Genomic DNA, 71638 nt, shown 5'->3' with positions numbered 1-71638 from the left:
ATTAATCGCCTCGAGGTAACGCAGCAGAGCCTCCCGGCACTGAACAGCAACAGGAGGAGCTGTGAGGGGTCTGCTGAGAGCGGCTGCACCTCGGCACCCAGCGGTTCCTGGGGGGAGTTTGAAGGCTTCAGGGAACCCTTGGGTAGATGGGAGAGGTTCCATCACAGTCCTGATGTTTGGCTGACGTCGAAAAACACTTCTGAAGGTGGTACAGACTGGAGCGGAGGGCACTGCAGTGCTGCTGCTGCTGCTCACTTCTGTTCTGAGCCATCTCGACACAGTGTGATACAGGAGGCTTCCAGCTCTGTGAGTGAGGTAAGTGGTAACAGTAAAACAAAGACCAGAAGGGTTTGTGTTACTGCTTCCTACGTCTTAGGATTTGTATCTGAATGTCTTCTGTACAGGGAGAGAAACTGTCAGGCTGCTTTTTAGTTAACGAGTGCAGCAAAAACAACCTCTTTCCAGTGGTTGACAAATACTTACATTATCCATCTGGAGAACTTTAAAGAATGTAATGCACTGCTTTTCTTCTAGACACCAGGAACATGTTAGCCGTTCAGATGAACACTGAAGCACATGCAAGTTAAAAGCCAGGCAAAATGAGCATAGGAAGCAAAGAGCTGGGAAGGCAGGTAATAAAAATAGAATGGGCAAAAGGCTTGAGTTACCTACAAGTTTATTGAAGTAAACCAACATAAAACAGAGGTAGAAACTGACAAAAAATTTAGCTTCTGTTGTGTGATACACTGCCTGAATAATCCAGCAGTCTTTCAGGCACTTTGGACTGATCGTGGGTACAAGTTAATGTGATAGAAAAAAATGAATTACAAATAACTTAATACCATTCATCTTCTCTCATGGGATGATACATTCTCTTATACGATGTCAGAACTAAAATCTGAATGCTTACCGAGTTGTTTGTTCAGCTTAAGGGTTCTACCTTGCTGAAACTGATGAGTTTCAATGTTTACCAGGCTAAGGGAAACAAAAATGAAATGAAATGCCAACAAAATGAGAAGACTCCATTATTACTACTTTTATGCTGAATTAAAACACTTGGGGGAAAAAAAAGAGAGCGGTCAACTCAGGCTTTCACAGAGTTAATAGCACTTAATAGCGCACAGCTTGTAATCTGTCAGATCAGCTTTAACGTGTAGGGGACAGAGTTTTCTGGAGCCAGGCTTCCCTGTCTGTGGCTGGGAGCTTTGCCTTTTGCAGTCTTTACTCAGGAGAGAGCAGTGCTGCGCATGGGGTGAGCTGTCTGACATTGGTAGGATGGAGATCACAACATACGTGGTGATGAGTTACTGGTATGCATAAACAGAAGTGAAATTGTAGGGCTGGAATTTCAGATATGCAGTCTTATGCTGAAAAAGCAGAGTGCGTAGCAAATAGAGCAGAAATATAACAGATTGTATGGTTTCTTTATTAGAAGTTGTACGTATTAATCTAATTGAAGCCTTTGCTTTAATTTTGTGTGTGTGTGTTTATTGAAGTCAAAAGGAAATATCCAGCAAGAGCTGAAACTTTAGGCAGGGTTAACATACTTACGGTGTCTTCTTTTTACTTTGGGTAGAGAAGCAGCTGCAGAGCTGCTGGATTGTACTTTGGGTGTAGAACATACATGTAGTTTGTTATTCATTCCCGTGCTTCTTGTATTGTGTGTTTGAGATCATAAACTCCTTGGGCTAGGGCACAGTCCTTCTGTACAGTTGACACAGGAAGGTTGGAAGGGACAAAGAAATCATCTGAGGTCAGAGTTCTGACCTCCAGTGTCTAATGCATCAATTAATTAAATTATCATAGTCAGGAGCAGAGTTCTGGACTTTAAAATGAAAACAGTCACAGATTTCCTTGCAGTAGCAATATACGTTGCCTACAGTCATAGAACCACCAAGGTTGGAAAGACCTCCAAGATAACGTAGTCCAATCGTCCACCTACCACCAATATTCCCCACTAAACCGTGTCCCTCAGTGCAACATCTAAATGTTTCTTGAACATCTCCAGGGACGGTGACTCCACCACCTCTCTGGGCTGGCTGTGACAAACAGGGCAGACCTGCGCTTTCCTCTGTTCAGTTTTTTGCAAGTGTTCTTTCACAGATGTATGCTTTTCAAGGATTTTTCTCCTCCATGTAGTTTTAAGTTCACTAAAGGAATTTACAAATCATTTTAAAGTATTGTGAAATTTTGGGCAAAATTTGGAGGGTCACACCCAGGAGTCTCTGAGTGTCTCTGCAGTCACTCATCAGGAAAGGCAGTGCAGCAAGGGCTGAACCTCAGGGATGGCAGTGTAGGGCACGCTGTACTTCTGGAAGCATGTTCAGAAGCACAGAGCCCTCTGCCAGCTCTGCTGGTTGTGCATGCTCTCAGTACTTCCACTGTTTGCTGCATTTGTCTGAGTTCAGTATAATGAAACTGGAAATGTCTCCATTTATTTCCATCGTTTGAATTGCAGTTAAACCAACCTGTCAAAATGTGAAGTATCCACATTTATGTTTTTCAGATTAGATTGTCGATTGCTAGGCAGTGAAAACAAGCTGACTGGGTTCTTTCTCCAGTTTTCACACAGCATCAGTGCTCCTGGACTGCAGTCACACTGCAGGGCATTAAATGCAATTAACTGCTTTGATTCAGAAAACTTGAATATCTCTTTATTTGAAGGAATAGAGCTTCTGGGTGAGATGGCACAACAACATCCCTTTAGGATAGGATGCAAATTATGCACGTTTTCCCTTGTTTGTGTATTTCCTGCTCCTTGGATAACCCTGCTACTTCCACTTGTACAGTTTGCATGAGTTTGGATCACCTGTGGCCGTGTCCGTCCTGAAAACCCCTTTACCACTGCTGGAACAAGTTTATAAATCAGACCAAACTTCTTAACATAAACTGGAAAAAATCTGGTGCAAATACATAGAGATACATTGTGACTTCAGCTTTTATGTGGGCTTGCACAGTATTTATTGGTAACTATAAGTTATGTTACACTTGGTTGCATTAGGTGTGCTAGAAATACTGTTAAGCAAAATAAGCTTTGAGCTGATGTGGGATCGTACATTGATTTTGGCCTGGACTGAATTTCTTGAGCAGAAGGAGGAGTTTTGGCTGCTCGTAGGCAAAGCAGTCTGTAATGTAGTAGCTGTGAAGTTACAGTGAGGTTCTTTGGAAACTCTTGGATTCTTGCTTCTCCTCCTCTAATCCTATGTAAATACTCAAAACACTGAACTACGGGCTCAGTTCCCCCATCATTAATACTAATGCAGATTTTAAATGCAGTTAATAATACAGTTTGTGGACATGTTGCTCTGCTGTGAACTGTGGGGTTGGCCTATATAACACAGAAGGAAACTCTTTTTCTCTTCTAGGCAAACCACTGTTATGAGGGAATATTTAAGTTGGGCTTTCCAGAAGTCTTTGTGTCACAGTCCAGCGAGAGCGTAAGAAGCCTGGATCAAGTACTTGATGTGAATAATGAAGATGTTGGGATTCCTGAACTTACCAATACTCAACTTTGGTAATGAGTTTAGTCAGAAAAATAAATAAGTAAATAAATTCCTCAGTAATTAATCAATTTCACTGTTAATTTCATAATTTAAACATCTGTGGTACTGGCAACAAACTTAAGAACTGCTGTCATCACTGTGCTCCTTCAGCGTGTCCATCTTACCAGTTATGTATTGTGTTGGTAAAGGAAATGGATGATGTTTTAGCCATGGGAAAGCAAGTTAGAGAATATATCAAAAGTACAAATTTCTGCTCAGAGTTTTTCCTGTTGTCGGAGCTCCTGATGACTAAGCTTCTGGAATGCCAGAGCAGCCAGCACGCAGCCTGTTCTTCCTGTTTGCAGCACATCTGACTCAACTCTCCATCACCAGAAGCAGGAGCATTGCTGCTCCTTCTGCTGACAAGCCCACACTTTTTTTTCCCCTTCCCACTTCTCCCGGGGGGTGACTGCTTTTCATGTTAAACTAGATTTTCTTCAGAATCTGTGGTGCATTTGACTTCTTTCCTGGGGTTATGTTAATAGCAATTAGCATCACTTAGCTTAGTCTTAAGGTGGCTGGAATGGTCTCTGTTTTGTAGTATTTATGTGTCCAGAACAGGTACCAGCAAGTTAAATAGTAGCAAGCTGCAGCAGTGAAGTATGACTGACATGGAGGAGAAAGGTCTGAGAGATGGATTATGCAAAGCAGAAAATTGATAGGGCTGAACTCTGTACCCACATTGCAAAAGTGATTGATTAGTATGAATTGTGGGCATGTAACAAACTGACATACATTTCTAAAGCACTTCTTCTCCGAGAAGCCTCAACATGCACTTCTGTTGGTTGTTTCCATTAGTTATCATGCAAATTTATTAGTATGCTGCACTGATACTTTGAATGACTGTAGAAATCATTTTAAGATAAACTGTTTTAAAGCAAGGTAGGCTAGTACACGTGTACAGAAAATAAATGAGTGTTATATATGTCTACGGAAACCTCGTACGCCTTCTAACCTCAACTTGTGTTTCTTTCCTAGCATTGATTCTGGAAACATATGGAGAACTCTTAGAGACTTAGATAATACCCCCAGATTAAGACATCCCTGGAGTAAATCTCATTGCCAAGAAAACCTCCTGAGTGTTCTTGGAATAGATGCAAATCGAACGGTAATTGAACAAAGGTCTTCCAACACAAACCTTTGGTTACAGGTTGGATTTTATGTAAGCTATACATGCAGACGTGTGAGGAACTAGATCTGGATGAGTCATAAGTTTCTTTAAGAAGAGCCTTTTAAAATGATAGTCTCACGTTTTCTCATCATTGTGTGTCAGTAAGAATGAAATTGTGTAGGGATCCAATTCCAATTGTCATTACACTGAGGCCTCCATTATGCAGCACCCAGCTGCATTACATGGTATGTTCAGCTTTAGGTAGAAATAGTTTTCAGATGCGTGTGGTAGATGGCTTTCCTTTCTTTCTTCAGAGCATGAAAACAATGTTGGTCTCTAATATCTTTCTGATAAGTGAATGTTGGATTCAAATCAGTGAGGCTGTTAAAGTAATCACTGGATGTTTTTATTGCATATGAACTGGAAGTGTGTTTCACTTCCCTTTTCCTCAGAAGATTCCATCTGTTTTTGCAAGACTTGAGAGGAATATGTTTTAAATTGAATGGAGAACAAACTATCAATATTGAAAATCTCAAATGTCTCTGTTTAATCTCTTGTTTTGAGAAGATGAAGGCACTGGGGATGGTTCAGTATCCAACCTGGTTATTTAGCTGGCATGAATCAGTTGTTTGTGCTTCTCAGAAGTAACTATTCCAGTTGATGATTTCATTGCTGTGATATGGTGCTGCGTGCAGTTCTGAACTGCAGTTGTCATTTACAGGAGGAAATGGGAGACCCTGCTCCAACATTGTAACTTCCCCTTCTGTCCTTTCTTTGCCCATCGATGTGCTTGCATTGTGTTGCTTTTCACAATACTGGTTTCTCAGATATTTTCTAGTTTAGGCTAGGGCTGATTTCATTCAGGAATAGCTTAATTTGGAAATTGCAGATTTTAAAATTTTAAGTCAGAATTTGGTTCGTATATTTGGGTCTCATTTTGTCAAAGAACTGTTTCAGTGCCGGAGGAGTATGATAAAGATAAATACAGCTTTTCAAAGTAGAATTCAATATTTATTGTTATTTGAGAGTAAACTAAGATCAGGTAGTCATTAGTAAAGAAAATGTAAATTTTGCTTTATTAGGACTTTCTGGAGAGCCAGGATGATGTTTCTGAGGAATCGAATGCTAAAGATAATGAAGACTTCAGATTTGATGGAGTCAGTATTAATAACAGCAAAGCACTGATCCAGACCAAGGTAAGAACTGCTCTATACATAAGTACTTATGAGAAGCACACAGTGTATAGTACGTGATCATCTGTGCTGTAGTCAGCTGTTAGAACATATGTGCTGCCTTAGCAGCTCGGTCCTGATAGGATTGTATGTAGGTAGGGCTGTATTTCACTCATCAAAACCCATTTGACAACTTCAGAAGAGGTAAAACATAATAATCCAAATGTAAAGCAATGTAATACAGAGGATGCTGAAACGTGAGGTTATTTGCTGAGCAATTTGGACTGCTGGTCAAATATTTCATGGTTGGGAGACAGCAACAATGAACAATACCTAAGATACTGTTAGGATGTATGTCAGAAGACGACAGAAGAAAATCAGTGTATTAAAGGATCAACATGTTGAATGCTGAGAGATGATTGAGACTCACTTCTAACATACACTGTAAGGGAGATATAAGAAGCAAGATTCATAGTAAAGAAACTGCACTCAAGCTTGCATTTCAGATTCAGATTTGGTTCCTTCACTCTAGGAGAAAACAGGAAATATCTACAGAGGTAGAACTGATGTTACAGTTACAAGGATATTTTTAAGTTCTGTTACAGAACATACAGAGAATCAAAAGTGGGAATCATTTGTGCATTTGCCTTTGGTCAAACAGCCACATGACAACTGTGTCATTCTGCCTTTCTTTAAATAAATCAGTTGCTTTGTTTTTACCGAAGTGTTTTGGATCAGCATCCTTACACAAATTTCCATCTTCAACAGAGAATAAGCAACTGCTGTTGCTGTGGGATTGTGTAGTTTGAAGCACATTTTCATTGCAATGTTTTATTCCATTTAGAGCATTTAGTGCTGTTCTGGGAACCTTGTATTTAGGAGGTGTTAGGCTGGAGGATTCAGAAAGAAAATCAGGAGAAGCTGTTGAGTGTGTTCCTTCCTAATTCAGTTCTGAGGGGATGCATGCTTGGAACTTTGTTAAATGTACGGGCAGAGTTTAGGAAAAGGAGAAATGGTTCAAGGTGAATTTGGGAGGAGTAAAAGTGGAAAGATTCATGATATAATGTTATGGCTAAATAGTCTAATTATTCTGGAGTGGCTTCTGAAGAGAGAATGAGCTTTGCTGCTTGGTATCTCACTGAAGCTTTTTAGATAATGTAAGCTGCTAGCCCTAATTTGGAAGCAAGTTAATTCATACAGTGAGATCTTTTTTATTTATCTTCCTAGTTGTGTCGTTTTTAAAAATGCTTTTTTTTTTCCTTTATGCTGATTTCATGAAGACTGTCTTAAAATTGAACTGAAATATGCTAAGCGATTAAGTCAATGTCGCATAGAAAACATTAATTTGCTTTTGATTTTTCACTCACCCTTCTGCATTGCCAGATTCCAGACAGGATCAGCTTCTCACCTGTAACCTCTTTTTGAAAACCACATCAAGTGGGAACGTGTGATATATAACAATCCCAAGGAAGAAGCATATTTTCACCACACCCAACCTAAACGTGAAATTTTACAACAGTGATGGTTGTTGAACTTTGGTTGCACTTTTTGTTCTCCTTCTTTTTGAATTGAATGCATTTTCTTACTGGCTTAGTACTAGTGACTGCAGATGTTCATTAAGAAAGTGACTGTATAGGAGGTACCTAAAGCCACATTATTAGAAGGGATGTATCCCATCTAGTTGTGAAGTCAAAAGTCTGCTTTTGTCCTGCAAGGTTTTGCTGCTGATCCGTCTTTCTTACAGTAAATCCAGCTGCAACCACACTCTGAAGATCCTCTGATGTGCTGCTTCTTGCAACTACTGACCTTCCTGGCCTAATGCCTCTGATATAAAAACCTGGTTTCCCTGTCAAAACCTGAACACACCTCAAATGAGCTGTGAAGTGAAGAGCACCATCTCTTCTATTTGGTCCAGTCTGAATCAGCTGAGAACTGCTACTTCACCGCTGCTTAGTAGGGTGAAATGAGCCTTCCACAAACTGTGGCTTTCGTTGGGGTTCAGGAGGGTGGAAGTTCTGTGTGAGAGCCTGCTGAGGTTATTTGGGTAGAGTCTGGTGCGACCAGATTCAGAATGTTTTGTCCTGGCATTGGTTTCTAACTGAAATAAATCATATCTCTGAAGCTGATTGTGTCAGGACTTCTTGGATTCATTCAGCTACCAAACACATACTGTGCATAGTCTGGTTTGTTAGAGCTTAGCAACAGGACCTGTACTGCACAGTGCCCTAAACCTGCTAAATCTTGCTGGCAGTTACCAGCTGTTGCCCACCTTCCTGCATGCTTGTCCACAAGGGAAGGACAATCCTTCTTTTTGAAGGGAATGCTGAAGCACCGCAACATGGAGCAAACTCTGATACTCCTGAACTATGTTGGTTAATTAACAATATGCCTCTTGGAATTAGGAACGCCACAAAGCACTGCTGGACTCCAAACTGTTCAGCATGGCAATTACAGCTGCTCTAACTTAGCAATGCATATGACACCTTAATGCCATTAGCATGAAACGAACTGTACAGTGGTACTCAGTAAATGTTAACACACCCTTTAGAAAAGTTCTGCAGGGCTGGGCTGAAGGCTCTGTGTGGATTCAGGAGCAGGGTTAACTTTTTCATCTAACACTGGATTTGAATTTCCCCTCTAAGGTGAATTCAATGGGCTATAGTGACAAACTCAGTACAAAGCGAATCGCCAATAAGCTAAGAATGTAAATTTGAGGCTGGTATTGAAATCAATTAGAAGAATCAAATCCCATTTTCATTATTTCAGAGGAGCACGGCCCTGCAAAGAGAGGCATTGAGATGGCAGTTTGTAGCACGGAATAATGTTATCTTCCTTCAGGATTAAAATATAAAGATGGCTTTTGCTTTCACTGACACAAGAAGAAATTTTGCACCGTTCCCCCAGGGGAATAGCGAACACTTAATGCCTCAGCCACAGCAGCAAGTCTTGCAGCCCTGTCTGAGGTACTGGGAGAGGGAGGTTTCAGCCCTGTGTAATTCCATTCTGTGTGGAAAAAAACTACTGGGCTTCCAAAACTGATGGGCTCTGTGTCTCAGCTATTTCTTTGTTTGGACTGGTGCTCTGGGCCACCTGAGTACGGCTGCACATGGCAGCTGAGAGGTCTGTGACTCCTGTCTTCAGTCTGAGCTCATCTGTTCAAAAAGGACTCACAGATAGATAGGTCTTCAAGCTGAATTGAATTGCTTTACCATGGTAAAGCAATTCAATTCAGCTTGAAGACTGTGGAGTCCTCGCTGCCTGCATAAGAACTGGGCCACAGTCTATTTTGGGGGGATACTCACACAGAAAGGGAGACAGGCCTCTCCCAACTTCTCAGCAGATCATTTTCAGGCCAACGGCATCTGTAGGCCAGCCTTGCTTTCTATTCCTATCTTTGGAAACAAGGGGTGACGGAAAACCCTGTGATGCGTTTTGCACAAATACTCACTGTTCATTTCCTTTTGTCATTTCCTTGTGGCCTTCCTGGGCATCAAGCCAAGCCCGCTAACAATCGCCACTCACCCACTCTTGAAATACACAATTGTATGAAGTAGTAGCAGGTGCTTATCCTGTGAAAATGGAACAGGGAGGAAAAGCCTCTCAACGTTAACATGTTTTAAGCGATGCATTTCATCACTTCCAACCTTACTTTTGAGCTCTCAACTGTGAAATACTGAAGTTTTGACGAACTAAACTTGTTACTGTACTCTTTGTGGAAGGTAAGTGCTACAGAACTTGGCATTTGCTCACGCTGCAGCATCTGTTGAAAAGATGAAAACTAAAGGTGGGAGTTTTACAGGGCAGAGTGGGATGGAAATGCTTTTTTCCTCCTGTTTGAAACTAGAGGGAAAACAGATCCATAGATCAAAGTTCTACAGTGCTCAAATTGGAGATGGAGTTACAGAAATGGTTCCTTTACAGAACGAACGTTGTCTATGGTTTTGAGTAAAATAGAACAAAAAACTCCAATTAAGACTGAATACACTGTTCAGAAAATTGTTCAAAACCATAATCTCTTAGGGACATCATTTCAACAAACAGATCTTAAAGCTGAACAGAGCAGGGAGGCATGGCTTCAAGAGGTTCTGTTGTTAAAGCATCATACTCCCAGTTGTAGACCTCATTATTAGAGGTGCAAATTTAACTATATATAATTTGATAAAACAAACAGCAATCCTGATCCAGTATGAGTATACCTGTGAGCAAACTGTGTATTTCTGAGCGTACTGCAGACCCTCCATTATATGAATTTGAGTTTTACAGTTCCTTCAGATGCTGACCTTGATCACAAGAGATCTGTCTTCACATGAGAGGTGCTCCAGCCCACTGACCATCCTCAGGGCCCTACTCTGAACTCACTCCAACATGCTGCAGTGGGTCAGAGGTGAACACGTTAAGAGTGTTTATAATACATGGCATTTATTCACTGATCTTAAAAGTGGACATGGGAGTACCCCACAACTAACTTCAGTCAAAATAGCAGAGAAAATCTGACTGAGAACAAGCTGCTTTCAAATTAAATGCCAAAACCCCAAAGTCGCTGTGGATTTGAGTTTACCTTGATAAGGGGAAAGGGAAGAAAAAATGAAAAAAAAAAAGAACCATCCAGCTCAGGTTGAGTGCCAAAGCACAGCCCGTCCAGCACAGTGCTCCCTGGGTCCTAATGAGGGAAAAATGCATGGAATGAAGGTTAAAGATTTTTTTTTCCCTTTTCAATAAAGGGAAGATGCCGGTTAATACTAGGTAAATACCTGAAAGCCAGACATCCTCCCACTTCTGTGAATGCCTGGTTTAATAATACAGGCTTCATTGACACACTGCTGCATTCTAATAGCCAAACTTTCCTGATAGTGCTTTTTAATAGCCCCAAATTAGTTTGTCCACTCATTATAATTAATTTTCCTCGCAGAACTCAAGCACAGGTTCTCTTCTTGTGTGTCCTTCCCTCTTGTTTGAGCTGAAAAGTTACCTTTTTTACATCTGCCAGTATGCAGAATATTGATCCAGTCAGAGCTCTCCAAGTCCTGCCTACACCTCCTCTGGCAGCCGTGCTATCCCAGTGCTGCGCACTGTGCTGAAGCCAGATCCTTCACAGTGACTAAAATGGAGGGAAGCAAACTGAGAAATCTTACACTACGTTTAAAGTCTCAACACAATCCGACTGCCTGATTTCCTTAGGAAGCTGCACTACTGTACCTCCAGGAAGGCAGCTTTCCTATTAGTGAGTTTCAGGGCCCACCACGTGAGCGGGTCTGTACTGCTGCAATGCCCTGACAGCAGCTGCCTCACAGCCAAAAGGACACTGCTGGGAAGCTGCCTCCAGACCCACGCTGCTCAGGCTGTGCTCAGGCAGGAGGAGAGATCCCAACTCTTCCCAGTTAGTCGAAGTCATCGGTGTAATCTGCAGTAGAGATCTATGGAAAAACGTCACATCTTTGTAAGGAGAGGAACGACCGAAGCGTGGCAAGGTGATTTGTTTTTAGAAGGAATACTGAAGGCTTCAAAATGTAAATGGTTAAACTGCAAAACTGTGGCTTTTATTTCCAAACATACAATAAATAGGTCCACCACGACTAGCCTCTAACTTCATTTTACATGGAAGGATTTTAAAATTAGTTTGTGCATATTTAAAAAATAATAATAAATCAAAAAAATCAAACTTCCCTTTGCACATAATTCCATACATAACCCAACTGCATTACATACCAGCTCTCGGTCTTGGCACTGTGATGCAAGCAACCAATTAGAAACAGAGCTCTGTGGCAAGCGATTGAACAGAAATCACGTTTTGTATTGTTGATGAAACGTACCAACAATTTCATCTATTTCTGAGGTGTACAAAATAAAATGTTAGCAGGTGAATGCTGAAAAGCAAGTCCCCCCGTGGGGGCTGCAAGGTAAGCGGATTTATTAACTGATCACTATTTGCTACATGATATAATTTTCATAACAAAATATCTTTACTGCATAGTAACATTCCATATTTTCAAATGCAAGAAGAAATTCAATGCAGTCTTTTTGTTTTATCCCTCGTCACTGAATTCGAAGACATTTTTAACCATAACTCTGCTTCATCACAGTGCAGAAGGCCCTTAATATTTCAAGGATTTATTCAGGCATATCTTTAATACAAAAGTAGAGGCTGAGGAAAAGCCAGAGTAGTCTATACACAATGCACAATCTGTGTACATTCTGAAGCTGTACCCCTTCAAGAACTACTTATACACTCTTCAAACAAATCCCTTTATCCAGCAATTCAAAATACTTTAGATCAGAAGTTTTATATTAGAATCAATACATTATATGCATATAAATACATTTATACCCTTCGGTTGCTGAACAACCCAGATGGCTGTGAGGATGTGACCTGAACTGGTTCTCCACTGGTCTGGGATACCAAACTGTATTGGCAGGTAACTGTTAACCCAAAGAGTCACAGTATAAATGGACATCTTTGCACAAAGTCGGTGTGCTACAGCATCAGTTAAGACTAGAAATAGTTAGGTGACACCCCGGCCCCTTCAGCAGGGCCAGGGCTCCAACTTTTGAGATGCAACACACGGGCAGCGTTTTCTTTCTCTGCATATGTCCCATTCATTTAGAGTCCCAGCAGAACAAAAACAAAACAAAAAATAAAACCAAAGCAAAGCTTTTACCTACTACAAATTTTCTTGAGACAGGTGCTGCAGCTTTCAAGACCAAAGTAAAAGCTCTATTGTTAAAAACAAACAAGCAAAACTCCCTAAAAAAAACCAAGCTAGTGTGCAAGTGTGTACTTCAGAAGACAACAGCAAGGATCAATACAGACCTCAGCTCAAGCTAAAACACAGTAGCCAAACTGTCTTACAGAAAAATAGCTCTCACTGCAAATCTCATCTTCAGTTAATGAGTGTGCTTATATATACTTATATACACACCTGCCACACGCACACAGGCCCCTCCTTCCCCCATCCTTCAGTACAATCTGCAGCATAATCATCACTAGCGACCCCCAGAACGCTTGCGAAGCACACAGGCAGCCCCTGAGCTCTCACAGACACCATGGCACCGCGTCCCAGCTGGTGCTCCAGGAGCATTCACAACAGTAAGCACCGCTGCAGCACGAGGAGTTCTCGACTTTGTCCCTCAAAGGATACAGAAACGCTGACTCTTGGAGGATCCTCCAAAGGTGCTAGAAGTTTTGAGTTTGAAGCGTTTCTTTCTACAATGCCGGGCATACAAACGTGGATCTCTTTTAAATAATATTGCACATAAAAATCATCTTAAACTTTGTAGTGAAAGCAAGGTTGGAGGACAGTGTTTCCCAAAAGAGATTAAAAAGCTACCTGTACATATTACGCTTTAATTTAAAGAACGCCAAGATTATTCAAAATCTAAGCACATAATACTGACAGAAAAATGTTAAATTGCACGATCTACATATAAATTACATTTGTAAATACTTAAAAAGTTTTTAAACATCGAATACCCTTGATTTCACAAATCAGCTAGGTCACTGTCAGAGGATCAGCTTGATGAGTTAGAAGTACTTTCCCCCAGAAAAAAAAAATAGAAACAAAAAGATCTGCAGTCTTAGACGAAGCACTGGAAAGAGTTAAAGCATTTCAGCTCAGAGGTAGTGCTAAACACATCCAACTAGAAGTCCATTATATCTGAACTATGATGAAATAACGTAGTAAAATGTAGAAAGACTATAAAATTTACAAAAATAAATAGTTCTGAACGCTTTAGAAAATGCAAGAGACTTTGTTGACAAGTGTCTTGTCCTGCTTTTCCGACCAAAAGAAAGCAAAGCGTTGTCTCATTTTTAAAATATACCCATCTCTGCATCCATGCAATCCAACTATGCAGCTCGACGTATGCCAACCTGGCATAGACTCTGATATTAAAAATAAAGTGGAGGCTTTGTAAAAGATCATCTCATATGAAATTTGTTTTGCATGTAAATTCTTCTGACAAATTAAAAATTGCACATAAAAAAGTTTATTGAAAGAGGCATGAGGGGTGATAAGGGTATGTGCCTATTGTTCCACATGTACCCTGGAGGGAGAAAAGATGATTGCACAGTTCTGATAAATAAATATTTCTTTAAAAAAACAAACAAACAAACCAACCAAAACCAAAAAAGACCGCCACCTTCCAGGTTTATAAGTTTTGGAATTATTTAGGAAACCTCACTACGAATTATTTTTAGTTTTGTTTTAAATAGTTCTTTACGTTTCCAGTGGCTTTTATCCTGAAACCAAACGAAAGCGGCGGTCAAAAAGTATCTTTGGGTAAAACAAATATCAGGATCCAACCAGAATTTCCATGATGTGGTCCAACTCACTCAGATCTGTTCTACAGATCTGGATGTTGTTTGCTGAAGATGAATTACAAGATGGAAAGGTTTTCAACGGCTCTTCCGTGGCGAGAGGCGGTGGTCGGGGAGGCATCAGCGGAGGGCAACAGAAGTCTGAATCGTACATTGAAGTATCGATATCTTCAAAAATGTCATCTATTGCCAAATCCTTCAAGTAGCTAGTTGAATTGGAAATCTCAAAGGAACCAAACACACACTCGGCTCCCTTCAAATCCTGTCTATCATCTTCTAGTTTTAGACTGGTATTTTCTGGAAACTTTGGCTGGTCGTCTCCAGTAGGAACGAGACAAGTAGGTGGGCTTATATCTTCTACAAAGTCTAAATCCTTCAGAATAGATGAAATAGCAGACGACATATCATCATCTGAAACTATCAGTAGGCTATTTTCTATCGGGTCCTCCGCAGACCTCAAGTCACAGCAGTTAGACTCCTGCTGACTAATACCTGAAGGCAGTTGTAGGGAAATCCCAGATGACTCCATCCCTGTGTAGCTGGGAGAACCAGGAGTAATGCCAGCGCAGACATTAATTGCCTGCTGATTACTCTCTTGTCTCATTTCCTCCTGAATTTGCCGCACTGTGTTGGCTATGAGGACAGAGCGGTGCAAGTTCGGTTCCACCAGCATTTTGTATGTCTGTAGCTTGGTGAGGCACATGTTAAGCACCAGCTGCCTCTTAACTGGATATGGCAGATTTCGACTGGAATCGAAGGCACTAGAGAGACCAGCCATGTTCTCCTCATAGTCACTCAGTTTGCGTTTTAGGCCTCTCCCCAACATGAACCTGAAAGAGAAGAACTCTGAATTAACCTTGGGACCCGACGGTCACCTCTATAAGATCTCAACAGGCACTTTCAAAAGTCCACAGCAATCCACTTACTAGTTAAGATTCTAATGCCATAAAACACTGAAAGTGTTTTTGTACTAAAAGACAGTACAAAATCCTATACGAAATAATAATTTAATTCAGAAGATGCCCCTTCCAACTGCATCGTTTCACAATATTTTTTCAAATGAGAAAGCGTTAGTAACTGCTGTCCAAAAAAGCAGCCTAAGATCTTCTAATTCCTGTTTAAGGTTCACTTTCAACTCTACCAAGATAATATGAACTTTATAGGTTATCTGTGCTTTTTAACCTCAACCATTAAAATTATATGGCATGTGAAATTCATTAATAAATTTGAAAGCCTTATGTCCATATGGAATCAAATAGTTGCTTAGCAGTTTAACAAAAGGGTGAGAGGAAACCTGGCTGGGTCTCAGAGCTCAAAGATTATTACCAGTGCTCACAGCCACTGGTTCACAAACTTGCTACCAACTTAATGCTATGGATATCCAGCAGGAATCTCACACAGAATTTTAGCAGTTCACTACGAGCAGTTAACACTGGTAAAATATTGATTACACACGTCTTGAGGTGCTCAAGGAATATAGGGACCTCACTGCGAAATAATTAATAAAATTAAGCAATTACAAAGTAGACACTCAGTGGCAGATTAAGGCCAGATCCTGAACACACAAAGATCCAGACACTGCAGAGGGCCTCCCAACTTCCTTTTCATGTGAGCACTGGGCACTGCCAGCAGCAGCTCAGCTGATCGCCGCAGCTGCCAGCTGCTAGACTTTTGGGGACAAGGAGATGGCAGCAGGATAAAGCCTCTTTTACTTTTGGGATTTTTCCAGATTTGAAGGAAGCATTGCAGGGCTCCATGGCTACGTTCATGTGCTTGGATGAGGCTGCTGGAGAACTCAGCTCCTCTGGAGGAACAAAAAGTAAGCAGGCAGTGTGTGTTTCTCAGTAAGAAACACAGGAAAAACAGACAGCTGGTAGAGCAGTTTATGTTTATGACTTCTAAATCATACCCACAGTTTTGGGGACACACCTAGATAAGTAAAGTTTGTCATATGAACACATTTTTGCTTAATGGGTAAGGAGTTTGAAAAACAAACACAATTCACTATCACTTTTGCTATAAAACAGGTTAAACGAACCTTTTATTTCTCACAATTCTACCAAAGCTGCAAACTTTTGAAGCTTAAAACCTATGTTTAAACCTCATAAGCTTAAAAATATGTTCTACTCTGGATTTTTCTGCCAAACTGCCAGAGCAGCAGCTGAACCTCTTGACAAAAATGAGGTGTCTGAATGTGGTGTGCCTATTCATGTGCCCACACTCCCCACACTGCCCCCCAGCCCTACACCCCATCTGAAACAGAGCCAGGCAGTACCGAGGAATTAATGTAACAGTTACAACAAAATCAGCACCAATCCAGGTACAAAGTTCAAGCCCCAAGTATTAAAAGGGGATGTACACGTACATGTGATAGGCATTGCCAGTAAAACTATCAACAGCACTGTCTGCAACTGGTAACATCACACACGAACTAAGGAAAACTACAAGTTACACAGGCCCTTACAATAAAATTGTCACTAGATATACCGATTCATGACATATTGTGAAGAGATAGCACCCACCTATCACCAAAAATCATAAGGAAATCACTAACTCTCCATTTTAAATAGCACTTAATGTTCCGCAAGCTAAGGCATGCCCACATACCCTTCCTGTAAAAGAATAAAAACATACAAAAACCAGCTACGTGTCTGCTGAGCACCATCCTTCCCACGCACCACATACTAGCTGTGTTGGGGTTTTTCCCCCCCTACTTTCTTCTCAAGCAGACCAAAACTCACATTCGCAAAGGAACAAAATTAAGAGCACACATGGAACAGCAATTCTGATGTTTCATACGTTCAGAGTACTTGGTTTTGCCACATTACAGCTGTTAGTAATCTTCATCTCTAACATCTCAAACGTGCTAGTGTTTCAATTTTGTAAGCAAGCTTGAGGAGCAAGCAAACGTGCACAAGGACATGTCATTTCACAAGAACAGCTTAAAACCAAATGTTTAACATTTGAAGTCATACAGTAATCTAGACTAAATATTTTATGCTCTTACATGGGAGGCCCTCCCCATCCTTCACAAAAAACTTTTTTTTTTTGGGGGGGGTGGGGGGTGAAGTGGGTTCTGTTTATTATTATGTAAGCCTGATCAGTTTGATTTTTGCCTAATTGCAAGGATGCTTAAGTCCCCCTCAAGCATGGAGGTGCTTTCAGAAGTAGTATCAAAATTTAAGAAAGGCAAATAAAACCCAGAGTGCCACAACACAAAGGATTTAAAAGTGACTAGTGGCATGGTTGCTACAGGAGACACGAAATTTCTTGTCAAACACACTCAGCTGCTGACCTACAAAAGATACAAAGTCCCTTTGTTACCAGCTAATCCACATTTTATCAGGCCTTTCACTTTACTTTTTAGCATAAGAATTTCTGACAGGGTCATATTCTTATCAAACTACTCCGTACTCATGCAATTTGTCCTCTTATAGTACTGTGTGTTAAAACATACACCCCCAAACCAAGAATCACAACCAAACGCCCTTTTCTGATAGCACTGTGTGTCACTCTTTCCCTCAACATTAAGAAAAAGTTCAGTGATCCAACTTCTAGAATCTTTTGTTATGGGGAAAAAAAACCTAAAACAAAACAGAAGTACAATAAGGAACATACCATCTCAACAACTTTTTCTTGTATTTTCTCATCTTCTCTCATTACAGTAAGGCAAACAGAGCCACAGCCCATTTAAGGCAAAAAACTCTCTAATTAAAGATATTTTGTGGAAAAGGAAACAAAGTGAATTCAATGCTTAGGAGTGCCACTCTCCATCATGTCATCCATAGAAATTATGCCCCTGACAGTATGCTCCCCATTTACTTCCAGTTCCACAGAGTCCATTTAATAGAAACTCCTCCCTGCTAAGATGAGCAGAAGCTTCCATGCTCTGTAATCCTACACTGTACCCGAGCTGGAAAAAAACTTGGAGGGAAGAGGCACATCACGGGTTGGCAGATCTGTAGAGAACAGCCAACACACAGGCCTGCTCAGAGCTCACAGCTACTCAGAAGAAACATTCCAGGCTACCAAGGAAAATTCACATTGCAACGTGTCGCGGACAATGCAGGACTCGTGCCACCATTTCAGATGAAAAACACAGCTCCATCTGTCACGGGGTCGGATAGTGCAGTGCAGCTGCCACTGACACATGGTTAGGAAGTGCAGCTGGAAACAGCCACAAAGAACACAGCACGTGAAAAATCTCAAATACTTCTATGTAAGCAAACTACTACTACGTTTTTTCTTCCTCACCTTCCCAAAACATTTTAAGAGCAAGCTGAGCAACGTGTAGAATATGGAACTGCTCAGAGCTTTCATTTTTAGACAAGAAAAGCTTCAAAAAATGAGTAAAAATGAGTACATAAAACCTGGCTGGTACGTCACAATTGCCTGAACACATACTTGTCCTGCACAAAAGCAGCACTGCAGTTAACTACACAAGAATTACTGTTACCATTAAATACGTTTAAATGCCTAAATCACCAATAGAATACATGGCCTGCACCATGCAGGATGTCCAAATTATCTCCTCATCACTGGTCCCTTCTTGCTTCTCTTCTGAGGTTATCATTAAATTCAAGCTTCCTTAATTCTACTCATATAGACAATGTTGCATTTTTTAGCCTTAATCCATCTCAAATTATAAATGACTGTTTCTCATGAGAGAAGTATCAGATTTGAACAGATGTAAGCACCTCCAAAGTGAAAGCTGCCTGCCTAGCTTCCAGTAAGACAACCGTACTAATTTTTATTTACATCAAAATTAGAGAGTCCTTGCTATTTATAACTTAGGTAGCTCTCTTTCAAAGTCTCCTTCGGCTCATAACCACCCAAAACACCAAACGTACAGCCAGCCTGAAATCTCTGTGGATTGCAGACTTCTGACAGTGACTGACAACCTGACTTCCTGCCCTCCTTCCATAGGCACAGTCCACGAGCACGCATCCATCTACAGGAAACATAAAGGAAGACAAACATCCCCACAGCTAATGGAAATCTCCCAGAATTATCCAATGTATGCAGCATACTGGTTTTAATGATACCTTTTCCCTACCACATTATGTTTGAATGCAGGCAACATAACTTCATTGCGTTTTAATTAAGTGGTGGGCACAGTCTTGGCTAGTATTGCATCTATCAGAAGCTGCATAGGAAAAAGGTAAGACTGAAGGTACAGTTAACAGACACAGCGTAAATCCTTTTCCCCCATCTGGACTTAAGACTGATCACTTCAACAGGACTTATGTAACACAGTAAGCTGTCAACACACTACACAGGGCAGCCAATCCGAGCTGCCGTCCTCAGCAAGTGCGGGTGATCCCCACACTGCCACATCCTGGCTGCTACCAAAAATTAAGAGGAAGCAGGAGCAGGAGGATTAAAAGCTTTGGAAGACTTGAGAGTAAGAAAGTAACCGACATGTGAATACACCTTAAAACATACAAAGATGTTTTTAAGTCCCCTCCTCCCCGCCCTGCCCTGTTTTAGCAAAGATGAGTAACTGCTGGAGGTGGCTAAAAATGTACATATAGGGAGGAGCACGGTCCTACCAGCTCACTCCCATACCTAAACTCCTATGTAACAACCTCTTTAGAGGAGTTAGAAATGACCAGAAAAAAGCTGCTCAAAGAAGGGAGAACTGAGGTCAACTTTCAGTCATGAAATCCTCATCTATAACACACCAAACTTTCTGTTACTACCCCAGTAACTAGAGCACAGAACCAAGACATGCCACTGTTCAGACTTAAACAAACAACAAAAATAGAACACCCCACACAGCTATGGAAACACCTAGCACCCTTTCCTGTATTTTGAAAATAAAAATAGGCTAAAAGTATTCATTGATTAAGAATAGAAAAGAAGTGAGAGGAAGACTGAACTAAGCACAGAATTACTGTGTGGAAATCATAACCTTCCCAATGTCTCTTCATTATTTGTAGAAAGAAAACAAATATCTATCACACAGTAATATTTTCAGGGACTGACATTATGTTTACAAAGCACTTAAGAGTAAGTTTTACCCTGATTTAGAATTTAGAGGAGGCAACGTGCCACCTATTTATATTATGTCTAGTAAGATCTGTACTGTTCCTACATTTGGAGGACATCTTCCTAAGCTCCTTACTCCCTTTTTATTTCATAAGAACTTTCTTTTAAAAGCTACACCTCCGGACAAGAAGATCCTCTGTTACAATGTACCTTTTCCACAAGCTACAGACAAGCGGTTCTGGGCTATTTACAACAGTTAACAGAACATACTCTCAGCAACTGCTGTCTATCAGTACAGGCTGATAATATAGATGTATTTGGGCAATACTAGCACTAGGCAGAGTATATTAATACTTAAAAGAAAAAACCAACATCTTAAAGAAAACCCACCAGCATTACTCTCCTCTTTACTTGTGACTGTAGCCCTGTGCACGAGCAACGCTTACAGGTGTGTATTTTTAATGAGAGTGTATCTAGCAGATATGTTTCAGGAGTGTGGGCTTTTTTCCTTTGGTTGGCTTTTTAGGTTTCTGGGTTTTTTTTTAAGCAGGAAGAAAGGCCTGCAATCATTTAAACTAGAGATTAATAGAGGATGGTAAGAGTTGACACCTGATCAAGAGTTACTAAATCAATGAGCTCCCATCATAAAACTCAAACATAATTAAATGAGAACATGCACAAAATCAAATACGAGACAAACAACCACTGTTCCACCTAAGGAAAAAGGACTGAGGAGACAAATGATCCTTAAAACTTCAATGTGATGACAAACCTTCTGTAATCAAGTGAATAATTGTCAATCCTCTTTTCTTACATGATCTATTTACTTCAAATACTTCAAGTACTGAATGCACTCACTTAATACTGACATATTCTAGAGTTATAGTGATCTGAACATAGATTAATAATAAAGTAACACTGATATCAAAAGTTACAGCTTATTGCCTATGTCAAATCTGCATGTCTAAATAAAGCCAAAAGCACTTCGCTGAAACTTTATTATACAGTCTACCAGTCTAGCCCACAAAAATAACACTTACAGCTGGTTATCAGAACATGGGATATGCTCAGATATCATGATTTAAAAATATGCAACGTAGATACCCTTAGAAAAGAGAGAGGAGTCCAGGCAGGAAGATTCTGGATTTTGCATAAAGTGTGGTCATCCAAGAGCCTCCAGCTATTCAGGGGTCCAGGCCATCCACAGAGGTAGGATGATGTGACTTAAGGGGAAAAACATGAAAGAAAATAAATAAATAAATGCTATGATATTTTTAAACCAGAAATATTAAGCACAGAAATCAATAGAGCTATTTAAAGGTTTGTGATAAATCCTTCTGAAGCAGTTGAACTGAAATCTAAAAAACTAGAGTTCATAAATGCACTGCAGTGTGAGGACCTGGCAGTTTCACTTACAAACACGTGAAACATGAAAATCATGTTTCATAGAAGAATAAAGAGAGTACTGACCCTACAGATGTTGGATTTATAGGTAAGAATTTGTACTGCCACTTCTTCAGGTTACTGAACACTGACTTCAAATTGCAATAACATCAGAAACCACACATCAGGAGAACTGTGAAGAAGTACATTTCAGAATCAGCCCCTAACTTTTACAGGTTGCAAAATGAGATCAACTGTTATGTTTGGCAGGGGTTGGACTTGATGATCTCTAGAGGTCCCTTCCAACCCCTACAGTTCTGTGCTTCTGTGGAGCGCCCTGATTTTCCTCATTTTCAGCACTGATAGAACCACTGCAAGAAGATAACAGGCAGGATGCCCCAGGACTGCGTGTAATCAGCAAAGCATCATTTTCATTACAACCCTGATAAGGCAACATCTGCAGTTTGCCAGCAGAGCACGCATATTAAATCATGGATTAGACCAAGGACTGAAAACTTGGGGAAGACGTGAAAAGGCTGAAGTGACAGTAATCCAGGGAAGAGGCTGCGACATGCAGAAGGAACTCTACAATCAGTGTTCTTGTGGTCTCAGTTCCAGCTGGAGAACCCAAGTTCCTTAGTTTCAAGATGTAATGCCCTTACAAAGGCTGGCAGCCTACCCTCTGGCACTGTATTTAATGTGTTTGTGTGTGTGTGCATACACACACATACCTACAGATGCCCACCTACAGCATTCCAACTACTTTACAAAGCTACCACATTTTATCCATATGATCATGGAGGACTGCATTTAAAGAACAGCAGTTTACGTGTTACTTCACACTGCTTAACATAACACACTGTGAAAGCTGGTATTGTATTTAGCCAGACAAAGTAGTAAATATATATGATTTTAGAAAGCAGTTCCTAGCCTGATGATACCAAAGGGCTCTTCCACTCACAGGTTCTTGGGACTAAAAAGATGCAGTGAAAAAGCAGAGACGTGCATGTGGCTTGATAACGCTACATCTAACATCAGTATAAGTACAGCAATACTGCCCTCCTCCTTCTAGAAGGTGACTTTCCTTCTTAAGAAAGGTTTAGGTTGGAAGGGACCTTTAAGATCATCTTGTTCCTCCTCCCTGCTATAGGCAGGGACACCTCCCACTAGAGCAGGTTGCTCACAGCCCCATCAAGCCTGGCCTTGAGTGCTTCCAAGGACAGGGCATCCACAACCTCTCTGGGCAACCTGTTCCAGTGAATCATAAGAAGACCAACGTTACAAGTAAAGAGGCAAATAAGTCATAGTCTTCTTGTTTCGCTGCAAGACCAACAGCTTAAAAGGTCAACATGGTGATCTATTGAGGTGTACTTGCTAAGTCATCAGGGGCGGGGGGAGTACAGTCACTGACTGTTTTCTACACACCAAGTATGAAAGGACAAATGTTTCAGAGTGTGGAATCTTTACAGTACTAAATAACCCTTTAGAAAGCTAACAAGTATGCTGCAATATTTAAAAGTTTTGCATTCAGCACCTCAGTTGAAAAAGGAAAAAAAAAGGCCCAGAGCTCTGCCCGCTGTATTTTAGAAAGCCAACCTTTTGCTGGATGGACGTAGAGTCCGAGGAGTTATCGAATTTAACTCTTTTATTACTTCAAATAATCCCTTTCGCGTTAACCGTCGAGGTTACAGCGTTTCCACCGCAGGATCTCAGGCGGAGCGGCGGCGGGGAAGGAACCTCGGTTCAGATTTCACAACCCGTCTCGGCAGTCAATCAGCGGCACTCCGGGCTCACGGAAGGCGCTCGGAGCGCGGCGGCCCCGGCAGCGGGGAGCAGAACCGCCCCCATTTGGCCTTTGTGACGGCAGGCAGAGCCGCGCCGCTACTTCCTGCACCTCCCCCAGGCCGTAACCGGAGCCGCCCCCGGGCTCTCCGAGCTGCGAAAAGTTGCACTCCTCCCCCTTCCTGCCGCCGGCGGACCCCGCAAAGCTAATTATAACTGCGCGGCCAACTTCCAGCCCCGGGCCCGGCAGCGGCCCGCTCCGAGCCCCGAGCCCGCCCGGCTCCCCTCGGTGCCCGCCGTGCCGCCGCCGCGCTCCGCTCTAAGGGCTCGGACCGAGCACCCTGGCCGCCCCCTCCCCCCCGCGCGGCCGTTCCGCCCCCTCACGGCGCCTCCCTCAGCCCCTCGGGCCGCCGCCCGGCCCTGCCCTACCCGGCACCTCACCTGGCAGCGGAGCGGCCCTCCCCGTTCGCCGCTTGCCTGCCGCGTCCTCCCGCGCCTGCCGGCCGGGCTCCCTTCGGCGGGGCTGGGACTCCGACCGGGAGGAGGTGCCACCCCCGCCGGGCCCCGGCAGCCTCCGCTCCGCCCTTCCCTCCGCCCGCGGCACCCACAGCGGCGGCGGCGGGGCGGGGTGTGTGTGTGTGGGGAGGGGGGGGGGGGTGGGGGACGGGGACGGGGACGCAGCGCGCACGGCGCCCGCCAGCTGGCCGCCTTCCCATTGGCCGGTGGCCGTCCCAATCTGCCCAGCAACCATTTTCTTACTGGCCCGCGAGCCCGCGGGGGTTGGGCTCCGGCTGGCCCCGCGGCACCGCCCAATGAGAAAACCGGAAGAGATGAAGTGGGCGGGGCTCGCCGCGGGCTTCGTCCAATCGCGATGCGGGCGCCGCTCAGTCCCCCCCACCCACCCGTCTTCCCGGCGCGGCGCTCCGGGTGCCGCGGGTGGAGGGCGGGCGGGCACGGGGCGGCACGAGGCACGGCCGCGCGCATCGCTCCCGTGGGCAGCGCCCGGCCCCGCCCGCAGCGCTGGGAGCTGCCGGGATCCCGCACCTCTGCCTCCTTTTATTAAAGCTGAATAAAGTCAAATTAAATAAAGTTGCTGCCCGGAATTGCCCTGTTTAAAGGAGGGCCTCCGCAGGGAGGGGCTCCCGCTACTCCCTCCTGCCGTGTGGGAGCACACGCCTCGGCCCGGCGCTGACGCTACGTCAAACGCTGCAAAATGCTTCTACGGATATTCAGTTCAGTTTCTTTTTCCCTTTACGAACGAGAGCTTTCTGGCCGCACTCACGCCCCTCTTCTATTTGCTCTCTGTGAGCATTTGCGTAATCAAGTGACAGCAGCACGGTGCTTGTGCAAGGCCGATTTCAACACCTGACTTCCACGTAGTGATGGGTTGCGGCCGACATCAGCCCCAGCAGAACTACCTGAAATCCCAAAGGCCCGGCCCCATCCCTCAGCAGGGCCCTGGCCAACCCCACAGGGGCCCCACTACCCGTTTCCAAGCTCTGCATTCACGACCTAACACAGACAGAAGCCCACATTTCCTCTGGGGATAGCGTGTTCTACAAGTCCTTTGCGCTCTCCCATTTTGCTTGAAACCTAGCGGCAAACAGAAGACCTAACAACATGAATTTTTTATGATTCAAACACGGCCTTTCAGTCTGACTCCCCGCCCCAGCACACGGCAGGACAGCACTCTCACAAGCTGCGTTGTGGCTTTCGCATTGCATTTTGCAGGAGGAAGAAAAACCACACCCCAAACCCGGGGTCTCTATCTGACACGTCTGAGAGGAGCACTGGGCTCTGCTCCCCCTAACCTCAGCACTAGGCTGCTAGTTGAAAACAGCCCCAGGAAGGCAGGAACTGATGCAGACTGCTTTCCTATGGATTTACGTCTGCAATTAATCGACTCTGCGTCTAAGGCTCTAATTGAAGTTGGTCTTCTGCCTGGAAACTGAAAAATGTCTCTATCTTATCCCAGTTACTGGATGCCAGCACAATACAGAGGTTTCTTCTGGTCTCTCTCCTGCACACTTCTCAAAAATAATTTTCTAATCATAAAGCAACTACAAGACTTGGTTGCAATTAATTAGCTAACTGAAGCAGAACTGCAGACCAAACATGGTATGCCATACTTCCATGGCAAAGTGAGGAAGAAGAGTGCACCAAGCCTTGTGAGTTTCACCGTCTCTTTTCGGTTGGTTAAGACTCTGTGAGCTGCTAATTAACCCTACATCTAATGTCTGTCAAAAACAAACAAAACAAACACAACAACAACAACCCAAAAACAGAATGGTAGAAAGTTTTGTTTGAAAACACATTATTGAAAATTTTAAGGAAACCATTATTCTGTTTTGCCACAAAGAACAGCCAGAAGTGCCTTCTCCCTTTCAAGCACAGCAGAGGCACGGAAGCAAACATTACCGGGCACAAAAGTGAATTTGCTCTAAGTGCTGTTTTTCTCCTGTGAGTATTAAACTCTTCTGGTGTTTTTTAAACAATATAAGTCACTCTTCCTTAGAGTCTTGTTTTGGGAGCTTGCACAATCAGAGACTGAAATTACATTTTCTTGATCTCCAAAACTTGTCTGTAAGGGGCACATGAGAATTGCAATACACTGTTTGTTGTAACACTTACTGTTGCGGTACTTACTTGCTACTTCCCACATGCTCCTAGGGGACTTTCAAGTACAGCGTACATGTTCTTACAATTTCTTTTTAATTCTGTTTTTGCAGGAAATCATGTAATCACCTGTATCTTCAATTATTCTACCCTAAAAAGATGACAGCTGGAATTACTGCCTGTTTTCCCTGCAGTGGAAAGTTGCCCCTAGCTATATATTTTCCTGTTGACAAGTTGGTCGTGCATCAACATTTACCACAATAATTTTTCAGGTCATAAAACACTCATTTTTTAGCAGAATCTTAGTTAAGCAAAGGAATTGTTGTATTGAAAAAGAAAAAAAAAAAAGCTACAATTCAGACATAAAACATTACTTATGTTTCACTGACTATATAAAGAAGGCAAGTCACTACAGGCAACCAAAGTATATCTTCCTTGATGACTTGAATTATTCAGGGATTTCAGCTCTTCGTGGAACTTTCTTGAAAAAAAAATAGAAAAAAAAATGTAACTGTCAGTTTTGCAAGAGACACCTACAGGAGTTGAAATAAACTTTGTGAGGCCTCACAGTTGAACACAGTTGAATTTTTAAAGATGTGTATTTCATTGCTGTGGAGTCACAGAGATAAATCATTATTTTGGTACTTTTACTATTAATCACGTTTCTTATACTGTGAAATCACACTCATTCAGGAATTGATGAGCAATCAAAATTTGTCATGATCAATTGTGGGCTTTTTTGCATAAGGGACTATACATCCTAGGCCTGAGACATAAGCATACTTTCACTCTGAACACATCTCTTTTGAAAGTGTTTTCGTCTTGTGCTTGGTGTCAGCATAAGAGGTTGTTTTTTTCACCCTGCCTTCTGACAAAGTTTGTCTGGCTACATGGGAACATGGATTGAGTTGCAAAACTGTCAAGCAGTCATACACTCACATCAATATCCTGAGACATGAGACATCTGTAATGGACTGATAATTACAGTATAAAACTGTACTATCAAGCAGTTCAGAGTAATGCTTTTTAAAATGCCTGCTAAACCAGTCTAGACCTGAGACTTCAAAAATGACCAAAGGCCAGCCTCCAGCACAAGTGAGTGCACAGACTGCTGTCTGAATCCCTAACCTGCTAAAGGATGAAAGCCATAGGTATTGCTATACCTTTCAGACAATCTGGAACGGCACTTTTCATTCACAGAATCAATCCCCTCTTTATTTACCAGATTTGTCCTTTATGCAAACATGGCTATGTTCAGAGAGCTATGCGAAATCTTTTCCTAAATAAATCAGCTGTGGAAGAGAAAGGGGTTAAGAAATAAAAATCAAAAGTGGTACGCAAGCCATCTCAGCCTCCATTTTCATACATTTTGCCAAATGCACAGGCTCCAGAAGCTCCACGTGCCCTGGATTTTCTTGAAAGAGAGGAGAAACAACAAAAACACAGGTAAAGAGGCAGAGGGGACAGGTATTCAACCTGAGAAGGAAGCAGATGGGTGTTAGCTAGAAACTACTTTCTTTTGTGCAAGTCTAAAGCAGTTATGCCATTCAGATGAGCAGCTTACTTCGAGACAGCACAGACTGTCATGCAAGTTTTGTAATGCTTTTCCCCAGGAAGACATAAAAGAAAAGAGGCCACAAGAAATGGTAGAAATTTAGAGAAATCTTAACAGAGATTAAATTAATTTCCACCTATGCATATAAATTTTAAAAAATTGTCATCAGCAAATATCATATCCCTCACTGGAATAATTCACAAAAAAAAAAAAAAAAAAAAGCAAAGCAATTTAAAGTTCACCATCTTAAAGGCACTCTATCGTTCCTCCTCTCTTTATCAGAGAGAAATACAGAGCAAAACATTTTATTAACCTTTCAGTGAGGCGTATTTAACTATGACCTCTTCGGACTAACAAAGAAATGACAATATGAGCACAAAAATAAAGCTAGGTTTGTTCTGGTTTGTAAAAGAATTGAAGCTACAGAACAAGCAGCAGTTAGTCTGAGGCACACCAAAAAGCAGTGGGCTGACTGTACGCTGACTTGCAAAGTCAGAGCAGCTCTACGTATGCATCTGCAGAGTGACTGTGCAAGTTTCAGCAACACGAATTCTTGGACCTGCTCAACACTTGAGCCAAGACATCAGACATGTAAGAGCACATAGGATTTGGCGTGAGTTTTAAGAACATAATAAAACAGAATACATATTTCTGTTTAAATACTTAACGACATGACCGTGTGCCTACCTAACACCCTTCCTGTTAAGCCAAGTAGTCTCTGCAAATTAATCTTCACTGAGTATGGCCTCCCCAGGAAAGGAATGCAACTGACTAGATGTTTGGTGCAACCATACATATATATACATATATATGTGGGCACACACGTGTGCATTTGACTTTTGTTGTGTAAGAGTCATAACACTCAGACTAACTCCCACCTCGAACAGAGACTGAAACGTACTGAAAAGGGGAAAATATCTCTTTAAATATCTAAACTTGAAATTTCCAATTTAACGAATAACAGAAGGGGGAACAGAACAGAGGGGAACACCCATAGCTGTTCAAAGCCCGGGGTTTTGAACCACCACAGTTCAGAGCAGTTTGGGGGAACCTTTGGAAGTAGAGAAGGTATTTATGTATTCAACTCATCACTACCATTCTATTTATACAACTTTGAAGCAGCCTGAATACTTTATTCTAAAGCATCTGCTGTCTATCCACACATCAAGCACGTTTTCTTGAGGATTTATCATTTTGGAAGTAATTTCTCATACTGCAACTAACTGAGAGAACGGACTATTCTTCCACTGGGAGATATGACAGTTAACATCAGTGTTTGTATCCTCTTGGATTATGATACTGTGCTACCATACCTTTCAGTTATCAGAGATGCTTCTATTGTTTAAGGTGTCCAGTAGTATTTTGTGTTTCTTTGGTCCAGCTGTATTACACAGATTGAAATTGCAAATGTCTATATGGCATTTCATATTCAATATTGCTATTAACAAACATTTAATTGAGGAAGCAGTGTTTGACCACTACAGCAAGCAAAGATTAATATGAATTCCACTATCAAGTTTGAATAATTTAGCAAGTGATGTCATTTTTTTCCCCAAACCAATGCTTCTGAATCACTTGCTGAAAACTTAAGCCCAGTGGTGTATTTTTGCAGAGGTGACACCGGAATACCCTTAACATCCTCCTGCCCTCACCCCTCTCTGCTTTTATCTTTAACAACAAAATCACGCAGCGTATATTATCTTCCCCATCACTTCCTCCCTCTCCCCTCTCAAAAGTCTCACAACAACCTGCTTAATTGTATACACTCACGTGAATGTGAGTGTTTGAAGAAAAGAACACCATCTCATGTTGTATTATCTTTTGTTATTAAAAAAAAAAGCAAGAGGAAACTCATTGTAAGAGCAGAGCATACTAATAAGGACAAGACATGGAGACACACCAGTTGAGATTTAAAGGCCGCTAGTAACACTTTTTGTAGCAATTAGTGCAAGATAGTTAAACCCATATCAACAAATATTTGATGGTAGACTTTGACAAACAATTCACTTGATGACATTTACATATAAATACACATAAATAAAATCCTATGTAATTTAGGTTTGTAGTTAAGAAAAATACGGTCCGAAATGAATTAAATGTAATTGTCTCTAGTTGGATCAGAGCTCTTCCTCTAATAACAAACAAGTATATGGGGCATAAAAAGCATAATAGTACAATTCTCGATTTAGTAAAGTACTACTCTATAAAACAGAATCATGAAAACAGTTCTTACATTTTAATGTAAAGTATAAAATTGCATATTTACATTTACATACACTTTACTGAACTACATTGGGTAGCTCACAGTAAAAAAACATCCCTTTTTGAAAACCTTTCAAAAAATACATCAACTGCAGATATGATCAAAAGTTGCTAAGTTAGCAGCTGACATAACATCTGTAGTAAAAATATATTTTAGGAAAATACCTGGAAAATTCTAAACACCAATAAACACTTTATAACTATTTTTAAAGTAAAAAAAACGTAGCAAAAACCAGAAGAAGCTAGCTAGAAGAATGGGAACTATTGCATACTGCTCTTTAAGAGCCATGTAGCGACTTAGAAGCAGCAAATATGACAGGAGTTACATGGTGTAACAAAGTGGAAACTGGAGGAAAATGTGAAGCCAGTTATCCAACTTCTCACTGTGTTTATTACCATTTTCACTAGGAGAAGGATAAGAAACAAGGATGATGAGATAATCCCTCTCACTAAGCATATCCTCTGTCAAAGGCTAGAACAAATTTGTAGAAGTAACCCAAATTTGAAAGCCTTGGACCACGTACTTGAAAACAGATACCGGATGTACTTACAGTTCACTGGACAGGAGATTGGATCATTACACTACAAGTTGCAGGTTAACTTCAGGAGTTAACACTATTTTGCAATATGAAGTGCTTTTTTTTTTAATATATATATCTATATAATATATAGATATTTATAAAATACATGTGCAGATTTATTTGATAGAACAAACTGTGGAAATAGCTTTCTTGAGTCTTTTTTTCCATTAACAGATTCGTTTTATCTCCTACACCAGGAGTTTCAGGATTCAACAAGGATTTCTACAATATGATCAAGCTCATTAAGATCAGATTTACAATTAGAGCTAGAAGTTGTAGTTGTTGGAGAAGGAAATGGTTCTAGCCCATCACAGTGTCCCATTTTTGTGTTGCTCATCATGCCTGTTAACATAGTATCAAGATCATAGTAAGAATTGTCAACTTCTGAAAACAGGTCTTCAACTGAATTCGAACTTTTGTTCTCCAGTGTCTCAAATATTTGATCTAATGATTTTTGAAAATTTCCTTTATTTTCTTGTGGATTCTCCATTTCCCACACATTACTTTGCAGGTTTCTTAGAGCTTGCACTGAAGATGCTGTTGACATAGTTTCTGAACTATCTTGTGCCTGGTCACCCTCAAAGTCTTTACTGAAAGTACTGTAACCTGGAACATGCTTTCCCTCAGCTTGCTCCCTAGATGAGCGACAGAGGATATCTGTTGAAACAAGACGATCCACAGATGCCTGGCCTGTACTCTGCATATTTATCATCTGCCAAGTCCCATCTTGGGTCATTTCCTCTTGGATCTGGCGTACTGTGTTGGCTATAAGTACCGAACGACAAAGGTTAGGTTCGACCAGCATGTGACACAGCTGAAGTTTAACCAAGGACATATCTAAAAGTGACTGACGCTGAAGATTATAAGAGGGAATAGCCTTAATACCAGCCAGAGTTCCTTCAATATCTTCTTCTCCATCAAAACATTTTCTTTTCAGACCTCGCACAAACATTGTGTCCTGTTTAAAAAAAAAAAAGAAAGAAAAAATATTATACAACGTAAGCAGCTCAACAGACATAAAAAAAAAGACTAACAAAACAAAACAGAAAAACTAAACAGCAAATTCTTGGAAGATAAAAACATCAGAATTATCATACCAGGTTATAGAATGGCCATTGTGGTACAACAGGGGTCAGGAACATATGGACTGGGTCCCAAAGACGACACTCGGGAACCAGGAGTGAGCAGGTCCATGAGTCATGGCTTCGCAGAGACACCTGAGGGAGGCAGGGGCTCCCAGCTCCTGGTTCCCATTAAATTCCAAACTTGATGGAAGTCAGGAGCCGCTGCTTCGCACAGAAGCGACCATCTCAACAGTTGTATTTCACCTACTGGAGAGGCAGTTTCTCCTCGCTCCTCCTGAGTTTCTACTGGCATGCTTAACTTCTGATTTTGGAAATAAAAATACAACCTGGCACACCTTCTTTTAAAGATATAACCCCTGCAGAAAACTAATATGCCTAACGTAGTAATAAAAAAGAAACCAAACAAAACAAGATATGTCTCATACAGTGTACTAGAAAAGGTTAGGTTACTTTGGTTACCTGGGGTGTAACACAGTTTTGGTTCATATAACTCAAGCAGTCCTTCAGGTGCCCTTACTCAAGTGAGTAAATGAACAGCTCAATTCCAATATGAATTGTGCAATTCTAGCAAGGATGGAGTCATCCTCTGTGCGTGCTTCTGTACTTCTTTCCCAGCTGACTATTAAAAACCAAATTCTTGTATTTCTACCTAGCTAAAATGTCTGGAGTACATGCAGGCTTCTGATTATTTCCATCTAAAAAATCACTTACAGAATTAGCCAAGCTATGAATTTCAAGCAGTAGCCTCCAGACAGTCACCTGAATTGCACTGGTTTTTATAGTAGCACTCCACGCAAGCAAAGTACTACAGCTCACTGCTTCACATACAAAGCAATTGTAAGTGCAACAGAGGTCATTTCACTTAGTCTTAAAAAAGTTAGGATGCAAAAGAAAGCCAGGACCTAATCTTTACATTTATGCACCTGTATTATGTCCCTTTCAAGTCCTCTGCCCCTAGAGTTTATAACCTAACATTTTGGGAATTTTTTACACAGTGATTCAAACAGAACAACGTTTTTCAGCTCAAAGTTGTCAAGACCAAACTGCTATTGTTGCGGTGTGTTTTATTCTCCTTTTTTTGGAAAACGTTGATCTCTGCCTGGCTGTTTGGTTGCTACTGAATGGTCCACATGTTTTCAGAGAGAGACCTCTTTCAGCTTTTTCAGCATTAGTAAAAATGCACCCAAGTGTGACTACACTGTTCCTTTTATCGTACATTACACTCTTATCTACTCTGAAAATGTGAGGCTAGAACAGTAGCTACATAAACATTTGGTCTGCCTCGGTACAACACTTCTTACGTTGCTGCCTGAAACTATGAATTAATGTTTTATTGAACTGCTGTTTCTTAAAGACTTCTTTCCAGAGAAAGCACAGAACTTTTTAGAAATCATAATACACACAGACTACAGTAGAGAACATACGAACTCTTAAGGTCACATTTAACTGACTTCTTAAAAGCTATGTTCAGACTATCAGTATATTAAACGCTTCTGAAGTTTTGTTCTAAAGTTTTCTCCTGTAACTCAACATACTCATATTTCAATTAAGAAAAACAACCCAAGTTTCTACTTGACAGTGCCTTTTCCAGACCTTTACGCATGAAAACACTGTTACTTGGGGTATTTTTTATGTAGCTTGTATTTACAACATTTACACATACACACACACCCTATGTCAAACTACCTCTGGGAATCATCTTTTGTGTCTACTGATCATACTGGGTTCACTGTCATCATACTATCAATGTTCCATGCAGAGTTTCAAATTTCTGTTTATTTCAACTTCTTTTCTTGTGAAGAATAATAAACCTGCAATTGAACATTAACCTGATTTTTAACTATCTACTGTTTGACAATTAAACACTTCAAGGCACACAAATGGAATAACTGAACGTAGCACAGAACTTGAAAACATCAATACATCACACGCAAATTGGAAGAGCAAGAAAAAAATCATTCATAAGCGTTTCACAGAATTCACAGAAATTTTCAATTACTTTTCCCATTATAATACTTCCTTCCAATCAGTATCTTGCATCATAAACAAGCAGTTCTTCATCACCTTGTTTCTGAGTCTGCACAAAATACCAGAAGATTACTGTTTCATGTAAGGAAATAAAGCTACATACCAGTAACTGTGCTTGATGTAGTCCTTCCTCTTCTCCCATGCTACTGAGCAAGAGTCCATACAGTAATATTAAGGCAGCACCTACCAAGTACCAGGAAGCAAGGCATCAGGCAAATACAGGAGATGGACAGCAAAACCATTTTCCATTTCAGAAACACATACACCTCTACTTTTTGAACTGCTTTAGCATCTCTATCCACACAGTACTCCAGTGACACTATTAAGCTCAATCTACAATTGAAACACAAAGGTGATCTGCCTAACAATACACACAGAATCCCTGACAGGAGAAGGACACTGCCAATTTAAGTCCAAGTCCTGGGCTATTACACTGACCTTTGGACCAACCTCCCCCTTATCCCTGTATCTCTGCCATTTAAAGAGCAAACAAAATCTTTAGCCATCATCTGGAAAGCATAAATGTGTAGAAAGGCATACTGAAAGCAAGTTTATCACAAAAGCACTCATTTGCACCTTTGTTATACAGAACCATACGTCACCATGGCATCTACAGGAAAAGAATATGCACACATAAGTATAAAAATGAAAGAGCAAAGGTTTTTTTTAAGAGGGAAGGTTTTTCCTTTAGCAGCAGCACAAAAACTTTATGACTAAGATTTTCTTTGCAAGATGACAAAAATGAAAGTAATGACAGTAATGAAATTGTTTCAGCTAGGAAGGATGTTTTCAAAACACATTTGAGGCCAAACAATATTCAATATATCAAATACAAGTATCGAATACGTGCAAGAATTCCTTTAATAACTAAAGCCAAAAAGAATGCTGTTTCGGTGGGCTACAAATACCTAACAGGAAAAAATATTAATATAATTCTGGCACTGTTCTAGACATGTCTGACTATACAAGTCAGTTCAGTGTTGGCAACTGAAGTACGTACCTAGAAAATAAATAAGTTACCTGGATGTATATGTACATCTTTGTTTTGTTTCCTGTCTTGGCTGGTAATTAAAATTGAAAAAGTACTTGAAATTGGGGAGAGGGAAGAGACAGTTGACAAAGGCCTTTTTTTTGTGTTGTTTTCAGAAAGCCATCTGTTTTTGTCCAGGGGCTGCATATTAAAACACTACATTAAAAAAGCCACCTAAACACTCTCGAGCCAAAATCTTTTAACAGCTCCAAAATAGTAAGACTAAAGCACTGTCACGTTACAAAAACTATATTTCAACCAACTCATTCTCTTACAGACTGAGTAGTGTTTGAGGGGGGGTGCTGAGATAGCTCCAGTGAGATGTCACAGCACTCAGTCTGTACTTCTCATTTTCATCAATCACCTCATAATGCTATAAAAGTTCCAAAGCTTTTGCTCCCTGAGTATACTCCCTGCCTGTTCTGTAAACAAAATGCAGGCACTCCATACAGCAACCATGTGAATCTCTGAACAGATGCTCTGGGTAGGTGACAAGAACAAAGCTTTTTCCATACAAAAAAAAAAAATAACGAAAAAACAACTGTACATAGAGATGATGCATTTTCTAGTGCTACTTTGGATATTAGACAGTTTTAGAGGAAGTAAGTATGGCTGTTTGCCTCCTGGAATAGAAGGCTGATACAAGAGGGGACCTTTGATGGGAAAACCAGGAGACAAACCACTATCACATCCAAAAACAAAAGGACACTGGGGATGCTGGCAGATCAGTTCAGCCTGGGATCTATTAGCACAGGAAAGAAGGACGTGGTTTTCCCTTGCAGTGGGTTAGTGTGTAAGACCTGCCACATGTGATTCTTGGTTCTTGCCTACAGCAATACACAAACCACACGGACCACTGTTAGCATACATGTACTGAAGAATTTGTCCATCACAGCAACTACTTCTTCAGATTCTCTTTGCTGTCCAATGAGTGTGCCTCAGAAACAAAGCTCTTCGTAATATTTTAATCTTAATAGCCATGATCAAATTCAATTAAAACCTTACAAATAAATAACCACCCCCCGACTTTTCTGCACCATCTCCAACAAGTACTCATCCCAAGAGAATGCTACCCTTAAAATTTAATTAATTAAAATGCTAAGTATGCTTCTCTATTGATTTACATATTAATGTGCTCAAAAAGGTATCAGCTGTTATATAAATTCTCCTGGTACATGCACGCTGGATTGCTGCTGCTCTGGATGCAAGGTGTTCCAAGTCCCCCCTTACTTTCAGGCAAGATCTGCCTCTGTCCAAGAAGAAATATCTAGACTGGCTGTTTCCTATCACCTCCCTTCTGCTGCTGCTACCTCACAAGGCCAAACTTATTGTGCCAAAGTCTTAACTGCTGTTTGAAACAGCTGTAGGAAAGAAGTTGTCAAGGAAACAACGACTATTGTAGGATAACGAAGCATGAAAAAAGGGGAGCTGCTTGGTTTTTGCTTGTTGGAATAGTAGCACAGGAAGCACAGCACTATGTCATTCACAAAAAATGCTGCTTTTGAGTTTGTGACAAACTCCCAGTCTGCTTTACAAATAAGGTGCTTGAAACCTGATCCAATTCTTGCTGGAGCATCAGCTTACACATTCCAGGACTGCGCTCAGATGGAGGTAGTAACGCGCTGCAAAAGACACACCGGCTGCTTCACAACAAGGCATTTCCTAACAGTTGAGCCAACAGAGAAGAAAGGAAAGACGTTCCGGCACTGCTCGCCTTTAGGAGGAAGCACACAAAAGACAAAAAATCCGAAGAGAAGATAGAAAGGCAGTGATTCCCTTTCGGGCACGCGTGTGTGCGCGTACGGTCCCACGGTGGGACGGGGAACACCCCGAGACAAAGGCAGGAGGAAGGCGCTGGGGCTGGGTCCCCCCAGGAAGGGAGTCAGGGCAGCGGAGACAGCGAAGGCGGCGGAGCGGGGGGAGGCGGCGGCGGAGGCGTGCCCGGGGCGGGGAGCGAGCGCGGGCGCACGCAGGCTCGGGAGGGAGCGCGGCGGGGGCCGAGGCGGGGCCGAGCATCGGTGCGTGCGCTCGGGGGGAGCCGGGGGAGGGCCCGAGGAGCGGCGGTAGGAGGGCGGCGGAGGTAGGGAAGCGGCCTCAGGAGCTCTCAGCCGCTCCCCGAGGAACCGCGTGCGCGGCCGTTCCTCAGCGTCCCGCGCTCCCGGCGAACCGCCCGCCGCCATTTTGGATTCGCTCCCGCCTCCGCGGGCTCCGCCAGCCCCGACTCCACGCCCGCGCCGGCCCCGCGTTATAGCCCCAGGAGAAGGAAAGCGGGCGGTGCCGCGGTCCCGTACCCTGCCCGGCTTCCTCCACTCACCGCTCCACCGCCGCTGCTGCCGCCACCGCCTCCCAGCGAAGGAGCCCGGCTCCCGCCTCCGCGCCCGCTCGGAGCTTGAGCGAGGGGGCGTGGCCAACCGTAGCGCCTGGCCCCGCCCCCCTCGCCCGCCATCTTATTGTCAAAGCCCACAAAGGATCTCGCCCTCCGCCCCCGCTGGGCCTCTGGGGGCGGGGCTTCCGAGTCAGGCCACGCCCACAGGGCTATCGCGCGTCTCTATTGGCTGTCGCCGAAACGCGCTAACCGCGCTCACCATTGCGATTGGCTGCGTCGTTGCCACGGCGCACCGCGGCTCCCGCCCCTCGGGCGCCGCGCACGGGAGGCTGCGAGGTTGCCATGGAGCCGGGCCCTTCCCCTCGGCCGTGAGAGGCTGGGAGGCGGGGGCCGAGGCGGAGACCCAGTTTCAAACAGCAGCCAAAGCCCCGCGGCGCCGCTGGGCTCCCGGCCACGGGCTCCGGCGGGAACAGGTTGAGACTTGGCCCGGCAGCAGCCCATCCCCGCGCCGGGCCGCGCTGCCGCTTCCCTCGGGGCCGAGAGTCCCCGGCGCCTCCCGCCTCCGCAGCCCGCGGGGGCCTCGTGACTGCATGAGCAAGGCCTGTGGCATTTCCTGTCTGAGCCTCGCGGGCACGGGACGGGGAGGACGCATCCCGCGGGTGGGGAAGGGACGGAGCTCGGTGCCCCAGCAGCAGGAGGGAGCAGAAAGCTGGCCTGGGGCTGAGCGTCGGTACGGGAAGGCTGTGAGACACTTTGTCTAGATAGCTCTGATGTAATCTCACACTAAGCCCCGCACAAACCATTGAGCCTCTTGTTCCCTGTAGGATCGCTGCTATAGCAAAGTGCAGTGGTGCTGCTCTGACTGGTGACAGCATCACCTCCATATCCCCTCTTATCTTCTTTCTCCCCCCCTTTTAGCTACAGTGAGGGGATATCACCTTTATTTATTGTTTTTTTTTCCCCAACAAATTCTCTGGTGAAACAACCAATGCAATAAGAGGATAGCTGGTAGATCAAAAACTGTGTTGGGTGATCAGGAAAACTACAGAAAGGTTCTCAGTGCTTCCTTTGAGTCCTTTCTTTAAAAAGTGGAGAAAACTTGAGTGTGCTTAGTCAAAACATGACAGGATTTGATTACTCTCAGGTGAAAACAACTCTTGCATCTCAGGTATGTGAGAAACCTAAGTTGACAAGTCAGAAGGGAAATACCTGGACAAACATGCAAAACATTACGGACCAAAGTTTACTAGAAAGCAGACAATCTCTGATAGGACTAAGTGTTGTAAAGAAAATAATTGTAACCACAACACGATAAAGATATCAAATTTTAGCTACCTGCTAATGTGTTCTATCCACCTACTGGTTTCAGTAAACAAAATGTTAACACCACAATTAAAATGAACAAGTGATAAATGGTAGTTTCCTGAACACTTTTGTATTCTGCAGGCGAAAGCAGAACTGGTACTGGGGAGTTGGAGACAAAGCACAGAGCAAAACTGGAAATAAAAGTCTACAGAGCAATCTGGTAGGGAAACTGAAATGAAGATGGCAGCTGCTTTCAAAAATGAAAACAAAAAGAAGAAGAAGGAAAAAAAAAAGTCTGATTTGAAATGGCAGGAGACTAAAACCAGAAGGTATTCAGAATATGTACTCAAAGCTGCTGGAGAAATGTGAGATCTTACACCTGGTGAGACGCTGCTGGTGACCTGCTTGCTGATGTAATGACTCCCATGTACGATTGGGAGAAAATGATGCAAACCAGCTCAGCACATCTGTGACAGGACTGGGGGCTGGCAGTGGTAGTCCTGAGGGGATTTAGAAGCCCTGGCAGCCGTCTGAAAGTGTAACTGCCAATGGGGAGTCGCTGAATGTGATTCCCTTGTGTGAAAGCAGCAGGCAGAGGACTGGTTTAACTGCACTGGGCTTCACCGTGGCCTCGCTGAGCTGGGCCACAGTACAGGTCCATCCTTAGCATGCTGCCCTGATCCTCGTTCTTCAGCTTAGTACAGACGCAGAGCAGACCTGACTTCAGTCTGCACGAGCTGCACGTGCACACTGCCTGTGCCCATGCTGCTGCTCGGCAGCTGACGGAGCTGTGCTGGCAGCTGGCCCTGGCTGTCCCCAGCCCTCTGCTCCAGCAGAGCCAGCTCTCCCAGGGCCTCCTTCCCTGGCGCTGCCTGGTACCGGCTGTGTGAGCTGCGTGCCATGCTGCTGTGCAGGCAGCCGCTGATCCCCCCAGCCCCCTTCCCGTGCTGGGCTGCGCTTGATGCCTCCGGATCTTTGCTGCTCCTTTTGTAGAGCCCCTGCTGGGCTGGCCAGACTTTCACACACTGGCAGTGACGGGAAGGCTGCTGTGGACTTAGACAGTGTTTATAAAAACCACAGAAATTAATAAGAATTCAATGGCTGAGCACGGGGCTGAAACTGCGCTTTTAAAGACAAAACACATAAATAAATAAATAAAACAAAAGGTTTTGTTTCCAGTTTATTTGTACAGCTTCAGACCATGACATTTCCACATGGCAAATGATTATAAAATATGTGGTTTTAAAATAGTTTTAGAGGGTCGGTGCTGTTACTACTTATTAAGTGAATCTGCCTTAGCAGGAGGTTGGACTAAATGATCTCTGGAGGTCTCTTCTAACCCCTATGATTCTGTGACTGTGAACAAGAGACAGTAATCCGTGCAGAGTGAGGTTCCTCACTTGTTGGTTCACTGCACTGATGTGATTTCCAGCCCACACTAAGGTCTCCTCAAGAGAATGTTTCATCTGCTCTGACAGGCACTGTCTCTCGCTTGCTATTCGTATGATGCTTACTTCCGTGTTTCTCAACCAGCAGGGTTGCAAGGCTGCAGATAAAGAAGTTAGGAAAGTCAGTCAGGTTTCTTGAGCTTGAAGCAAATAGTTGGAGAGATAGGAGCAAGTCCTGTCCCAGTCCCAAAACTGTGACGACAGTGAAGCATTTTCCACTACGCCCTGCTGTGTGGCTGCAGCATTTTCTGTCTCTGCTTCTAGGGCCCTGGGGGCCAGAAAGCTGGGCGAGGAGAGCAGGAAAATGCACGCTTGCACTGCCGGTGCTGTGAGCCAAGCAGACATGAGTCAGCCTTGAGCTGGAAGCTGTGCAGCTGTCGTCAGTGCGGTGCTGCTGCTGAGCCCTGTCGGGAGGCAAGGTGTGCTCGCTCCAGCTCCATGCTGCACCAGCATGACCGTGTGTGGTTGGGGAAGAGTTTGGGCTGTGGTTCAGAACTGGGACAAAGCTTGCTTGCCTCTGCCTGCCAAAGGCAATGTGGACGTGCTCTGAGTCTGTATTGTTTCTCTCATAATGAATGTTTGATTAAAGGTTGTAAGTTATGTTTATCTTTTTTAATTTGGCTCAGGAGTAGGGCAGGAGGCCCATCTGTAATGTACTGTTTCCTTCAAGTCCAACCTGGCAAATCCTGACTACCTTTGAAATAATCAGCATTGCGAAACAGTCCTGAATGCTTCTGCAGACAAGCACATTCCTGCAGCAGAGCTCAGCCTAGAAACTCCAGGAGCAGATGGAAGAAAGCCTAAGGAAGCTAATTAAACGTGGCTGTTTCCTAAGAAGTAAGCCTGTTGTAGCAGCTCAGCTACAGCCTCACTTTGTGCAGCCTGCAGTAACAGCACTCCAAATTTTGTAGAATCATAGAATCAGAATTGGAAGAAACCTTTAAAAGCCATCTAATCCAACTCCCCTGCAATAACAGGGACACCTACAGCTCCATCAGGTGCTCGGAGCCCTACCCAGCTTGGCTTTGAATGACTAAAGTGTCTGTTTCCTTCTTTCTTATAGACTTCCTTTAGATACTGAAAAGCTGAGAAGATCTAAGGGAAAATGTTTTCCTGTTACTGCTGTGTGTTAACGTGTGCAACACAAAATGTAGCCAAGTTCTGCTCAGACTTCAGGAAAGCCTTTGTCACTGCCCTGAGCCTGGAGAGATGTTACCTCTGTCTGCAATAAGGGGTGAACAAGGAGTGGGGGCACCCAGTGCCTCTGGAACGAACACGGAGTTTGGAGTGAGTGAGTGAGGAGGAAGAGGAGAGTATATCTGAACTGTGCACTGATAGGTTAATGTAGCTTGATGTTGAGTGATAATGACACTGGCACTGTTAGTGGTTTAGAAAATAAGTATAGCAGTCAGAGCACTCATCACACCAACTAATATGTGCACCAGCCAATAGGTGCTTGACCTGGACAATGCTTGTCTGGCTAAGTTGGCTCAGCTGTTGCGCAACTGAGGAGCTGTAGCAGACAGGTAATGTCAGGGAGGGTATGTGGCTGTCAGCATGAGCTCTGGCAGAGCAAATCCATTCCTAGGCAGAAATTCGTCTGCCTCGGGCCACCAGCCTCAGGCCTTAGGTTCTGATCTGTGTACAAGAAAGCTAGAAGGATTAGAGATGACATGAACCAAGAAATGAGCAGAGAATGAGCTCCAAAGAACTTTAGTAGGCTCTGTTGGGATTGAACAAGGGGAAATTATTTCAAACTGAAAGAGGGGAGATTTAGACTGGATATAAGGAAGAAGGGTTTTCTTTTTTTTTTTTTTATTTTTTTACTGTAAGAGTGCTGAGATACTGGTGTGGGTTGCTCATAGAGGCGGTAGATGCCCAGTCCACAGTCAAGATCAGGCTGGACAGGGCTCTGAGCACCTGACGGAGCTGCAGGTGTTCCTGTTTCTTGCAAAGGAGTTGGACCAGATGCCCTTTAAATGTCCCTTTGAAGTCAAACGATTCTATGATTCTATGATCTGACTAAGAAACCCCATGTGCTAAAACCACCATCACTGTTACCAGCTAGTAGCTCTCTGGGACCTATCGTGGCAGTTCTGTTCCGCGCTTATAAGGGGCAGGATTGTTTTGTTGTTGCAAAAGTGTTGCATTAGAAAGGTTTTCTAGTAACTGGAGGAGCACATCTATTTAATTTGTAACAGTGATTTCATTGTAAACGTACATTTTGGACCCTTGAATTACATGTTGTCTGGTGCTGCCTAAAATATGTTCCATATCTAAGCATTAATACTATGGGATATGACAGTTGCTATAGTAACTAAGCATCTACTATTAAATAGCACCCCAAGCTCATAAAATGTGTGCAGCCTGTCACTGCACAAGGTATTCCTGTCTTTGCAGCCAGCTCAGTACCATATTTTCTTCTTGGAGTCAGTCTGCTTCTGATGATGTGTTTGTGCTGTGCATATGAAGATCTTTTCTTCTTCACTAGCTCTACCTTCCTTTGAAAACTGCAGCTACTGTAGGAACAAAATAGCCTGAAGCAGTTGCAAGCTGAAGAAGTTAATGAATAATTCCTTTTTCATATATCCTTGAACATACATTAGAGTATGGCTTTCAGATCCTTCAGGTCAGATTTGAGGCTTTCACCTTTGCTGTTCTGCATCTTTTGATGTCACAGTGTTTTTCTCTTGAAATCAGCCTTCTGTGAGACGTTGTGCTCTGCTGAGAATTCATGTCCCTGAAAATTACAATGACAATGGGAAACTAATTTCTGTAGTACTGGGTATAACTGAAGAGCATGGATAAAACTAGCAAAACTTTTTAGAATATTTAGCTCAGTTTCCCTTATAGTTTTGAGGCATTTGGATGATGAATACAAGGGGAGAAAAGTAGAAAAAAACCCAAAATGCTGTTTCCTATGCAATCAACAACCATTAACAGCATTCGTTGTCTTGCATTTTCCAAAACAGAAATGGGATTTTCCTCAGGCCTGCCATTACTAAGGAGAAGAGTAGAACTCTAGAGGTAAGAGAGCTGTGGATAAGCCGGTACAGAAGTAGTGTTTTATCTACAAGTTAAATTGTTCCTTCCGTTAATGAAGAGTAAATGAAGGGTGTGATGACATGTCGGAGTGCTCCAATTGTTTCCCAATTTTGCTTTATAGTCTGGTGAATTGATAGGTTAAACTGTAAAACATACCGTATCCACAAATTATTGCCCATGTTGATTTGATGGTGGCTTATCTGAATTGCAGTCTGTAAGAAAAAATACATTTTAAATTAAGTATGAAGATAGCCATTATAATTTAGAAAAGATATCCAAAAATGAACATGAAGTGTATATGAGCTAGGGCATGGAAAGTCATATTTTAAAAGTAATTTTTTTAGCTTCTCTTTCTCTTTCTTCCTTTCTTCCTTCCTTCCTTTCTTCCTTTCTACCTTCCTTCCTTCCTTCCTTTCTTTCTTCCTCTCTCTCTTTCTCTCTTTCTTTCTTTCTCTCTGTTTTTTCCCCTAAGGTAATGCTTGTGAATGCCTGTCTGACTTATCTGGTTAAAGGGTTAACCCAATTAGAGGCATGAGCAGGAAGACAGATAAGAGGCTGTGAGCAAGTCTCTTTCTCTGCTCTGGGTCCTGTGCCTTGATGGGAATGACAGCCCTGACTTCTGTAGCAATAAAGGGACGTTAACTCACATCTCCTGCTGCTCTATCAGTAGCCAGCAATCATTTCCAAATGTCTTAGGTTAACAGAATAATACATGTTTAATTGGCCTTGCTTAATGTGACTAACAAATAACACCGAGTGCCAGTCCACGTGCGATAAAGGCACAGGAGCTGCGCAGAGCAGCGGTGCAGGGCCATGTGCAGCAGTGTGCCTGGGCACAGACACAGAGGGGCTCCTGCAGCACTGCTCTCAGTACGCTGGGTGGGGAGGTACTGCAGCAGCTGGCTCCGCTGAGTGCTGGAGATGGTGCATTTCCCTCTGTCCCTGACGTCCTCTCCAGGATGCGGATCCTGGCAAGCCCCACCACTCTCTGTTTTTTATTGTCTGATACAAGGAAATTGGCTCATGTCCTTTTCTTTGCATGATATTTCTTGTTTTCAGTTCTGTTTTCTGCTTCTTTTTCTTTCTGTACATAGCCAGCATTTGAATACGGATATGTGGTTCTGCCGTAGCTGGATAAGCACCATGACCTAATCTACTTCAGCAGCTCTCTGCATAAGAGACACACACACACACACACACACACGGGCTGTTTCACCTAGCAGCACAAGGTCTTAACAACGTATGGTTATGGGCTGGCAACTTAAGATCCAATCGTTCTGTTTTTCTTTCACTCTGAAGTCCACCTATGCCAGGAGGGCAAATAGGTGAGAGTCTGGTGCCCCCTGGTGCCTGCACTGAGCTCCTGGAGAAACAGCAGCTGGGGCGTGAAAAGCATCCGAGCTTGAACTTTCCGATGCAATAAACTTATCCAGAACAGTAAAAACTGGGAGTATAGAAAAGGAGAATTAAATCTCAGTGTCATTTCTGAAATCAGAAACTCCTGCTGCATGGTTCATAGTAGAGCAGTAGGCTCATGATCTGGAGTTGATAGATATGTTGACCAAGTACATTGCTCTCATAAAAGCTTTTCTTTGAGTTAGCCACTTTGACACCTGATAACAACACACTGACAAGTCAGAGTTATACATTAACATGGTTCTACATTGTAATGGATACGTCCAAGCTATATTTCTACATCAAAAATAATTCCTCCAAATCCTGGAGGTTTAAAGCTGCTGTGAACTGTAACCCCAGGTCAGCAAAAACCCTTCAGATTCACATTCAGTTTACACTACCTCCACAACAGGAAGGGTAATTTCAAACATTTGGTTTAACTTCGCTTTTAATGTTTTTTGGTATCTTCAGTGAAAATGATTTTTCCTTGCGCATGTCATTTCTCATCTTGGAATTTGACTAAGAGTTTCTAGTATCTGAAACTGAATGGTAAGAAAACAAAGAGATAAAGATATAATACAGTTTCTAGCTTTTTGTGAGGGAGGAGTATTTCTGGTTGGAAGAGTGAGTGACTTGTCCCTGAATGAAGCAAGCAGGGCCCACAGATCTCCTCAGAGCAGATGGTGCTGTGAGATCACACACCTTTAATTCTACTTTTCTAGAGCACTGAACTTATCTACTACCCCTTCCTTCCCCCACAAATCTTTTCCATTATTACATTTAAAACATATTTTCCTTCCTTTTTGCAAACACACATTCAGTCTGAGTTCAGCTTGAGACATGTCTGTTTCTTATCTTTGGGACACAGCTCCTACTGCAAATAATGAAGTTTAGCACATAATTCCATCAAGAGTTATGGACTATTAGTTTTCACAAGCCTTACTTCATTTCAGAAAGATATAAAGAGAAGAATTAAAGGTGGACAGGAATGATGCATGGAGCTATATGGAAACTTAAAGGATTTTTTCAATACCTTACTAAATGTCCTGCATACAAAATATTGTGCAGTCACTGGTAAATGGTAAGCATACAGTAATAAAACCTGCCTGTAGTGGGTAGTGTGATCCTAGTCCTGTCCTCAACTGTATTTAAGAAAAGCAAAAAACAGCAACCCTAAATCAACCAAATAGGGGACAGTGCTGTTGCCTCAAGCATATTGTCCTTAGACTGCCAGAGACCCATGTCAGAAACCTGCTGCTAGGAAAGTGCTTCTCAACCTTCAAAAACTTTTCTAGGAATGAAAGAGCTTGAGTGGTAGTGTCCACATGGATAGATCTCAAAGCACTGAGGATTTTAAAGGTTATTACCAGCAACCTGCTATATACAGACAGTGAAACATCAAGTGCTACTAGCATTACTGATGGAGAGATGTTACAAGCTTTGTGAGTGCTTAGCCTTGAGTATTTTCAGTCTGAAAACTCTATGGTATTCTGCTACTAACTTTCTCTTACCTTCAGGAGTCAACCGAACTCCTCTAAACTCTAAAACATCCCATTAAGGAGCAATCCCTGTGAAATCCCCAAAGACCTAGGAACCATGTCACTAGCAGGGGGGTTAAAGTTAAAGCCCCCCCCCCCCTTTTAATTTTATTTTTCCCCTGGAGCTTACGAATAAACAGAAGCAATTACAGTGCTTCAAAGCTGTCTCTGAAAGTGCTGACTCAATATAATTTGTGTTTCAGTAGCTTATATTCACCTTCACGCAGCTCCCTGCCCTGCTGCAGTAAGCACTGACTAGGCACACAGCACGCTCCTGCTCACTCTTTCTAGCATCTCCTGCAAGGAGCTGTGTTTTAAGCAGACAGACAGTGCTCAAGGGAAGAAGCATTCCATTTTACAGATGAACAACTGTGGTTCATACTGAAGAATTTGTAAGTAACAGTTTTGAATATATAGGTATTTGCATACTTGTTCAGAACATCTGTGACTTCAGGTTCACAAAGCTTTTCAGGACTTTGTATGTCATACAACACCCTTTTCCCACACTATCTCTGCTCTTTGATTCTTCACCTCCCTCAAGAAAGCATTTCAAGAAAGACCTTTGAACATGCAGGGGATGCTCTGTGATGATAGGTTGTAATGTACGTGTCCTGCTACAGACTGAGGCTGCCAAACAGGATGGATTGTCTGATGGTGTACTGAGAAGGCATATTCTGCGGTTGCTTGTGTAGATGATATTCATATGATGCTTGTTCTGTGAAATTCTTACCACATAGCTTATTGCCCCACCTCAGCAGACTTTCTATCTGCCTACAAAGCTTTTTTGTTTTTTTGTTTTTGCTTGTTTATCTCTGAGCATTTCTTACAGGACCGAGTAAGGGACCCTAGAAATTATCAGTCATCTGAAACAGAGAGATGAGTTTACAGTCCTTCCTTATTAATGCTCTTGAGAAGAGCAACTAACACCAATTACCAGGACATCAGCATTAGCGTAATTTGGGATAACAGATTTCGCCTTGTGATTCACATTCCTTCCACTTGAGAACTGCCTCACTGCATCCCTGGTGCAAACAGAATACAAGAAGCGCCCTCTCCTGCGCAAAGTTTAATTATGCAGGGAATGAGAAGGAGTTCGGAGGGATGTAAAGCACCGCAAAAGAGAGTAAAAGAGATGGAAAGGCCAGGGATACCCTCATCTCTTGACTCTAGTTGCAGAAGCCATGCTGCCCATTTGCTTCCCCTGCACACAAAACGTGACTGCATTTCTCTGATACAAACCTCCCACCCTTATTTGTTCAATGAAAATTAGACAGACAGGCAACTTTGGCTTATTTTTTCTCTATAGAGGACATTTCCTAAAAGACCCATCCCATATCATGTCCTGTAGGAAGGCCACATGGTCTTGATTAAAATATATAGATATATAAGATTGTGTACACCTTTGACACCTTGGTTCTGAGTTAGTTTTCATCACTCACTACCTAACAGGAATTTGACATTGGGTTGTACGTGGTAGTAGGACTGAATGAGAACAGCTGCAGGACCAGCAGCTGCAAACGAAACTTTGTCACGCTTAGAGAGTCTGAGTTTATTCGTATCTGTGTTCGCCTGTTTTGCAGCGGAAGAGCAACTACACTCTTGAAACAAAATATAATACTGAGCATATTGAATGTTTCTTAGAGAGGAACGTAGATTTCTAAGTGAGTTATTGCCAGCAAAGATGTAACACAGTATTTTTTGTAAAAAGGAGATATATTATCTGCAAAAACTAGTTTGTCCAGCTCTAGTTGATATTTAGAAATTATTCACTTTACGCTTCACATCCATGCTTAAAATAATCAGCAACCCACTATTTCACAAGTACACTAGGAGTGTCTGAGAGATGTAGAAATAAAATCATCTTTTATTATCTCCGATGACAGCAATATGAGGTGAGGGAATGGCATGGAGCTGTGTCAGGGGAAGGTCAGATGGGGGTTAGGGAAAGGCTCTGCCCCAGAAGGCAGTGGGTATGCAACAGGCTGCTCAGGGCAGTGAGCACAGCCCCGAGTGCTGGAGCTCAGGGAGCATTGAGACACATAACTCTAATCCACACAATCAATTGACCTTTCAGATCTGTTCTGACCTGAGTAATTTCCTTTCCTAGGTCTCCAGTGTTGTTTGATCTAAATACACTTGCTTTTTCTCAGATGGAAAGCATCGGAGATTTTTCTGAAGTCATCAGGGTGAATATCTCATTTGCATCCATTTCAGTCTGTTCAGAATCCTGAAGTCTGTCTCTTTGGTTTCTTCCAAATTTGCTGCCATGGTTCACCAAAGTTTTACATGTAAGCTATGATAATCCTGAGGCCGGGGCAGATTGCATACGTGCCTTCAGAGATTAATCAACAACCCCCTGACTGACTGGGGCTGTTCTGAGCAGTGCCCGCTGCTGATTTTCTTAGTAATGGGAAGTTTGATTTTCAGCAAAGCTACAGATATTCAATTCTTTCCTTTTTATTTCAGTGTTTGAGCTCTGAGATGCACATGAAAATGGAAAACTACAATTAGTTAATTAACATCACAAAACAAAATCACATTTTTCCAAGGAGCAATATTCTATCACATTCAGTATTGTGGCAACTCCTTCTGAAGAGACAAACATTTCATAGGAAGATGTCAGAGGACTTATTAAATAGTACAAAAAATTAAATATGTCATAAATACAATAGCTTGAGGAAATGCCATTTGGGCACAATACTTCTTTCCAAAAGTGTGAAAGAATGAACTATAACATGCAGAAATATGTACCACAATTTTAAAATATTAACAAATATTTAAATTAGTCTTGGCTAATATCAGTTCAATTCAGAAGTGTGGATATTAATGCCAATTTAAAAATATTACTGAAGTACAACATTGCAGACAAAGCTGAATGGCACTATGGCACACTTCAGAAACTTGTATCGAAATAAACATGCAATTGGTTCATTACCGTTGTGATATTTTATTTTGGGCACATAAAAACATGAAGGTTTTTAGATAAATCTTGCCAGGTGGTAGATTTATATGATTCTTAATTTGTAATTCCTAGTTTGAAGGTGCGGGATACTGCTGTCAGTAGTTTACATACAACAAAAATGGAGGCAGTAACAATGAAATTTGCCCAGCAGAGTCTGAGCGTCAGAGGGACTTCCCATCCACAGGGACAAGGGACTGTGGCTGACCTGCCTTGTCAGTAAGGCTTTTAACTCTTGTATAGATCCTGCATGCTAAAATCCAGATTGACACTGAAAGGGAAGCGTTATCATAGTCAGAAAAGAAACACAAGTTCAACAAATATTTGGAGATGACATAAAAACTACCCCTGATTCTGCTTGAAAATGCTTATGTTTTCTAAACATTTCAGTGCCTTCCAGATTTAACAACAAAACAAGTAAAATCTACTAACTGTAAAATATCAAGCAGAAGAAGCGTACATTTTTAAGTATTTCAGGACTGTTCGGTGCTGTTTTGTGACTAATACTGTAGAAGCATTATTTGCACACATTACTAGGACACTATTTTGCCCTTTACTTTATTCAGTACATGCAAGGTGGATTAAACTGCATACTGAAGCATTAGGACCATTTTCAAGGCTCTTGAAAGACTTCCTCATTTTTTATATTTTCCACTGGTTAACCACAGACTTTAACAACAGGATACATGCATGAGATTCTCAACATGTACCTCCTCAAGAGCTAGTGATTTCAACCAGAAGAATGGGCCTTGCATTGTTCTCCCAGGTTGGGTGTTACTTTTTGTTCAGCTCAGAAGAAGAAACTGATTCTCAGTTTGTAAGAGAAGAGCTGGTCCAAAAAAAAAAAAAAAAAAAAAGCTTTTAAGACTTCAGTTTGAGTCAAAGTAAACTTCACAGTTTATTCCACATGTTCTTTGCAAAGCAAGGTTTTCACTGATGGTACCGATGGGCAAACCTCATCAAAGGAGAGAAACAGGAATAAGAAGTATCATTCCCATAGAATTGTCCAGGAGTTGCTGGCCCATGTACTGCAAAGAAAACCCAACCCTTTCTTTGGACATCAGCACGTAAATATTTGTGTGCTGCACTGTGCAGCCTGCAGCTCACGTTGAGAACTTCTTTGCTGTCAGCAGCCAGCTGCAGCCGCAAACTGCTAGCTACCTCCTTTTGGGTCTTTGCTATTGTGACAGGTCTCTTGAACGTGCATCTCTTGAACTTCCGAACTTGGTATCTCTTTGTTTTCTTCACCTAATATTCCTTGCTGCGATTCTTTCTGCATTTTCAATTTGATACTTTCAGTCTTATGATTAATGGATGAGTTGAGCCTGGATGAGTTTGATTTCCACCTTCTCAGACTTCTATAAAAATCTTTCCTGACATTTTCACTAGTCAGCATGTAGATGATTGGATCAGCAATGCCATTTGCAGTTGATAAACACAGAAACACTGTAAAAACTGAATATATATTTTTTTCAAATGGACATGGGCAATCCTGATGAAACATAAAGTATATGGCTCTTACCAAGAGTACCACATGGTAGGGTGCAAAGCACATCAGGAAAATGACAATGATGGCAATTGCCAGATACTTCACTTTGGCTTTTTGGTGACATGTCACGCTGTCACTTGTTTTTGTTCTTTGGAAAATTTTGTAGTTTGTGAAAATGAGAATTGCGAAAGGTATGACAAATCCAAGTAGGAATCTGGCAAAGCTGAAGGAAGCCAGTGTTTTGTCAAGGGGTAAAGTCTCAAAGCAGTTACTGTTATGCATACTCTTCATGTTAAATATTGGACTGTGGATTACTGCAACCACAGCAACAAGAAAGCATACTATTATGATTGCCTTTTTGCGTCCTCTTCTCCCTCTTGATTCCAGAGCATAAACCAATGCCACATAACGATCCAGAGAAATACAGCATAAAAGCAGAATGCTGATGTAAATGTTGCAGAAAAATATGAACCCTGTTAATTTGCAAACCTGTTCACCCATAGTCCATTTGTGATCCTGTTGCACATAAATAATCCAGAGAGGCAAGGTACTTAAATACATCAGATCACACAGCGATAAACTGAAAATGTAGATGGCAATTGCATTATTCCTTCGGATTTGTGCAAGTGCGAGCAGGGAAGTTAAGCAATTTGCTGGAAAACCAACGGCAAAAACAATGCTGTAAACAGCAATTAGAAGTGTCTTGCTGTCTTCATAGGGAACATCTGGGCAAATATTGTAGTTATCCTTTCCCACTGTGATACAGGCTGCATTATTTCCCATGATTATTTTTTTTTCCCAGCTGGTGTTTTCTGTGAATCGGAAGACAAGATGGAAAGTTAGCATTTGCATCAATTCAAAGTACGTCATTAAAGGCTGCAGTCCTATAAGTGTGAGGATGTGGCAGGTGAACAAGTGTGAGGGATGCTTGTCTTAAACCTCCTAAGAGTTTTCCAAGACCTGCTGCAGTCCTCTAGTATCCCCAGGGAGCCAGGTTTGATTAAGTTCCAGGAAAAAGGACCTTTCCTCACAAGGAATTTCTTGACTGTAGCCTGCCTATCCACTAAGAAGGGGTAGTGGGGATAAACCCTAATAAAACAGGACAGAGGTGCTGATCAATTACTAAAATCACTTTGCAGAAGAAATTAAAGGCATTATTGTTCATTCATTCATTCATTCATTCATTCATTCATTCATTCATTCATTCATTCATTTATTCAAACTCAGTAGTAACAAATGTAAACTATAGAGACTTCAGAGATGGGCTTGTAGAAGAACTTACCATTTCTGATCAGATGGGGGAACATCTGAAGTGGGTGGAGGCAGTTTTTGTGCGAGAGACTACCCAGCAAACAGGAAACAGAATCTGGCCACTGGTGTGTACTCACATGTAATTCACATCTCTCTCCTTTTGCTGAATAGCTGCAGATGAAGAACATAAACTTGTAGTGCTATATAACATTCACCATTGTAATTCAACAGAACTGCCTACCACATCTATTTTATATCTCTCAGAAAAAAGCAAACAGGAAATAGGGTAGTTAAAGGGAGACAGTAAGAGAAGAACGTATACACTTTTAAGAAATGGAGGTGAAGAAATTTAATGTTCATTGAACAGGAGTGGCTACTAAAAACATCACCTTCCCAGGCAACCATGAATAAGAGCAGACCTAACATTTGGTTAAGGCAGAGCTAGGAGAAGCATTTCTTGCAAAGACACATGACTATTTTGACACAGAAATGTCCTATAAATTGAAGATAGGAACATGGAATATGGCATAAAAGTACTGAGTTGTCTTAAAAATTGTACTCTGTTGTATTTATGAGTTGAAAGTTTCCATTGCAGAATATACTTAATAAAAAGAGATCTTGGCCTGGGCTAATCTTTTGGACATTCACTAATGTGGTGGATACCTACTCCAGTCAGATAACTCTGCTAAGAGGAGATGGGTTGATAGAAGTTGAGTTTCATCACACTGAGGATGGACATGTGCCCTCCTGATCCACTCTGCATGAACGATTTTTCAACCTGTGTTCACACAGGGGAGAAAGTACCTTTTGTCAGCCTATGAATGTTTATTTGCTGTTTGCTTGGGCCAAGGGGAAACAGTCTGCTCCCAGGGCAGTGAGGACCTAGACTGTCTGTCAGGGTGGACAGCTGATGGGGCCTTTCGTTCCTCTCCCTGGGACTGCATATGCAGCTCCACTCTGAATGCCTACCAGAGTGCCTCAAATCTGTGGGGCATTTAGGTTCCCTGATTTAGTTCAGTTACTGTAGGATAAGTACGATATGAGAAAACTAACACAGGGTGCATTAGGCTGTGCAATCCTCACAGCTGTGAAGTGCAAGCCACAGCCATAAGCACCAAGAGAGATTCTCCTGGTCCACAAGAGGAGCTCATTTGCAACAAGTACCCAAACACAGTCAGAGCCCATTCAATGACCATAGCTTCTGACTGAAGACTCATTTCCAACCCTGGCAAGTAGGCAGACAGGGCAGAGGCAACAGTACCTGCCATTCCCAGTACTGCTGGCAGAGAAAGCTGTTTCCCAGGGTAACACTTGGAAGAGGAATTGTATATAGAGGAACTGAGAAAGCACTGCTGCTATGGAAGAATACCAGAGGATGTGACCATGCTCTGTGACTACCTTCCACTTCCTCCTATGGCAAACCACACTGCTCCCTTGCTGACATGTTGATGAGGTTAGCAGGCAATGGTCACCTCACTAGCTGGGCAGAGGTATCCTGTTGCTGTCAAGTGACAGAGGGCCACTTATCTCTTTGTCTGAGAGCTGGGTCATCTGGTATCCAATGGATATGTTCACGTCCTCTCAAGGAGGTTTTGAAGTTTCCTTTAGCTTCAAATGTCCCAGCTTAAGGATGGCTGAAGAAGATTCTCCCTGCTGTGTGTGGGAAAGACAGCACAGCACTCAGCAGGGCTGTTGCAAAGGTTTTGAATTTATTTCCTCTTTTTTGTCTAGCAGTGAAAGTATAGTGCTATATAGCTATATAGCAATATATTATATATAGCTATATAATAGCTAGTATCAGTGTAGAAAATTGATAGTTGTAAGAGAAAGTGACATTAGGTTTTTCTGCCTCTACCACCCTTGTTCAGTGAGGCCACAAAACTTATCCAGGCCACAAAACAAACAGTTGCACAAAGGGATAAAAACAGTGTTTTGACTTCTGGGTCAACAGAGATTCTGTGCCAGATCTCACCTGGAATGTGGCACAGGTAAGCTTGTTCTCTGCTTGTGTCCAGCCAGTATGAGACCTCCCAGAGCCCATATAACACAAAGGTTCCTTGGAGATCTCCCCTTCCAAGGTGGAGCACAGCAGGTGAATGAAAATGGTACGTAATGGAAATAGTAACAGACAAGTTGGGGACATGGCACTGTTGTGTGCTGTCTCAAATACAGACAGACAGTCTACCCTAAGGGTGTTGCCCACAAGACCTTTCAGATGTGCTGAAGGTATGTTCTCCTCCCCTCTCTCAGGCTTCACATGTGTTTCTTGGCCCACTGCTTGTGTTCAAGCACTCTCCTTTTCACACTGCCTACACCTGTTCACTGCTGGTTGTGCGAAGGCCTGCTTCCCCCAGGGATACCTGCCTTACCAGTGAGCAGTGGCAATGGTGCAGAGCAGGAAGTAGTAGGCTTACTCCATAGACACGTGGTTCCCAAAGGAGACTTATTCTGTAGACACGATTTCTGCTGTTTCTTTTTCTACCCTCCTTCCTTAGCCTCCTCTCTTCCTACTCTGCTCCTCCCTTTCAGGTCCAGCTCTCTAGGGTTCTTGGATATTTGGCTTCCTCTTGCATCCCTCATGATATGTGTATATATATGTATGTAAGTATGCCAGAGGAGGTTCAGATTGGATATTAGGAAAAATTTCTTCTCAGAAAGAGTGGTTGGGCATTGGCACAGGCTGCCTTGGATGTATTCATGAACCATGAAGGTCATAGAATGGCTTGTGTTGGAAGGGACCCTTAGGATTATCATGTTCCAAACCCCCTGACACAGGCAGAGCCACCAATCTCCAGGTCTGGTACTAGGCCAGGTGGTACTGAGAGACGTGGTTTAGTGGTCAGTGCTGGTGGTTGGTGGACAGTTGGACTAGACGATCTTAGAGGTCTTTTCCAACCTTAACGATTCTATGAAAATTATCACAACTGTTATTTTTCTCTTCCTTTTCTGTCTTAGTAAATAGATTGTATCAAAACCCATGAGTTCTTCTTCTCTTTTTTTCCTCTGATTCTCTCCTCCATTCCACTGGCAGGGGTGGGGAGGGGGGAATGAGGAAAAGGCTGTGTGGCATTCAGCAGACTGCAAGGTTAAACCACAGCGTTGCTGCTTTCTCTCTGCATGGCACTCTTCCTCAGGAAGGCTTGTGGGTGATGCTGGGGGCAGGAAGAGGCATGAAGTCTGGTCCCAGCACCTCCCTTCCGCACCAACCAGGCGGTGATGGGGGGCAAGGCTCTGCCTCCAGACCACAGCTCCTTCCTGTGTCTGGTACCTGCAAGTGAGCCTCAGAAAGGAGTTGTGTGTGACTTCTTAAAGCTGCCTGCACCAGGCATGCTTTTCCTTTCTTGGTTTGTCAGCATATTAGGTTGAGGAGATTGACACTCGACAGCTATCTGCCAGTCACCAGGTCATGACAAAGAGCACGAATCTATGTTCACAGAGAAAAAGCATGTGGTTGGTGTTTTTGGCCAAGTCCTGGGCTGTCAATTTCAGATCCTTCCCAGCAGCAGTGATTCCCACCATAGCCCCACACCAGGAGGGGAAGGTGTCCATTTGCTCAACTCCCTCCCTTCCTCCTGACTCTCAGCCCTACCTGGAGCAGCCTTCTGGCCCTGACTGAGGCATCCAGCCCAGACCTGAGTCTAACAATGCTGCTCAGCTCTCCAGGCTTGGAGAGAAGTTTCCTCCTCAAATCAAAGATCAGAAAGCAGCACTTGGCAAGAAATTAATGAATATTCTCCCTGTAATATTGACTCTTATCTGCCCTGTAGCTTTCAGCCGAGCCGAGACTGTCTAAAGTAGTTATTCTCACCTTTCTGCAACAGCAATGGTTCTGATAGGGATCACTACCCACCATAATGTGTTACATTGGATCATGGTTGTGTTTTGCTTCAGCAGCTCAACACATATTTAGCAGCACACTGGAGCTTGTTCTCAGAGTCTCACTGATCAAGACTCAAACCGCAGTCAGCACATGTATGTCTCTCACCTTCCTTTGAGATTTGGAAAACAACTCATCTTCCTGGTTTGTTGACAGAAGAGAGACAACATCTCTGACTCGTAAAGTGTATGAGCACAAATCACAGTAAAATAGGATAATGCACTACAGAAGACTTGCTATGGTTCTGCACTGTATTTGCCCTCTTTCTTGGATGTCTGCTCTTGGCCTAGGTTATACCCAAAATGTCAGGGCAGGTAGAACTCTGGTAGAGTTTCACACTTGTTAAACAAATAGTTCATCACATTTTTTATTCCTAAAATGCAGTGCCTACCTGCTCTAATGTATTGAGATCTTACATAGAGAAAATCTTAGAAGAAGGCAGGGAAGATGGAGTTCCTTAAGTAAAAAGGGGTGTGGAAAAGTGAGGCAAGTTAGATGTGAAATCCCACTTTCTTGAGGTGACAAAGCAGCAGAATCATCCTGCTGCAGTCCCACCAAATGGGACAATTAAATCATACTAGACATTGCCTGCTCTTCCCTCACTCTGTCTTTGATCCACTGCACCTTGCATTCCTCCCAGCTGGTGGCCAAGGTTTACTGGGGGGAGTGGAAGGGCTCTCGGGCCTTCCTGGACAGGGGCTGATTTGAGTTCAAACACTGGTCCGATGAAATTCAGTCTAAGAATCAGATCTCCCATCCTGTGGGCAGGGACTACAGCTCTGCTGTGCCAGAGATGGATGCCTGTGTGGTGATGATCTGTCCTCTTGCCTGCCCAGCATGAGGGAGCGCTGAACTTCTTTTCTACTGAGTTGCCCCGCACAGCTCATGGGAGATGAGGCTGTGAATCTGGGATGCTGTGAGGATGTGGTTTCACATTACAGCCATGCTATGGTAACAGCTTGGCTCTCATTGTTTAATTCTCTGCATTGTCCCTGACCAGTACATCACCTGACCCTGCAATGAATGCGTGCAAAGTGGTAAGCTATCAGAAAATGTGTCCCCTTTCTTATCTGGGTCAATTGTCCACTCGTTTACCTTTCTGAATTGGTTGACCAAAGTCAGAGCAGCAGCAAGTCTGCATGAGGGGACTGGCAGCTGCATGTGGCCAGGAGGAGAGCAGCCAGAACCAGAGGAGGCTGTACAGAGAGCAGCTTAATGTGGATGTGAACTGCACCATCCACCAAGCACCAGAGATGCTCCTGGTCTCTGCAGTAGGCTTATTGCTTTAGCAGATTTAAAGACCCTCACTGGAAACTGACCCTGAATGAAACAGAAGAGGATCCTCGGAGGCATGGAGACTTGGTCATCTTCACTGAGGGCTGCTGCTGCACATCCAGGCTAGTTTCGTCAATATCTGATCTTCCCTCAAGAGTCTAAAATGTTTTTGCTAACAATGAGGTGTAAAGAGGGAAGTGAAAACAAGAGAGAAAGAAAAAAGTCTTTGTTTTGCAGTTGTCTGATGTCTATTAGTTATTCATGTAAAACTGTTTTGATTCTCAACAGAGAAGTTGGAGTGATAAAAATAACCATTATTGGGAAAAGAGAAAAAAATTCAGATGGAAGTGGAGGAAGTAGAAAAAAGCGCAACAGTTGAGTAAAGCACTTGTTGAAAGGCTCTGGATTAATTCACCTTAGATACAGGAGGTCAGAAGAGAAAAACAGTGAAATCTGTAACAAGGTCAGGTATCTCAGCTGAGCATATTTATCTATTTTTCCTTTTCTAATAATTTTCTAATCATCCTTCTATGGGAAGGATTATTGTCAGAGCTGCATGTTTTGAAAGGCTTATGTGGACATTAAGAACAATATTAATAATCCAGCTGTCGTCTGCTATTCAAGAGGAGCAACTGTTTCTAGTGAGAGGAAGGTGTTCCCAGTCTTCAGATTCTGAGGATAGCCCGAGTTATGATTTTGGGAACTTTGTAACTAGTGAATGAGAAAAGATCTCCTTGAGAGCATCAGAGAATGGCTACTTCAGGGTATATTTACAATACCTATCAGACTGTCTAGAAAATGTGTCACAGTCAGAGAAATTGATTCAGTCTGGAGAGCCATCAGAGTCCGTAGAAATGCCGTCACAAATTTGAGGCTAAACTACAAAGCCAGTCAGGTCCAAAGGTTGAAGGAAGGTTCAAGGCTGTGAAGCAGTTGTAGTGAAAGTGAGCAACTGGGAACAAGCCCAAGACTGCAAGTTTTGTGTTTCAGATTCACACCCTCTTCTTCCCCCAGCAAGAAAGCAGCAGGCATTTGTGCTTGATGTCTCCATAAAACTAGCACCACTCTAACTCATAGTGGCAGAGGCTATTCAAATAAGATTTCCCTTGCTTGAGTGGCTCATTTAAAAAATGATCAGGCAAGACCTTCTTGCTACTTCATGCTAAAATTATCAAGTCTTGGAGGATTTGAGGAGTGATCCCCATTTGCAGCTTATCTGGAACCCCCTGGGATTCTTGAAAAAATAGGCTGGTGTGTCAAAGAGTTGGTTCTGGTGGTGTAGTGGCCACCACTCTTTCTGACTGCTGCAGGCTGCCTTCAACCCTCATGCCTAAGCTTCCTACTGTGATGCTCTGCCGTGAGGCCCAGATGGCTCATGAGGTCCATTTTCCAAGCCTCAGCACAATAATCTTTGCTTTCTTCTCCCAATTTTTCAATGATCTTTTATTTGCTTACGTACTGGGCCTCTTTACTCTTTCTTGGGTGGGTACCCAAGAGATGCTGCAGGTATGATGACAACAAATAGCCTGCTGCACCATCATCCTCTTATCTTAGGATCTCAGTCCTTATGAACACCATCCTCCTATTTCTGAGCCTCAGTCATCTAGGCCTGCATGCAGAAGACTCCTGCAAAACCTCCAACACCTCTATTGCCATGCCTATGGCTTGTGGTAACCTGTATCTGGCACCCAGCATCAACATGTTCCTGAGCCCACAAGAGGCTATGGGGTCCCCTGGGCTCTGGTAATGTTACATATGAATAGAGCAATGTTGTTGTAGCAGGGATAGGTAGACAACATGTATGTTAGTGACCTGTGGTAATCTTCTCTGTGGGGTTTTTTTTTTTTTTTTGTAAGATAGCTGTGGATAGTGGCTGGCTGATGGCTCTGTTTCCCTGCTTTGGTTTGTTTCATTGACAGCCAAGATTTGTGTCCAACCACTGCTGGGTCTTGTGTACTGTTGGCCTCTCACCACTGAGCCCTGGCCAGACCCTGTCCTCCATTGCCAGTCATGTCACATCCTGTCAGCCTGTCATCACCTGGGGTCTGTCTTTATCTGTGGTCTGTGCATTGCCATGGTTTGCTCCTGCCTCTCATCAACTTGCTGTTGCTTTTCACAACTTTGTCTCAAGTCAAACAGTGACTGGCAATCCACGGCTGACCCAGGAGATCTGCATCTGATAACCGGTACCATCTTTGTCACTCAAGCTCTCAGGGAAGCCAGAGGATGCTGACTGGCCACTGCCACCAGGCAGCGACATGTACAGAAAATATTTATTCATTACCTAAGACATCGGCTCAAACTCATGAATACACAAGCTTCCTCCCTTCCTACACTGACATCTCCATTGTCATAGGCTGTCCCTGCATCCCAAAAACATGCTTGTCCCTTTCATCTCTCCGAAATTCTCCAGTGTGAACATAGCAGAGTAGTTCTGAAAAGAATGAGTAGGTAGTATGATTGATCTCTGCCAGTAGTTGGAGAACACACTGATGGTGTTGGGCTTACAACCTCATGATGCAAGGTTCTGCTGTGGGGAATTCAGTGATCTTGGCACTGCCCTTGTGCGTCTGCACAGGAACCACTGTGATGTGGGAGCTGCCTTGGTGCTGGTAAAAGAGGCTGAAGGGGAAAACTAGGACAAAAATATGAGCAGAATAATTATGTGACCTATCAGATTTGAGCTAACTGACAAATTGCTTGTCTCTGAGAATTCTAGCTAGATTCTATTCAGAAGATTTTTACTTTGGCTGAAGTGACTGTGTCTCAGCAGGTGGGATTTGCTAAGTTTCATAAAAACCACAGTGCTTTCTATTCTTGAAACAATGCTATTTTAAACAGAAAACTTAAATATGGTACTTAGAGCTCAGACACCAATATTTCCTCCTTTTCCATTTACCCTGAAACTCATTTTCTTTGTTCCTTCTTGTTCTATGGTTCACTCTCAACTAATTGGAGACTACTGATTTCCTTTTTATGCCAAGTGGGTCATCTCCTGCAGAGCTAGCTCATGTACCAGTGGCAGGGTTTTCCCCTTAAGACTTTAGTCGTACCACAAAAAACTGTCAGGCTCAGAAATTCCTCTCTGTAATTACGTGCATCTCTGACGTGTTTGTGAGCTCATTCTCTGCTAAATCTCCTACTTTCATCCATATCCTCAGCTGCCCCCTCTTCCAACCCTTTGTACATCTCATTAATGGCTAAACCCTTGAGCATCTCATTAATGGCTGGAACACTTAGACTTTACACTTTACACTATGCATTTTTTACAATAGACCATGTTCCGAATTTCCCACTTCTCTTCATTCTCTTCACTCCAGTAGGACCCTACTTTCCTATACAATAATATAACCCACTTCACCTTCTAGATATGAGACTCAATGACGAACCTTCTGTGTTTATGGACTTCAGATCAACAGTGTGATATTTGCTTCTTGGAAAATATATTTGTCATGTGCTCTGCTCCACCAACAGCATCAACAATAGCTGAACCTTAGGTGTGTCTGATGGCATGTATCTGCACTGAATACCCTGCTATAAAAATAGCTTTAGTTCATGAAACTGGATAAGATCAAATAAAAGATAGACTAAGATCCAGATCCTGTCAAACCTGGTATGCTTTACAGAAGGCATCTGTAAAGATCATGGAATTACTGCCAAAATGATGGGATCCTTGACTGCTTTCTCCTCCAATGCTTTGATATACTTCCAGCACAGGAGACATCATTAAGGAAAATAGCGTCCCCCATATACGCCATCCCCAAAGTTGATTTAAGTGGTGATTTTTCACATAGTAAGGCACAATCACAGAGGAGGCAGTAATGTGTGGCAGAGGGACATGAGGAGGTGTCCCATCTGCTAAATCCAACCACAGGGACCCTAGAGACAGGGGCAACGTGGAGATATTCAGATGCTTTTGGATAGGCCACTAAGTATGTGCAAGGAAGGAAAAGGGCTAAAGTCAGGTGAAAATGGAAGAATACATATTAGCTTCAGCACAGAACTGCTCATTACTTTTGCTAACCACGTGCTATAACACAGTGAAAACCCAAAGAGTATCAAGAGAAGGCAAACAAACTTTGAGCTTGTCTGAGATCAGATCGCAGTCATGAACAGCAGCCACAGAAATATGTCCTCATGTTTCTGCAGCTGTCACTCTGGCCATGTTGCCGCTGCATTTGGACTTCAACTGCTGACATGATCCCCTAAACTCATGGCTGAGTTTTGCTATGGCAGCCAGAGAGAGCTGAAACACTGGCCTTGACAGCAACGCTATCAGTGTGCTCATGATGAGGCTTGAAATTCAGTGTCTCTCCAGGAGGCCTGGAAAATGCTGAACCTGAAAGAGCCACCTGCAGTTTCAGGCAGAGACCTCTACAGAAGAGGTGCTCAATTCATACTCAGACTATTTGTTCAAATGCAGTGTCCTTTGTACAAACTATAAAAAAGTCCTCAGTAGAAGATAAGCCTTGCCTTTTAGCTGTGAATGAGCAGAATAAGAAACCTTTTTCTTCAAATGAAGTTACTGGAAACTGAGAAACTGCTTGTATGGGTATGGTGTCCGCTCTAAACAGGATCACAGGAAAAACAGGTTAAAACTAAGTTCACATGCACATTGGTCTTTGGCAAAGTATGAAACTTGATATCAAAATTTCCATGGGAGCCAGTATCCATAACCTGTGGTGTTTTTTCATGCAACATAAAGGAAAAAAAAAACCAGCAACAAAAACACCTGGGGAGAGTTACCAGATAGATGAAAAGCAGCCAAAGACCCTATAGGAAACTAAATTTGGGAAACAAAGTTAAGTTTGATCTGGTCAATAGGACAGCCTGGCTCTGGTAGGATGCGTACCCTTTGCTAAATGCAATTTGGCACAGGAAAGATACACTCTGACTTCAGAAGCTCTTAGAACAAAACTAGGTTCAATTTAAGTCTCAGATGAAGGAGGTCAAACTGATTCATTCCGCCCATACACCAGTGAGGTGCCAACTGTTAACGACCTGTAACTTAATCACAAGATTTGTGGTCTCCTTAATGCTGCAGCTACACTAAATGCAACAGCAGACCAGCTTTCACGTAAAAGCAAGAGAATACCACGAAGCCTGATTTCAGCATTTTTGATGCCCCCGAAAAACAAGGCAAATCCCAAAATATTTATTGAAAAACCAACTTAGTCTTGATATTTCTGGAAAGGCTGGGTGTGAATTCTCCTTATGGTCTACCCAAAGAAGCCCAGCAATGACAATGGTGCTGTTGGCACTTCCAAAGTAATTCAGAATTTATGCACTGCAGTGACTGTCAAATCTCAGCCTGGATCCTGCCAAAATATTTCAGTCTTATAGCTTATTTCTGATTGGAATTAATTCTTTTTGTAGGAAAGGACTGTGCTTTGCTTAGGAAAGGAAATTTGTAAGGGTAACAGGTAGCAAAGACTCCATTAACTGCAGTGAACTCTGATTAGTACAGACTCAACAGCACTTTATATGTATCCTATCAATCACATGGAGTTTTAGGCTGTGAGACATCAACAAAGTCTACACCTCTGAAACACAAATGCACAGCATGGAGAAGCAGCAACAAAGCAAAGAATGCAAAACACTGCTAAGCAGAAGCCTCGTCTCAGTGCCAGCAATCACTTACTTTTTTCTGTCCCCTGGCTTTCACAGAGAAGATGATAAGGTGCTCTGACCCATGCCGTGCTCACAGGCTGCTCTATAGGAACTTCAGGAAGTCGCCTACAATACCACATAGTCATAAGAGTCATGGGCTTAAAGAAAGTACTCTGCTGATGACTTCATCAGGGTCCAAGCGTCACTTGTAGTTAGGTGCATGGTTATAGACAGGAGAGTGAGTGTACTCCCCCAGCCTTTAGAGTCTTAGTCTTGCCATCACTTGAGGTCATTGTAAAGAGGCATCTATAGTAACCACATCGGGAAGTTGTGCTCCCAAAAATATACTGGAAGACAAGAGGTAGAAGAAACTATTTACTACTTACTGTAATTAGAGGAGACTCAGAAAGGGAAAAATACAAATGGTTAAGACTGAAAAATGTGGCATCAGTGGGAAGTCAGAGGAATAAACAGCATGATGCTTGTGGGTCTGTGTGTCAGCACAGCCCCCGGACTGAGGGCTATGACGTTTCTGCTGATCATACAATCGTAGCACACAGGTTATGAGAGTTTCTACAACATTGCTGCAAATTCAAAGATTTCAAAAAGTTCTCTGAAGCAATCTGTTCTCAAGGATGTCCTCTGTATTGCCTTCAGACACTAGACAGTGCCCACTTACAGTGCTGCCCTTCCACCGTGGGCTCTTGCATGCATGAGATCTGCTTTGCACGGCTGCTGCCTTTTACCTGCTAGAAGCTACTTAACCACAGCTGCATTTTAGCAGGGAGTCTGTGAGAAGGGCACTGCTTCCTGCCCTGCTGTGACAAGCAAGGCAGCACAGCCTTCTTTGGGCGTGGTTGGGCTGTTGCTCTTTGCATCCAGCTTCCATTTAATCCATCCTTCTTGTTATGCTGGGTAACCTTGGGCTCTGCTGGGAATGTGTGGCACAATGAGCTGCTGGCTGATAAAGAAAGCAGAGATCGAGCCATGCAATCAGGGGAGAAGCTAAGAGAAAAGAAAGCTTTAACCGAGGAAATAATTTCTTTCAAATTCAGTCATTTGTATGGTAGTGAGAAAATAGAGGTTTAGCTCTTGTAACTGCTAGACTTCACTTCCAATCAGGAGCATCATCACTTGGACTCCTGTCCTCCGTGTACACCCAACATGCCATGACGAGGCAGGAGACCAGTGAACTGCCTCAAACACTACAGGGTTTGGCTCTCAGGCTCTGGCAAAGGAACAGGATAACTGCAATAGGCTCTCATTTCTTATTTGTACAGTGGAGATAATACCCATTCTGGATGATATGCATTCAGTTGTATATGTACGAAGCCAACAAGATATTATGGTGACACACTGAAAGTTGTGTGGTCCTCCATAGAGAAATGGAAGACAACACCTCTCAGTGCCCTTGAATCTTCCCTACGGACCTGAAAAACATTACTATTTAGAATCACTGCTTCTTCATGCATGGCCTAAATCCACATCACTCACAGTTATTGCCCTAACAAGTTGAGGTCAGATGTCAAGATTTCACATTCGAGATACTTTCAAAAGCTTTCGACACAATCTTCAGTGACTGGAGATGAAAACAGGGCTAGCACTTTCATCGGTAGCAAAAACAAACCAAACATTTCAAGTAAGTTTAGTCTGTATTCCATAGAGATAACAGAAGTGGTACAGCAATGTAAATTTTGGCCTGAGATATATTGTACTGATGTCACAGGCAGAATAAAGATCTGATAAAGAACCATTTATAGCAGAAAGCAGAAACCCTCTGGCCTCCATCTAAATTCAACTGAAGTAAATGGAAATATTTCTTTGCACCTCAGTGAGTTTAGATAGGTCTTTTTGAGCTTATTTTTTTTCTGTCTTTTAATTGCTGAGTGCTTTTAAGACATGTGCTATGTTTAAGCAATTTGAACTACATATAAGGTGTCTTCATATCATCTTCTTACTGGTTTACAGAGGCTATACAAAGAATTAAGGAGAAAAGAGTCCAGCCTTACCTCACTGCATAGCACAGAACTTTCTTGAGATTTTTGGAGGAAATGATTGTGCTCTCCTGATCAGAAAACAGAAACAACTACATAAGACTGGTGGGGTCCTGTGTCTTTGGAGGACTTTCAGGATGAGTTATTCACTCCCCATTTTCATTCAGAAACTGCCGAGTAGTTTCTGCTAGAAAATTTGTCATTTCTCTGTTCCACTGCAGTTGAAAATGCATATTGTTAGTGTTATGTCCCCCTCATCATGACCAAAAATAGCAAGAAAGAAGAAAACCTCACATTCCCTTTCTGTTCTGCCTCCCCAGGAACCTCTCCAGGATAGTGATGGCCAAAGTGAGGCTAAGAAGCATGGAGGGCTGCTGAGCTCTGTGCCTCTCTGACCAAGCACAAGGTAGAGATCTCCCAGTGAACAAGTCTTCCTGCACAGGTATGACACACCACTGTACCTAATGAAAAACCTCAGTAGCTCCTGACCTGAACCATGTCAGTTTAGACATGATAGTGGCTGTGATGCCACTGGGCAGGGACAAAACCCAGGAATGACTGGTCACAGGTGGGATCCCTCAAGGGAGATGCTGTGGGATGAGCAGTGTGATGAAACTGCAGCTCAGTTTCCCCCCAGAAACTGTCCGTGTGCAGTCCTCTCCTTATGTGTGCAGTGCAGCTCCACTGCACCTTGACAATCAAGCCAGATAAGTGACAAAAGAAGTAGTATGGCTTTCTGGCTTTCTGAGCGCGTGCCCTGAAGGGAACACAGAAACCTCTCTGTAGTGCTGTTGGAAATGAAACACAGAAGTGACAGTTGCTGAGATTTCCAATGAACTGTGTGTTTTTTTATTCTAAGCATGATGTGTGCTGCGCTGTCATAGGGTGGGATGACATTGATGAATTGCTTTTGTTTTGTCAAGCTGCATAAATACCTGCATCCCACACCCGTGCTTTGAAGCATGACTGATTTTGACTCACTCACTTCTGTAAATTGTAGGAATCTGCCCTTCCTCAGACTGCACTGATGCAGCAATGCACACAGCCTGGAGGGGTGGAAATTTGTAAGTCCTGTGCCTGATCATGACCTCTTCAAGCAGAAGTCTCTCACCCTGAATATCAAAGCCCTCTTTGGTTTGACAGTCCTGTGCCTCCTGGCACGCAGGATTAATACTTGCCATGACAAAAGCTCCCTGGCACTGTGCAATTAATGGTCACACAGTGTGTGTTAGAGACCTTTGGCCTTAGCTTTGGCTTTACTCTAACTTCTCCAGGGCAATTAGAGATTTGTCTTTGTGTGGTAAGAGTAAAGAGGTGTCAGTGCATCCTTGGGGTCCTAGAGACGAGATGGGGTACATTACTACCCACAGCACGTAGTAATGTACCCAAGGAGCCTCACCAGGAGACACTACTGCCACCAACTCGCAGCCTAAGCTGAAGTTAGTGAGTGTGCTGCAGCAAGAATGGGTTTGGCTGCACATCCACAGACCTTGCAACCCACTCACATCATTATTTCCTATGGCAAGAATTAAAAAAAAGGCAGCTGAAAACTATAAATAGATGTGGATAGCAGGTGGGGGCTGCTGCATGACATTAGTGTTGCTGCTGTGCTCGCAGATAGGTTGGAGTCTTTTGACATATATGTCTGGGTTGTTTTCTTCTTGTTGTTTTTATTAGAGAAAACACCTTATTCTAAGAAATGGTAGCACTCCCAGGGTGAAAAAGATTACAGCTGTCTGTGTTGAGCAGGAAAAGGGTGTGGCTCAAAGAATACGCATTTCTCTTGGTATTTTTTTTTACCAAGTCAAAGAAGCAGTACCTGAATTCTGCTCAGCCCTGGCAGATGCTGAGCAAAGTACTAATTGAACATCTATGACACGGTCTGAGCTGCCCAAGTTTATCCTGTGGTGCAAATATAGAGAAATACAGAGAAGCTGCTTTTGCACCTTCTATACATTGTGTTGCAACTTCAAATCTGACTTTCTTGTGTGTGTGTGTCTTTGTTTAATTTCTCCTTGGAAAGTATCCATGAAAGAGCCAAAAGCTGATTAACTTGCAGTATGTCAGCACACCTCAAGGGAATAGTTTATGTGGAGGCTGGACTTTTTCTTGTGGCTACCCAAAGCTCCTCTGTGGTCCTTTTGTATTTGTCTACTATATCTTAGGTTTTTCTATGTCAACCACAAAATCAGTATCATCAAACTTGTCCTTTGGTTTGAAAAGCCCAGTGAGGTGAACAGCTCAAGAATATGCAGAAGGGATCTGGGCTCAGTTGAACACCACTCAAAGACCTCAGCCATATATCCCAGTGGTTTTTCCCTCCTGTTGTTGATCTGCTGCAAGGCTTGGCAAAGTATAGACACTTCATCACCTCCTGTTGTGTGGCCAGGGAGCTTCCCTGAAGGCTCTCTATAGCAAAGACCCCATCAGACCACCTCAGAGGATGTTCTAAGTACTTTGAGGATGTGTGGCTTTAGGAATCTTGTGCTCTGCCAGGAGAAATTGCTCCCAAGCTGACCAACACACATGGGCTCCCCTGGCACATCTGTGCTGGGACTTCACTGCTGATGGGCACCTTGGAGAAATGTCACAGGCAGAAAAGCAGGAAACATTTTGCAAGGCAGATAACACTGAAAACAGTAGTCTGCACATGGTTTGATTTACTAATTAGCATGTGCAGGAGCTGCCATGTAAGTGTCACAGGAAAAGGAAATGAGATGGAGGAGGAGTGGGAGGAAAAGGGCACAGGGACAACGGATCTGTAGATTTCATATGGGCACAGGACTTCCCATCCCAGGTTTTCTCCTGAGCATGATACACTGTGGACCTCTCTGATAACATGAATGCAGAAGATGCAAGTGCTTTGTTTAAAAGGAAATGTTCTCATTTATTTACCAAGAAGGGCAATTTGCATCATCTTGGGGTTCCACTACACCAGGAACTCCCTCATAGATATACATGGTTGGAAACACCATGGGCACGCTAGTTCTTATCGAGAGCAAACCATCCCCTGAGCCACAGATCTGACCTTCATCACCTCCATGTAGTGGAGACGTGGTTGCAGAGCAGGTTGCTCAGAGCTCCGTCCAGCCTGACCTGGAGGGATGCTGGTAAATAGGAGAGGCCCCTTCCTTCTGCTGCTGCTGCACTGTCACAAGCAACTTACTGTTCTGAAGAATGAAAAGAGCCTGACTAAGCAAGAAAAGTTTCAGATACTGTCAGAAATAACAACATGTCTGCCTTCAGTTTTCTAGGTATGCGTACACACTGAGGGAAAAAATCCAAACTTCCCCCTCCTTTCCCAACATTTTTTTCTGTTCTTTTTACTCCATCATAAAGATAGAATAGAAAAATTCACTGGAAATCACCCTTAAAAATGCTGACTTTTGTGCTCTGGTACTCTTTTTCTTTTTTTTTCAGTACAAATAATTCTTCTCTCAGATTCAACTTCCTGAAGACACTTAGGCATGTGTTCAGCAGTTTCCATTTGCTTAAACAGAGAATTTACAGCCTTATCTTCCTAACATGATTTCCATAGCCTACTTGGGATCTTATTTCTTGGAAATAAGCAATCATGTTACATGGAAAGATGCTTTAACATTGCAAAACATCCACTCCATCTGCTTTTCTCCCAAGGTTCTATCAGCTTCAGTCACTTTGCAGATAGAGAACATGTAGAGTTACAAATGGCATAACTCCACAGTGTGCTGGGATGGTACAGGTGTATTTCGATGCATGATTCTGGAAATGGGAAATCTGGCTGCCCTGCAACCTGCAAAGCACAGAAGTGACATATGAGTTTGCTTTCTTAGGGTGAGCTTGCAAAGTAAAAGCATAGCTCTGTGCACTCCAAGTACAGGACGTTTTTGCATTAAACTTCTGTTCAGGCAACCCCACAGCCTCAAAATGTTGAGAAATGCAAATATCTGATACTTTTCCACCAGCTTTGGTACAGTATGTGGCCAGAAAATGGGAAGGAAACAGATGCAACTCAATGCTGGATCAATGCTTTTTTCATTGATCTCATCTCTGCATCTTTTTTTCTCTCCTCAAAGTGACAGCTGCTTCCCTTGAAGATATCTTGAGATGAAGTGGCAAAAACCCAGATAATTATTATATATTAAAAAATATAGAGATATCTACATTTAAGGACTATGCAAGGAACTCACAGAATTCTGTGGGTATGAGTAGCAGGGCTCCAGCTGACTGAGCTGTGGTAAGGAGCCGCAGTGGGCTGCCAGTGTTACTCAGACCCCAGCAAATAAGATCTCTTGCAGGAGAAAGGCGGCTTGCACTCCAACTGCAGAGATGGATCAAAGTAACTTGTATCAGGCATCTGAGTGCCAGATACCCAAGATAAGTATACCCACAAAGTCTAATTTACCTTTTGTTGCAAAAGTCCCTTCATGCCCCATCACCTCAGGTCACAGACTCACAGAATTATAGGGGTTGGAAGGGACCTCTGGGGATCATCCAGTCTAATCCCTTCTAAATCATGTTCCCTATAGTAGGCTGCACAGGAAAGTGTCCAGGCGAGTTCTGAATATCTCCAGAGAAGGAGACTCCACTATCTTGTTCCAGTGCTCTGTCATTCACAAAGTAAGGAATTTCTTTCTCGTTTACATACAGAATATCCTGCATTTCAATTTGTGCCCACTGACCCCTATCCAGTTCCTAGACACCACCCAAAAAGCCTGACCCCATGCACTTGCTCCTGTCCCTTAGATAATAATAAACAATGATAAGTTTTCAGATGCCCTGAGAGCCCCCAGAAATCTGACTTTACATCACTGCAGCCAGGCAGTGCCTTTCCTAAAGACTTCTTTAAGGACCAGAAAACCAGCAGACACAGCAGAAGCGTTAGCCACCAGCCTCCTGTTTCTCATCAGGACAGTTTTCTGCTGTTTCAGTGAGAAGAACTGGCCCAAGCAAAGGTCTGACAAATGCCAGAGTTGGCATGAAGATTGTGGCAGCAATTTGCTCTGGTGGCTCAGCTGCCTACATCTACATCTACATTCAGGCTGAATCATGTTCTTAAAACGCTTTGTTGACTTGAGGTCTTATACAGTGTGGTTATATCTGAGTCACTTTAGCAGGTAGACCTCTGTTAGGACAGAGTGGCATCCCTAGTGGCTGTTCCTATTAGCACCTGGCAGCACAGCTTTAAAAAATCTGCTTTCTTGATCTGCTACTTGATGGAATGGCAGCCTGGGATGCTTCTGCTAATTTTGTTGCTTTGAAATTTTAATGCATAGAATCATAGGATCATTTGAGTGGGAATGAACCCTTAAAGGCCACCTGGTCCAACTCCCCTGCAATGAACGGGGACTCCTATAGTTCCATCAGATACTCAGAGCCCCATCCAGCCTGACCTCGGCTGTCTCCAGGGATAGGGCATCCACCACATCCCTGGACAACCTGTGCCAGTGCCTCAACACCCCTATTTTATAGTGGATACATGACCTAGAATTCCTCCTAGCAATTCAAAGGCATAAAAACAGGAGGAAATAATATAAGCTTGCATATTATCTATTATTGAGGTGTTATTTATTATTCTGGTGTTCTCTGTGATTGTTATGTGGTTCCTTTATGCTGGTGAGTTGTAACAAATATTTATACAATCATAAAATGGTTTGGGTTGGAAGGGACCTTAAAGATCATGTAGTTCCAGCCTCCTGCTATAGCAGGAACACCTCCCTCTAGAGCAGGTGGCTCACAGCCCCATCCAGCCTGGCCTTGAGTGCTTCCAGGGAGAGGGCATCCACATCCATACACATTATGAGTGTCTCACAGTGATCTAAAATTCTTGCACCTACTCCTACCAAAAATGTTTTCTCTCATGATACTGTCATTTACCTCCCTGTTAGAAGGAGGCCTTAATGGAAACATCAGTGGACAACAAAACATTAAATGATCATAGAATGATGCCAAAATCCTTTTGAAAATTACCAGCAGCTTGGAGGTATTTACTCTTCAAAATCTAGTCAATTATTTCAGACTGAAAAGAAGCAACCTACTGTAGCTAAGAACTTCATCAAGCTCAACCACAAAAGCACTTGAAAGACAGCATACATTATAAGGTGAATGACTTCTTAATCCAATAAGTAATTTATAATAGTCTTAAATGAAAAATCAGATTCGATCAGCTGTTGGCCTTTTTTTGTAACCACCAGATTACAAATAGTCCCTACTTCTAAAAGACCGTTCCTTGTCTAGTGCTAAATTTCAGTTTGTTTTATTTTGGCATATCTGAGAGGAGTTTGTTTATTGTAAAACTGCAGGGAATTTCCAGATGGAAAGGAGGAGTCAGTACTTACAAAGCTGGACTCTGAGCTTTTCTGCTTAGCCTTGTTTATTCCTGAGAAGAAAAAAACCCCACAAAACAACAGTTCCCTTCTACTGGTGCTTTTCATCTGGCTGCGTAGGTGGTGTGTTCATGTAATAGTCTGATAGAGATTAAAGGAAGTGAGAGTGCTACACATCTTTTATCAGTGGGGGAATCCCAGCTCCTTAAAGAGCATGTGCGACTAGACATGAGTAGCATCATTACAGGCTTCAAAATTAAAACCAGCCCAAACAACCTCCTTCTCCCCAGACCTTCCCTAGAACTCCAGCAGGCACAAAACTGGGGCAAGTCCTTTACTGGGGATGCTGATGCTGGATTTGGAGCGTAATCTCTGGGCCTCATGAGCTGCTTGCTTTGCTCCATTGCTCTTTGTTGAGTTCAAAGACATCATGCTGGGCTGAAGCATCTCTTGCGGAGAGCTGCATGGCATCACTCTGGAGATGCAAAGAATGGAGACCACCACCATGGTGTGTTTGGCCACTTCCTGTGGTGTTTTGTCCCAGTTATCAGAAAGTATCCCTGAGAAGAGCCTCCTTTATTCCAGCATTAGTGTGCCTGGACTCTGCAGAAGAGTCTGACTCCACATCAGTTATATGTAAGGAATATACCTGTTTCATACCAAAGGGACACACTTATTTTAGCCTTCTCACCTAAAGTAAAGCAGTTTTTAGTTCCTGATATTTTCTTCACAGGTGAATTCAAGGTATAACTCCTAGAATGCTTTCTCAGTAGAAACACAGACAGCTAACATGGACCCACCTTCTGCTTAGCCCACATCTAAACCACATAATTTCCTTAGAAATCATGCTTTTTGGAGAAGGGGAGGTGTTTAGACTTGATGATCTCTAAAGATCCCTTCCAGCCCCTACAATTCTGTGATTCTGTGATCTGAGATTCAGCACATGTGAAACTACAGCTGAGCCCCTGTTGTCATTTTTTCACCATGTAGCTATCCCACCACGGTAATTTGGGGAGTACCCATCTATGCCTTTTGGTTACCATGAGACTTTGGGTTGTTCTGGAAAAGGTGTGGAGAAGAGGTGGGAGGGTGTAAGAAGATGAGGTTTGTGCCTCTCCCGTCAAAAGTGGGGCCAAGTGAACAAAAAAATGCATTCATAGTTCAGAATGAAAGTGTCTGAGGAACTGACCTGGCAAGTGGGGAACTCAGCACTCAGCAGGAAGTCCCAGACCCTGGTACTGGGGCTATTTTTGTCCCCTAGCTCTTCCAGATTTAACAGGGAACCAGTCCTGACAGTGAGGCTCAAAGCACAACTGCTTCCTGTGTACCCACCAAAGGTCACACTAAAGGCCAGGCTGGGCTGATAGCT

The 71638-nt window shown here is 42.8% G+C and overlaps 4 protein-coding genes across 10 annotated transcripts in view; 1 reads left to right on the top strand and 3 right to left on the bottom strand.

Annotated features, from left to right (window-relative positions):
* The window catches only part of CLBA1 (clathrin binding box of aftiphilin containing 1), a 9683-nt gene extending 2064 nt beyond the window's left edge, over positions 1–7619 (top strand). For 3 of the 4 annotated variants that reach the window (XM_065749210.1, XM_065749194.1, XM_065749202.1), the window contains 5 exons: positions 1–315; positions 3366–3514; positions 4521–4650; positions 5736–5849; positions 7209–7613. The exon at positions 1–315 is cut by the window's left edge and continues 187 nt beyond it. In XM_065749210.1, the coding sequence (XP_065605282.1) occupies positions 1–315; positions 3366–3514; positions 4521–4650; positions 5736–5849; positions 7209–7250 (750 nt within the window). In that variant the 3' untranslated portion in view covers positions 7251–7613. Of the gene's footprint in view, positions 316–3365; positions 3515–4520; positions 4651–5735; positions 5850–7208 lie in introns of all 4 variants that reach the window. The other variant, XM_065749218.1, reaches the window with a different exon arrangement.
* Positions 7620–11331: 3712 nt separating this feature from the next.
* Positions 11332–23893, bottom strand: LOC136056803 (SERTA domain-containing protein 2-like). Of its 4 annotated transcripts, none has more exons than XM_065749174.1 (4): positions 23737–23893; positions 21171–21353; positions 15705–15943; positions 11332–14969 (listed from the first exon to the last, which is right to left on the bottom strand). In XM_065749174.1, the coding sequence occupies exon 4, from the start codon at positions 14963–14965 to the stop codon at positions 14114–14116; it is 852 nt and encodes a 283-aa protein (XP_065605246.1). In that variant the 5' UTR covers positions 14966–14969; positions 15705–15943; positions 21171–21353; positions 23737–23893; the 3' UTR covers positions 11332–14113. The 4 variants fall into 4 exon arrangements, with proteins under 4 accessions (XP_065605246.1, XP_065605254.1, XP_065605229.1 ...); XM_065749182.1 differs by having other exon boundaries at positions 21235–21353; XM_065749157.1 differs by lacking the exon at positions 15705–15943.
* Positions 23894–29680: 5787 nt separating this feature from the next.
* On the bottom strand, positions 29681–34050 carry CDCA4 (cell division cycle associated 4). Its single transcript, XM_065749392.1, is given in 4 exon segments — positions 29681–31267; positions 31407–31524; positions 31526–31695; positions 33526–34050. Coding segments are annotated over 4 exon segments (1083 nt in total). The 5' UTR covers positions 33565–34050; the 3' UTR covers positions 29681–30511.
* Positions 34051–48233: 14183 nt separating this feature from the next.
* Positions 48234–51363, bottom strand: GPR132 (G protein-coupled receptor 132). Its single transcript, XM_065749146.1, has 2 exons — positions 51240–51363; positions 48234–50769 (listed from the first exon to the last, which is right to left on the bottom strand). The coding sequence occupies exons 1-2, from the start codon at positions 51262–51264 to the stop codon at positions 49622–49624; spliced, it is 1173 nt and encodes a 390-aa protein (XP_065605218.1). The 5' UTR covers positions 51265–51363; the 3' UTR covers positions 48234–49621.
* Between the last annotated feature and the right edge of the window lie 20275 nt (positions 51364–71638).

Source organism: Cyrtonyx montezumae, unplaced genomic scaffold (assembly GCF_038088225.1).
Source record: "Cyrtonyx montezumae isolate F1298 unplaced genomic scaffold, pur_monq_1.0 scaffold_10, whole genome shotgun sequence".
NCBI lineage: Eukaryota > Metazoa > Chordata > Aves > Galliformes > Odontophoridae > Cyrtonyx > Cyrtonyx montezumae.
This window is presented reverse-complemented; position numbering and strand designations above follow the sequence as displayed.

Excerpts from the sequence above, each read along its gene's own strand:
- GPR132 (XM_065749146.1), bottom strand. The coding sequence starts at position 51,264 with ATGTTCCCCCATCTGATCAGAAATG. Across the intron at positions 50,770-51,239 it reads CCCCCATCTGATCAGAAATG|AAAACACCAGCTGGGAAAAA; the intron begins GTAAGTTCTTCT and ends TCCGATTCACAG.
- LOC136056803 (XM_065749157.1), bottom strand. The coding sequence starts at position 21,208 with ATGATATCTGAGCATATCCCATGTTCTGATAACCAGCT. Across the intron at positions 14,970-21,170 it reads CCATGTTCTGATAACCAGCT|GTTCATGTTGGGGAGAGGCC; the intron begins GTAAGTGTTATT and ends CTTCTCTTTCAG.